The sequence below is a fragment of the Symphalangus syndactylus genome, chromosome 15, assembly GCF_028878055.3.
Source record: "Symphalangus syndactylus isolate Jambi chromosome 15, NHGRI_mSymSyn1-v2.1_pri, whole genome shotgun sequence".
NCBI lineage: Eukaryota > Metazoa > Chordata > Mammalia > Primates > Hylobatidae > Symphalangus > Symphalangus syndactylus.
Genome location: NC_072437.2, coordinates 63104998 through 63177086, shown reverse-complemented (window position 1 = coordinate 63177086; position 72089 = coordinate 63104998). Strand labels below are relative to the sequence as shown.

General features: G+C 35.7%; 1 long non-coding RNA gene across 1 annotated transcript; it reads left to right on the top strand.

Moving 5' to 3' along the window:
• The first annotated feature begins 35292 nt into the window (after positions 1-35292).
• On the top strand, positions 35293-71754 carry LOC129463919 (uncharacterized). The gene is made up of 3 exons (XR_008651346.2): positions 35293-35382; positions 68552-68681; positions 69226-71754. It is a non-coding gene; the product is annotated as an uncharacterized lncRNA (long non-coding RNA).
• The last annotated feature ends 335 nt before the right edge of the window (positions 71755-72089 follow it).

Below are 72089 nucleotides of genomic sequence, written 5' to 3'. Positions count from 1 at the left end.
CTCCCACTATTACTGTGTGGGAGTCTAAGTCTCTTTGTAGGTAAATAAGAATATGTTTTATGAATCTGGGTACTTCTGTATTGGGTGCAAATATATTTAGTATAGTTAGCTCTTCTTGTTGAATTAATCCCTCTACCGTTATGTAATGACATTCTTTGTCTTTTTTAATCTTTTTTGGTTTAAAGTCTGTTCTGTCGGAAACTAGGATTATAACACCCTTTTTTCTGCTTTTTATTTGCTTGGTAAATTTTCACCCATCCCCTTATTTTGAGTCTTTGTGTTTTTGCACATGAGATGGGTCTCTTGAATACTGCACACTGATGGGTCTTGATTATTTATCCAGCTTGCCATTCCGTGTCTTTTAATTGGGGCATTTAGCCCATTTACATTTAAGTTTAATATTTTTATGCATGAATTTGATCCTGTCACCATGATGCTAGTTGGTTATTTTGCAGACTTGTTGATGTAGTTGCTTCATAGTGTCATTTGGTCTGTGTAATGCAGTGTTTATACAGTGGCTGATAACAGCTTTTCCTTTCCATATTTAGTGCTTCTTTCAAGAGCTCTTGCAAGGCAGACCTGGTGGTGACAAATTTTGTCAACATTTGCTTGTCTGAAATGGATTTTATTTCTCCTTTGCTCATGAAGCTTAGTTTGGTTGGATATGAAATTCTGGGTTGGAAATTATTTTTTTTCTTTTTTTTCTTTTTTTTAAATTTTATTATTATTATACTTTAAGTTTTAGGGTACATGTGCACAATGTGCAGGTTTGTTACATAGGTATACAGGTGCCAAGTTGGTGTGCTGCACCCATTAACTCGTCATTTAGCATTAGATATATCTCCTAATGCTATCCCTCCCCCATCCCCCCACCCCACAACAGGCCCCAGTGTGTGATGTTCCCCTTCCTGTGTCTATGCATTCTCATTGTTCAATTCCCACCTATGAGTGAGAACATGCAGTGTTTGGTTTTTTGTCCTTGCAATAGTTTGCTGAGAATGATGGTTTCCAGTTTCATCCATGTCCCTACAAAGGACATGAACTCATCATTTTTTATGGCTGCATAGTATTCCATGGTGTATATGTGCCACATTTTCTTAATCCAGTCTATCGTTGTTGGACATTTAGGTTGCTTCCACGTCTTTGCTATTGTGAATGGTGCCGCTATAAACCTACGTGAGCATGTGTCTTTATAGCAGCATGATTTATAATCCTTTGGGTATATACCCAGTAATGGGATGACTGGGTCAAATGGTATTTCTAGTTCTAGATCCCTGAGGAATTGCCACACTGTCTTCCACAATGGTTGAATTAGTTTACAGTCCCACCAACAGTGTAAACGTGTTTCTATTTCTCCACATCCTCTCCAGCACCTGTTGTTTCCTGACTTTTTAGTGATGGCCATTCTAACTGGTGTGAGATGGTATCTTACGGTGGTTTTGATCTGCATTTCTCTGATGACCAGTGATGATGAGCATTTTTTCATGTTTTTTTTTTTTAAAGAATATTGAATATTGGCACCCAATCTCTTCTGGCTTGTAGGGTATCTGCTGAGAGGCCTGCTGTTAATCTAATGGGCTTCCTTTTGTAGGTGACCTGGCCTCCTTTCTCTCTGGCTAGCCTTAACACTTTTTTTTTTTTTTTTTTTTACATTTTGATCTTGGAGAATCTGATGATTATGTGTCTTGGGGTTGATCTTCTCATAGAGTATCTTACCGGGGTTCTCTCCATTTCCTGAATTTGAATGTTGCCCTGTCTTCTTAGGTTGGAGAACTTCTTCTGGATGATATCCTAAGTCTGTTTTCCAGTTTGGTTCCATTCTCCCCGTCTCTTTCAGGTACCTCAGTCAGTCATAGTTGTGGTCTTTTTACATAATCCCATAGTTCTCAGAGGTTTTGTTTGTTCCTTTTCATTATTTTTTCTCTAATCTTGTCTGCCTGTCTTATTTCAGCAAGATAGTATTCAAGCTCTTAATTTCCTTCCTTTGCTTGGTCATTTCAGTTATCGATACATGTAATTGCATTGTGAAGTTATTATATTGTGTTTTTCAGCTTCATCAGGTCATTTATGTTCCTCTCTAAACTGCTTATTCTGGTTAACAGCAATCGTAATGTTTCATCATAATTCTTAGCTTCTTTGCATTGAGTTAGAACGTGCTCCTTTAGCTCGGCAAAATTTGTTATTACCTTTTGAATCCTACGTTTGTCAATTCATCCATCCCAGCCTCAGTCCAGTTCTGTGCCCCTGCTGGAGAAGTGTTGCAATCATTTGGAGGAGAAAGGCACTCTGGCTTTTTGAATTTTCAGTGTTGTTTTGTCAATTCTTTTTCATCTTTGTGAGTTTATAGACCTTTGATCTTTGAGTCTGCTGGCCTTTGGATGGAGTTTTTATGGGGACTCTTGCTGACATCCATATTAGTTCATTTTCACACTGCTGATAAAAACATATTTGAGACTGGGAAGAAAAAGAGGTTTAATTGAACTTACAGTTCCACATGGCTGGGGAGGCCTCAGAATCATGACAGGAGGCAAAAGCCACTTCTTACATGGTGGTGACAAGAGAAAAATGAGGAAGAAGCAAAAGCAGAAACCCCTGATAAACCCATCAGATCTCATGAGACTTATTCACTATCACAAGAATAGAGTGGGAAAGACTGGCCCCCATGATTCAATTACCTCCTCCTGGGTCCCTGCCACAACACCTGGGAATTCTGGGAGATATAATTCAAGTTGAGATTTGGGTGGGGACACAATCAAACCATATGATTACTGTTGTTGCTTTCTGTTTGCTTGTTTTGTTTTTAACAGTCAGGTCCCTATTTCATAGGGCTGTAGCAGTTTGCTGGGGGTCTACTCCGGACCTAGTTGCCTCAGTTTTTCCCATACCTCAAGGTGTCTCCTGTGGTGGTTGCAAAACAGCAAGGATGACTGTCTGCTCCATCTTCAGGGATCTCTGTCCCTGAGGGGCACCGACCTTATCCCAGCAGGAATACTCCTGTATAAGGTGGTCTGGCAACCCCTGTTGTGGGGTTTTACCGTGTCAGGATGCACGAGATCTGGTACTTGCTTAATGAAGCACTCTGGCTGCTCCTTGGCAGAGGAGGTGTGCTGGACTGGGGGGAATCCCACTCACCTGGGCTGCCCGGATTCCTCAGAGACATCAGGAGTAAAAAGTAAGTTTACTGCTCCTCAGAGACCATGGCTGCCCCTCCCATCAGGGACTCAGTCCCAAGGAGCTCAGAGTTCTCTCCCTAATCCCCTGGCTAGAGTTGCTGAAATTCCTGCAGGGAGGCCCTGCACAGTGAGGGCGGATAGGTCAGGGCCTGGCCTAAAGAGGCAGTCTGGCCATTATCTGCTACAGCCGCTGTGATGTGATTTGGGGAATTCCTCTTGGGTCCAAATCATCCAGTCATCCTGGCACCAGCAGGGGAAAAACAGCAGACTGCAGCTCCAGAAATGGCAGCTGTCCCTCCATCCTGGAGCTCAGTTGTCATAGACAGCAGTCAGGTGCAATGATTGCAGCCACCCCTCCCTCTGGGAACTCCATAGTCTTTGGCAGTCTCCATCTGAGTAGCTGCTGAGAATCAGCACTGCTCTGTGCTTGGGACCCAAGGTCCTACTGGTTTGGGCTCAAAAAGGGGATTTCCTGATCTGCAGGTTGCACAGATCTGTGGGAAAAGCATGGTTTCCCAGGCAGGGTAGCATGATCACTCACTGCCTCCCTTGGCTCGGGGTGGGTACCCAGTGTGGCTCCCAGGTGGGCTGTCACACCATCCTGCATTTCTTCACTCTCCATGGGTCATGCCAACCACCTAGTTAGTCCCAATGAGAGACCTGGACATCTCAGTTGCCGGTGCAGGATTCATTCGCCACTTTGGTTCTTGGTGACAGGCTCCTACTGCAGCTGTTTCTAGTCAGCCAACTTGGCCCCTGGTATAGCCATATACTTCCTTAAAGCACAAGGACCGTATTTGCCCTGTCATACATACCACAACTCACTGCACCATCACAAAGTAGTATTAAGTTTAGCAAACTCCAATCTGTAGAAAAAGAGAACACATTTATTGTTTTTGACATCAGTAATTAATAGAAATAAAGAAAAGAATGTTACATTTTGAAGCAGAAATAAAAATAAAGATGACCTAAGTCAAGCTATTGCTATTATTACTAGGGAGAGAAATTTGAACCTTTCAAATGAGAACAAAGGTTCAAGATAAGGAAATGAGGAGATGATGACTTAAAAAAATTTACTTCAATTTATTCTCTGCTTTCAGGTCAAGATTAGTGGAAATAAATAACTCTAACAACATTTCCAATATAGGATAATATTACTTAAGATGTTTTGGGAAAAGAGAGTGTATATCCTTAAAAAAAAAAACTAGTTGGGTCCTATCACTTACTAAGAAGTATCTATATCCAAGATCTTTGCTACTCTGCAGGATTTATCAATTCAAATGTACATATTTCATACTTACAACATAAAACATAGAGGTTTAAGTGACTAATATTTGACAGGTTTAAAATAAATAAAATTAAGAAAACCGAAGTAGTTATCATTTTTGCATTTCCTATGGAGTAACTTGTTACTACCATGTTGTGCTTAAAGACACATAGAAGAATGAGAATCCCACGCTCCCTAAATATTCAGATCTCAATTTTCAAGGGACAGCAGAAATTACAGTAGTATCTTACCATATCTGGAAACAATTTACGTGGCTTTAAAGTCTTACAATAGTCAGATGAAGTGCAAGCCTCTTTTACATAGATCACAAGACCACATATTAGTTTAATCATATTTAGTAATCTCAGGATTGAAATTCAACCATTTGGGGAAGAGGGAATGAAAGGAAGAAATGCATGCTTAACAAGAAAATATAGACATTCAGTTTGCCTTTATTTTCCAACGTATCTAGCTGAAAAGCTAATGGATATGTGTGTGTGTATATATTTATATATACATCCTAAAAATAAAATAAAAATACCAGGACTAAATTGTTCCAGAAACTCTAATTCTAAGCTGATACACAGATCTCTATATCATCAAACAAATTTCGTCAGTCTTTGACTTGTATTTATTAAAATAAGCTATAAAGGAGATATGACTAAGTAATCTTAGAATTCTGAGAAGCCAACCTGGATTTGAAGTGAAAAGGCTGTGAAAGTGTGACTTATTAGGACTATTTCATCCAAAATTACATTTAAAATGAGTTTTCCGTTTCTTTATTCCTTTCTTTCAATAAACATATGTAGTACCTTCCATGTGTAGAACACTGTGCTGGCCACTGATTATAAAATATCTTCCCTCATTGAGTTTATACTGTAATGATTGATTTCATAGAAGAGTTAAGACAAGGTTAAAACACAGGGTGATAGGTGTTAAAGACAGTACAGAATTCAGGTATTATGGCTGGACACCTAAGGTAACATCTAAGCTCCAATCTGAAAGATGAGCAGGTGTTAAATAGGTGATGAGAATGGTTGCTTTCACGTTTTTGTTAGAAGGAAGATAATCTATAATGGGCTATTAGAATGTGGCGAATTCCTGGCTGGGCGTGGTGCCTCACGCCTGTAATCCCAGCACTTTGGGAGGCTGAGATGGGCGGTTCACAAGGTCAGGAGATCAAGACCATCCTGGCCAACATGGTGAAACCCTGTCTCTATTAAAATACAAAAAATTAGCCTGGCATGGTGGCATGCACCTGTAGTCTCAGCTACTTGGGAGGCTGAGGCAGGGGATTCGCTTGAACCCAGGAGGCGGAGGTTGCAGTGAGCTGAGATTGCGCCAATCTCTGTCTCAAAAAAAACTCCGTCTCAAAAAAAAAACCAAAATGTGAAGAATTCCTAACTTAAAAAGTTCACAAAAGGAAGGAGCACGGAGAAGTGGTAAGCAGAGGGCTAACCATACCACGCCTTGTAACCGAGATAGGTGCTTTAGATATTTTCCTAAAAATAATGTGGGCCTGCTAAAGTTTTTTAAGCAGTGAAGTAATATAATGACATTTGTTTTTGTTGCTGTTGAAAGATAATTCTTTTTACTGTGGAAGAAATTTGGAAGAGTAAAAAACAAAACCATTTACATATTAGTAATATTAAAGTAATGTAGGAGAGAGATAATGTTTGCCTCAGGAAAATGACAGTGGGTGATAGGAAAAAAAGAATATAATTGATTCATATTTTGGAGGTATGTTTGGAATGAACCTATGATGAACTGGATGTAAGATATGAGAGTGGAGAGAGAAAAGGGTGATGCCAAGGTTTCTGGTCTCAGATTATTGATGTAAGATTTATATAAAACATTATTGATATTGATATAAAATGACCACTGTGAGTTAGTCATAATAACTATAAGCATATTTTGAAGATTTAATAACTGTATAGAATATTAGCATTTTATATCAGATTCAGAATATTCTTCTGATGTGTCCAATTATAGAAATAATAGTCATCTTTATTTAACTCAATACAAATTGGCTATCAACTACACATACATACACACACAAATTACTTCCCATAGAACAGCAGGAAATTATTTTCTTGAGTGCCATAAATAAAAGAAATTTCTTTTCTCTCCAAACAATTTTAAAAGTCAACCAAATTGTTCAGAAGAGATAAACCTATATTTATAAATATAGTTAGACTTTTATTTTGACTTTAAACTCGCTCTTGGAATTTTTTTCTGAGAGGATTTTCAAAGAATAAATAAATATAATTTGTTTATTATTCTTAAGAATAAATTCAATACCAACTACTCTTTTTTATTTTTACATGACATCTCATTGCACTTATCATATAATGTAGCAAATAAATGACCAGATTTTGTGTCTGTGTCCCCCATTACATTGTAAGCTCCAGTAGGGCAGAGCTGGCCTCATTCACCTTTGTATTTTCAATATCGAGCACAGCTCCGGGTACTAATAGATTTTCAGTGTACAAGTATTGAAAGAAACTTAAATGGATAAAATGTACTATATTCTTTCTGCTTTAAATTCACCTATCATATTAATAATTATCAGACCAATATTTCTACTTAGAAATCCCAAGTAATACAATAACGACTCAGATTCTAGTAATGGATTATTATATAAAATCATAATAGAATCTTAGAAGGAACAAAACTCAGAAGTCATCTAGTCCAAACACCACTCAGTACACAAATTGCTTTTCTAGTGATAGACAGAATAATAGGTAACTTCACACATTGCTGAGTAAGATCCACTACTTAATTTTGTTTTCTAATATTTAGCCAAAAATCTTCACCCATATAAATTTTACTCAGAAGTATGATCAAGTTTTCTATTTTCTTTCATACAGAGCTCTTTTCCTCCCTCCAAATCTTCACATTTCATTGGCATATTGACATTTAATCAACTAAAACTCTTATTTTTTTCATATTTGGTACAGTCAATGCAAGTATAGTATATTCAAAACATAAACAAGTGTGTGCGTGTATCTGTCTGTGTGTGTTTTCAAAGAAATCACATATAGGTCTATTAAACATTTCTGTTTTCTGTCATGCAACATTAACTGTGCCTTTCTCTTTAATAGAATTTTAAAAGTTGCTACACGCTTCTAATTTTTTAGATTTTACAGTGTCTAGATTCTAATTACTGATAAAGGTGATATACAAAACAGAACAAAATCAGAGCTCCCCCAGGTTAATGATAATCTATCATGTTTGGGTACGAGTTATATACCCAACTATATTATCCTAGTTTTTGTCTTTTATCTTTGGAAATAGAGCAATAGATGTTGTCACCATGCCAAATTGAGAAACATTTACATTTGTGATTTTTCTTTACTTGCTCATTTGAAAAAGCAAATAATTCAGATATGTCAAATGAGAGGTGAATGTAAGATCACTGTAAAATCTCTTTCTTTGCAGGATATCATAAGTGGATAGTTGTAAAAGTTGTAATCTGTTATGTTTAGATTATAAGGATCTTCAGATTAATTTGCCTTGGAATATTTTTCTGTATTTGAATATTTTCGTGTTCATTTAGGTGGGAAATTACTCTCAGCTGGATGTCTCTCAGTATGTATTGGACTGTCTGCCATTCTCCACACAGTAAATGTGATGTGTATCTTCATCTTACACCCCTCATCCATATGCTTTGCAAATTTTTGACAATCCCCCATAGTATTTCCAAGATAGCAAACTAAATCTCTATAATTAATTGTGAAACTTTTCCAAAACTGTTGCATAAATTCTGGAGCCAACTTTTTCCCTCTGTCTCATGGTAGAAAGGGAAAATTGATACATTTCAATTACTGAGGGTAGCCAACACAAAATGTCATTGAATTTATCTATCTATGATTATAAATGGGAATATCCCTGGTTTTTATTTTGAATTGTGTAGACCCACAGAGCAATGTTTCCACTGTGCAAGTCAACACACACCCTTAAACAAATGCATACACACATCCACATTCACACACTTATGTACCCATACACATACATACCACCTCTGTATCATTTATACTATTCATAGTTACTCAGTGGGCATATACATGTGTCAGTGGAACAAGAAAGAGTCTTTCTTTCTAGAAAATTACTTAGGAAAAGTCTTTTAGGTACTGTTGAAATCAGCTATTTTGCTTTTCAGTTGTATGTACTGTTTCCTTAATAATCTGTTACTTCTCATTCCCTCACAATATAAAGCTTTAGGACAAACTTGCTGGGAAAACACAGATGGGTAGCCAATGTTCTAAAGGTATACAATACCTTTGGCATCACTGGATACATTCAATCAGCTTGCCCATCATCTAATGTTAAGTTAATATAAAATGTCTTTGATAGAAATGCCAGAAATTGCTGGAAATGTATTATCTCTTCTGTGTATGAGTAAGACTTAGAAAAAGAGACAATGAAAAGATTAAAGAAAAGATGAAGATGCATGATGTCTAGTTCTCAAAGACTGTGAAAGATAAGCACAAACAACTCCACGATACTTTAAAAATAAGTCTTGGTGGGGCTAAGAGATCAAAATTTCAAAGTTCTCACATTACAGAAGAGAAACTTATGATCATAGGGATTCAATATGACAGAAACTATCAGTGGCAATTTTTTGACTTTAAAAAAGATTTATTATTTGATGATGCTCATTTTATTTTTGTGAGTAGTCCACATGTTATGTGAAGTTAGAGCATGCTGAAAAGCACATGAACAAGTAAGCACTGATGTCTAACTAGTGGTTGATAAAACCTTAACACCTCCAGACTTATAGATAGATACTTTTCCTTTTATATAAACCCTAAGTGGTAATACTGCCCAGAAAAGGATTTATTCTAGTCCATCAGCATTAAAGAAGGCTCGATTTAGCATAAATAAATGTGGATAAATATCAAACATATTATTGCTACTACCAGCTATGCTTCACAGTGTAAGCAAAAGCTTTCTTCTACTTTTTAAGTGCCTATATTTAATGTATTTGCTGTTTAATTTTATATTTAGACATTTTCCAACTATAATTTATGGCTTAAAATGTTTTGTAGATTAAAATTCTACTTGTCATTATGAAGAGCAGCAAATGACCAACTGAAGTAATGTTAGAATAGAAGAAAACAAGAAAAAAATGCAAGTCTCCCCTGCTGAAAAAAAAAAAAAAGTTATCTTAATGTGAGTTCTGGTGCTAGACAGGTGCACAAATGTAAAAAAAAAAAAAAAAATGCATATATGGAAATTATGTGCCAAATTCTCATCTGATATGGTTTGGCTGTGTCCCAAACCAAATCTCATCTTGAATTGTCACTCCCACAATCCCCATATGTCATGGGAGGGACCTAGTGGGAGGTAATTGAATCATGGGAATGGGTTTTTCCTGTGCTTTTCTTATGATAGTGAATAAGTCTCATGAGATGTGATGGTTTTATAAAGGGCAGTTCCCCTGCACATGCTTTCTTGCCTGCCACCATGTAAGACACACCTTTGTGCCTCCTTCCTTTCTGCCATAATTGTGATTCCTCCCCAGCCATGTGGAACTGTGAGTCCATTAAACCTCTTTTTCTTTATAAAAAAAGAGCCAGCAGCAGGTATTTCCTCATAGCAGTATGAAAATGAAGTAATACAGTAAATTGCTACCAGTAGAGTGGGATACTGCTATTAAGATAACCAAACATGAGGAAGTGACTCTGGAACTGCGTAATAGGCAGAGATTGGAACAGTTTGGAGGGCTCAGAAGAAGATAGGAAGATATGGGAAAGTTTAGACTTTCCCAGAGAGTTATTGAATGGTTTTGACTAAAAAGTCCAGGCTGAGGTCATCTCACATGGAGATGAGAAACTTATTAGGAACTAGAGCAAAGGCGATTCTTGCTATGCTTTAGAAAAGAGAATGGCAGCATTGTGCCCCTGCCCTAGAGATCTGTGGGACTTTGAACTTGAGAGGGATGATTTAGGGCATCTGGTGGAAGAAATTTCTAAGCAGCAAAGCATTCAAGGTGTGACTTGAGTGCTCTTAAAAGCATTCAGTTTTATTCATTCACAAACATACACTTTGGAAATTGGAACTTATGTTTAAAAGGGAAGCAGAGCATAAAAGTTTGAAAAATTTGCAGCCTGACAATGTGATAGAAAAGAGGAACCAACTTCCTGAGGAGAAATTCAAGCCTGCTGCAGAAATTTGCATAAGTAACAAAGAGCCAAATGTTAATCACCAAGACGATGGGGGAAAATGTCTTCAGGGCATGTCAGGGTCTTCACAGCAGCCCCTTCCATCACAGGCCCAGAAGCATAGGAGGAAAAAACAGTTTCATGGCCTGGGCCAGGCCCAGGGTCTTGCTGGTTTGTGCAGTCTTGGGACTTGGTGCCCTGTGTCCCAGCCATGGCTAAAAGGAGCCAATGTACAGCTCAGGCCATTGCTTCAGATGGTGCAAGCCCCAAGCCTTGGTGGCTTAGATGTGGTGTTGGGCCTGTGGGTGCTCAGATGTCAAGAATTGAGGTTTAGGAACATCCCCCTAGATTTCAGAGGATGTATGGAAACTCTTGAATGTCCAGGAGAGATGTGCTGCAAGGGCAGAGCCCTCATGGGGAACCTCTGCTAGGACAGAGCAGAAGGGAAATGTGTGGTGGGAGCCCCTACAGAGTCCCCACAGGAATACTGCCTAGTGAAGCTGTGAGAAGAGGACCACTGTCCTCCAGACCCCAGCCCTAGAATGGTAGATTCATCAACAACTTGTACCACGCACTTGGAAAAGCTGCAACCACTTAACACCAGCCCATGAAAGCAGCCAAGAGGGAGGCTGTGCCCTGCAAAACCACAGGGGCAGAGCTGCCCAAGACCATGGGAACCCATCTCTTGCATTAGCATGACCTGGATGTGAGACATGAAGTCAAAGGAGATCATTTTGGAGCTTTAAGATTTGACTGCCCAGCTGGATTTTGGACTTGCATGCGGCCTGCAGTTCGTTGCTTTTGGCCAATTTCTCCCGTTTGGAATGGGTGTATTTACCCAATGCCTGTAACCCCATTGTATCTAGAAAGTAACAAACTTGCTTTTGATTTTACAGTCTCATAAGCAGAAGGGACTTGCCTTGTCTCAGAAGAGACTTCGGACTGTGGACTTTTGAGTTAATGCTGACGTGAATTCACTTTGGGGGATTTTTGGGGAGGCATGATTGGTTTTGAAATGTGAGGATATGAAATTTGGAAGGGGCCGGGGCTGAATGATATGGTTTGGCTGTGTCCCCAACCCAAATCTCATCTTGAATTATAGTTCCCATAATCTCCACATGTCATGGGAGGGACCTGGTAAGAGGTAATCGAGTCATGTGGTGGGTTTTTCCCATGCTGTTCTCATCATAGTGAATATGAGATCTGATGGTTTTATAAAGGGCAGTTCCCCTCCACATGGTCTCTTGCCTGCTGCCTTGTAAGACGTGCATTTGCTCCTCCTTTTCCTTCCACCATGATTGTGAGGCCTCACCAGACACATGGAACTGTGAGTCCATTAAACCTCTTTCTCCTTATAAATTACCCAGTCTCAGGTATTTCTTTATAGCAGTATGAAAACGCATTAATACATCATCCCATGGGTTTTTCCAGCTAGTGTATATGAGAAGAGTCTAGCTTAAATAGAACGTATGTTATTCAAGAAATAAGAGGCAAAGACAGATCATGAATGCTTATTATATTCCTTCATTAGCAATTATATATTCTGCATATTAGCTGAAGATAGTTAGATCATGGTGATTATCAAACATCTTGAGAATATCAAGGTGATACATAATATGCTGAGTAACAATATTCACAAAGGTTATAATAATAACAAAATAATGGCTGGTGACTTCAGCATTTTTAGTTTCCTATTGTAATCTAATTAAAAGCTTTTATTTGATAATTTGATGTGCTTCTGCAATGAAAAATTAAGGTATGTAAGTGACAGAGAGTCCATTAAGAGAAAATTCTCTGAGAGAAACACTGACAACTATCGAAGAACCAGAAATTACCGTCTGAAAAAAAAATGCTTGATAACATTTGAATTACTTAGCCTTGAATGAAAACAATAAGATGACTTAATAACTTCCTTTGGGGACAGAAAATATTTTTATAAAGATAACTCTCATGCTTGCTACAAATAAATACTAATCTTCTGCTTGAATGAATTTTTGATGGTCAGAGATGTGTGAAAATGGACAGTAGCAAAGACATTATCAGAACAGAATAAATGCAAAAAGTGCTTACTGAAGAGCAATTGAGAACAGAGTTGTTTGTGATCTCAGTTATTCCGAATACATGAACATGGGAATCATTTAACATCTTAGAGATTCCTTACCAATAATTTCAGGGTATTGATGGGATGCTGCTTAAGACAACTTTTGATTTTAAAAATATATTCCTCTGATCCAGTTGATATAGCTTGGCTGTGTCCCCACCCAAATCTTGTCTTGAATTCCCACGTGTTGTGGGAGGGACCTGGTGGGAGGTAATTGAATCATGGGGGCAGGTCTTTCCTGTGCTGTTCTCATGATAGTGAATAAGTCTCATGAGATCTGATGGTCTTAAAAAGGGGAATTTCCCTGCACAAGCTCTCTTTTCTTGTCTGTCACCATGTGAGACATGCCTTTGACCTTCCGCCATGATTGTGAGGCATCCCCACCCACGTGGAACTGTAAATCCACTAAACCTCTTTCTTTTATAAATTCCCCAGTCTCCAGTATGTCTTTATCAGAGTGTGAAAACAGACTAATACAGTAAATTGGTACCAGCAGAGTAGGGCACTGATGAAAAGATACCTGAAAATGTGGAAGTGACTTTGGAACTGGGTAACAGGCAGAGGTTGAAACAGTTTGGAGGGCTCAGAGGAAGATGGGAAAATGTGGGAAATTCTGAAACTTCCTAGAGACTTGTTGAATGGCTTTGACCAAAATGCTGCTAATGATATGGACAACAAAATCCAGGCCGAGGTGGTCTCAGATGGAGATGAGAAACTTGTTGGGACCTGGAGCAAAGGTGACTCTTGTTATGTTTTAGCAAGGAGATTGGCAGCATTTTGCCCCTCCCCTAGTGATTTGTGGAACTTTGAACTTGAGAGAGATAGTTTAGGGTATCTTGCGGAAGAAATTTCTAAGCAGCAGAGCATTCAAGGGGTGACTTGGGTGCTGCTAAAGGCATGAAAAGAAAATCCCATTTTCTGAGGAGAAATTCAAGCTGGCTGCATAAATTTATTTAAGTAACGAGGAGCCGAATGTTAATCACCAAGACAATGGGGAAAATGACTCCAGAGCATGAGGCCAATGTGGAGCTTGGGCAGTGGCTTCAGAGTGTGCAAGCCCCAAGCCCTGGCAGCTTCCAAGTGATGTTGAGCCTGAGAGTCCACAGACATCAAGAATTGAGATTTGGGGCTGGGCACAGTGGCTCATGCCTGTTATCCCAGCACTTTGGGAGGCTGAGGCCGGCGAATCACCTGAGGTTGAGAGTTTGAGACCAGCCTGATCAACATGGAGAATCCCCATCTCTATTAAAAATACAAAAATTAGATGTGGTGGTACATGCCTGTAATCCCAGCTACTCGGGAGGCTGAGGCAGGAGAATCACTTGAACCCGGGAGGCTGAGGTTGCGGTGAGCTGAGGACATGCCATTGCACTCTGGCCTAAGCAACAAGAGTGAAACTCAGTCTCAAAAACAAACAAACAAACAAACAAACAAACAAAACTGACACTTGGGAATCTCCTCCTGGATTTCAGAGGATGTATGGAAACACCTGATGCCCAGGCAGATGTTTGCTGCAGGTGAGACTCTCATGGAGCACCTCTGCTAGGGCAGTACAGAAGGGAAATGTGGGGTTGGAGCCCCCAAACAGAGTCTTTACTCTGCCACCACCAAGCAGAGCTGCAAGAAGAGGGCCACTGTCCTCCAGAACCTGGAATGGTAGATCCACCGACGGCTTGCACTGTGCACCTGGAAAAGCTGCAGACACTCAACACCAGCCCATGAAAGCAGTCAGGAGGGGAGGCAGTACCCTGCAAAACCACAGGCGCGGATCTGCTCAAGACAGTGAATAGGAACCCATCTCTTGCATCAGCATGACCTGGATGTCAGACATGGAGTCAAAGGAGACATTTTGGAGCTTTAAGATTTGATTGCCTTGCTGGATTTTGGACTTGCATGGAGCATGTAGCTCCTTGGTTTTGGCCAATTTCTCTCATTTGGAATGGTTCTATTTACCCCATGCCTGTATCCCCATTGTATGTAGGAAGTAACTAACTTACTTTTGATTTTACAAGCTTATAGGTGGAAGGGACTTGCCTTGTCTCAGGTAAGACTTTGGATTGTGGACTTCTGAGTTAGTGCTGAAATGAGTTAAGACTTTGATGGACTGTTGGGAAGGCTTGATTGGTTTTGAAATGTGAGGACATGAGATTTGGAAGGGGCCGGGGCTGAATAATATGGTTTGGCTGTGTTTCCACCAAAATCTCATCTTGAATTCCTACCAGTTGTGGAGGGACCCGGTGGGAGATAATTGAATCATGGGGGCAGCTGTTTCCTGTGCTGTTCTTGTGATAGTGAATAAGTCTCTCTAGATTTGATGGTTTTAAAAAGGGGAATTTCCCTGCACAAACTCTCTTCTCTTGTCTGCTGCCATGTGAGACATGCTTTTGACCTTCCGCCATGATCGTGAGGACTCCCCAGGCACGTGGAACTGTAAATCCATTAAATCTCTTTCTTTTCTTAAATTCCCCAGTCACGGGTATGTCCTTATTAGCAGTGTGAAAACAGACAAATACACCAATGGACCCTAGTATGCATGCAATCAAGATGCTGTAAGTTCTATAGTCACTGTGAAAAGAGCTAAATATGAGATGACCTAAACTTTGTATAATCATTGTTCTGCAAATATTTACTAAATATTAAGCATATAATAGTCCAAATGCAAAACAAAAGTTGAATAAATTGATCAAACAGAACTCTTACACTCCATAATCTAGGAATAACTAATGACCTCGGATTCCTTACACATCTATATATGTTCCAGATCAGGCATGTATAGTTTGCTATGTAGAATTATACATAGGTCCATTGACAAGTTACATCAGTTTTAACAAAACACTTTTAAAATATTTGGTAAGTTAATTTTTATGTGTAGACAAATAAAATATATTGTTATGCACACACACATACCCAGGAACATTTTAAAAATTGTGATTTCTCTGAAATTATTATTGAGAATGATAGGACAAAACTGAGGGATGTGCCATATTCTGGAAGCTACTACATAAGAAGTGAAGTCTGCATTTGAATCAATTTTATTTTGTTCCTGTTATACAGCGTTAGGAATGTTTATATACTTCTGCCACTCTATATTTCTTTAGCTATTTAAAAATAATAACTTTGTCTTCAAATTTGTCTTTACCTTCCCTTAATTTATATGAAGGATTTATGTTGTGATAAACATCTACTGCCAAGATGTCATATAAAATTTGAATCTATCCGGATTCTTTCACTATTCTGGGTACAAATCACAAGTCCATAAAATTATGATCTCTCAGGTCTAATGGAGCTAACCACCACTCTTTCCAACCCTCAGGAAAAGTATCTGTTTTGCCATATAATTGAGTTATGATATAAGAAGGAATTTGCTACTATATTTTCAATTAACTAAAAACATCTTATTCGATGTGTATAGTTTTTAGCAAAGATTCAGAAGATACCATAATATCAAAGTAATCTCATTATATTCTGTCCGCCAGATCAGTCTCTGTTACATTACACCAGGAACACAATATTGTAGGTCTCAGCTTTTAAGGAATATTCTGGCATTGACTTAAATGCCTGCAATATTAAGCATAATACTAACAGCAGTGACAACAGCAATGAAGAGGAAAAGTGTGATCCCCAAGCAACTGGTGGCATACGTGGCATAGAAATAACCATTATGAATGCAGCAGAAAGTTTTAAGAACTCAGCATCAATTCAACATGCTATGATGGGCTGGGTAATTCAGTCTAAGAAAATAGATTATCTATTTAGTGGATGATACTTATAATAACATCAGTGTTTTCAACCTACTTTTTATTGTTTGAGTAAAGTGGCAAGAGGCAGAAAACACAAGCAAGTAGAAAGCAGAAAACAAAACAAAAAAGTTGAAATTTAAAAGCTGAAAATCCTCAGAGACAAAACTAAACAGAAGAGCGAATGCTAGAAGTCTTGAGAAGACAGTGCTGGAAGGACCTGTGGGAAAAGATTCGAGTGGTATCTTTAAAACTGCACTGATATCTGTGATAAACAGACATTATAAATACAAGCAAACGTTGTGAGCTAGAGCAGATAAGAAAATAGCCAGTAATGACACAAAAGAGAGAAAAAGTTTACATTCTGTAGGGAGAACAAAAGTTCACATTCACTCCTCAATATGTGATAGGACTTGGGTGTTACTCAGAACACATGACCAGAGAGAGATCAACTGAATGTGGAGGTGTATCCTGCTGTTCACATGAGGGTTATTCATGGACTGCAGTCATTTCTAATCTGGCCCAAATTTAGAATCTCCTGAAAAATATTTAAAAAATGTGAATGCTTGTTTCTCAACTCCAAAGATTCAAATACAGTTGGACAACTGTGTTCTCCATGTAATTCCAACACATAGCCAGATTGGGAACCAGTAGGGTAAACCATCTCATCCTATGTACTAAAGATTTGGATGCATCTCTATAGCCACAAACACGGCATGCCATGATAAATTAAGAAGATATAAAATGTAGGAGTGTGTGGTACATTTTTAAAAAGGCATCCATTTAAAACATTTAAATGTATGCAGGGTGTTTCCCTCTTCCAATTTTCTTTCAACAACAGATTTTGGATGACTAGCTTAATTGTAATTTAAATACTATTTGCATGCATTATTTATATTCATCTAGCTATTTTGCCTTTGGAATTATCATTTTACTTGTGGATTGAAAAAGTTTGAAAAATTGAGTCCATATTTAAAAGTAAATATTAAGAGCAAAGCAAAGTTTAAACTTGGTTGTACAGTTTATCTTCCATTTGTTAAACTTTGTTAGATATTTGTATCTTATATGAATTAATGGTAATTAATTATCTTAATATTATTCTCTTTTCAATAACCTTGTTCATTTTAGAATAGTTTCATATTTGTAAAAAGTCCTGGAAATGAGTTATTACATACCCCAAGCCCAGTTTCCCTTATTATTAATAAGACATATTTGTCACAATTAAAATACAAATATTGATACATTATTACTATTAATTGAAGTCCATAAGTTACTCTGTTTTCCTTAATTTTTACTTGTCATCACTACTCTGTTTCAGGATCCTATCCAGGATGCCCTATTACATTTAGTTTTAATATCTCTGTTGGCCTCTCTGCAGTGATTATTCACAGACTTCCTGCTTTTGATGATCTGAACAGTTTTGAGGATTATTGATCAATTATTTTGAGGAATGTCTTCACTAGGGTTTGACTGCTATCATGATTAGATTTGTGTTACGGATTTTGGGGAGGAAGAGCAGATAGGTAAAGCACCATTCTCATCAAATCATATCAAGGGTAACTAGTATAAACATGACTTATCACTGTTGAAATTAACCTAGCTTGAGGTAGTGTTCATTACTTTTCACCACTGTAAGTTACTCTTCTCCCGTCTTCTCTTTCTGTACTGTACTATTTCAAAGAAATTTGCTATAGGCAAGCAAACCCAAATAAACAAAGAAAAAGTAGGAAAACATAATGGAAGGAGAGTGCCAAAGGGACATCAAAGGCCATTGCAAGGGCCGGGCGCGGTAATCCGCTCACGCTTGTAATCCCAGCACTTTGGGCGGCCAAGGCGGGCGGATCACGAGGTCAGGAGATCGAGACCACGGTGAAACCCCGTCTCTACTAAAAATACAAAAAATTAGCCGGGTGTGGTGGCGGGTGCCTGTAGTCCCAGCTACTCGGAGAGACTGAGGCAGGAGAATGACGTGAACCTGGGAGGCGGAGGTTGCAGTGAGCCGAGATTGCGCCACTGCACTCCAGCCTGGGCGACAGAGCGAGACTCCGTCTCAAAAAATAAAATAAAATAAAATAAAATAAAATAAAATAAAATAAAATAAAATAAAATAAAAATAAGTAAATAGGGATGACAGAAAAATCTGTTGAACAGAAGAATTCCAAAGAATTTATGCAGCTGCAGTATTCTCAGCACTTGGGGCATAAGTTCCTCTCCATTTAATTGTGAGCTGCACATCATTGTGTTATTTTTAAAAACTTCTTATTAAGGCACAATTTTCTAGTTTAGCAGTCTATAAATACAATTCTATCGCTAAAATCTAACTTTAAATGCATTAGTAGTTCAAATGCTCATAGATATTTGCTTTTAAAAAGCACATGAATATGTCTGGAGGCACTGGTTAAATACTCATAAAACACATCTTAGTTTCTATAACATTTTCACCCATCTAAAAACAGACTTAGGAATCTTAGGGAGTTTAAAATATGTAGCAAATATAACAAGAAAATGTCGATTTATCAATATATTTCTACCTTGTATGTAAAATATTGAACAGACATCAAAAGTAATAAAACTTTTTTTATTTGGAAAGGTTTTTTTTTATTACAGAAGTCTATTTATAATAGAAACATTTAAATAAAACGTCATTTAATTAAATAAATTGAATTTCTCATCTAAATTATTTGACTAGCTAACATCAATTCCTATAACTAAACTCTTTCGATACTAGGTAAGCAGCCATAGTCCATGGAAAATTGCATAATTTTAGAACTAGGATTTAGAGCCAATTCTGTCTTCTCTTGATCTAACACCAATGTATTTTGTATTTTCCTTTTTATTAGGCTTTATTTTAACATTCAGCTTACAGAATAAAATGTTTTTTATCTAGAAGTCATAGGAAACGATATTTTTATTGTATGTTTAAAAGTTTTTGGCCGGGCACAGTGGCTCACGCCTGTAATCCCAGCACTTTGGGAGGCCAAGGAGGGTGGATCATGAAGTCAGGAGTTCGAGACCAGCTTGACCAACATGGTGAAACCCTATCTCTGCCAAAAATACAAAAATTAACCGTGCGTGGTGGTGTGTGCCTGTAATCCCAGCTACTCGGGAGGCTGAGGCAGGAGAATTGCTTAAACCCGGGAAGCGGCGGTTGCAGTGAGCTGAGATTGTGCCACTGCATTCCAGCCCAGGCAACAGAGTGAGATTCTGTCTCGGGGAAAAAAAAAAAAAAGTTTTAAATTACACGTAACACTTTATTGAATGTATTGCACTGAAGGATGGAAGCAAAAAGCAATTTTATTATTTCTCACTAACACTTCATTAAACATATTCCTTAGGCTAAATTTTGCTACTGTGAAATAAAATCTTGAAACATTTCAGAGTTGTTTTGGTCATTTTCAGATAATAAAAGACTATTTTTTGCACATATAAAAATTCAAGCCAGTATAATATCAAAGTTCCAAAATTTCATATTTAATATAGTAGTTTATTTTTCTCCTCCTTCAAATTAGGCTGAGAAACTTACACTGGAGAAGTAGCATGTGGTCAGTTTCTACTTCCATTTTCATTCATTGACTCCTTAACTTTCTAGATCCTGTTTCAGGCAACCATAATTTTGAAAGAGAAAACATTCAGAAAGGAAAATAAAAGTAAGAGTTTACCTTAGTAATATGGATTTAATCTGGTCATATTATGCATTATGAGGAGTTTACTGCACACACAGATTCTGTCTTTCATGGATGTTTACGTGGGTTCTTAGGAGATCTTTATTCCTTGAACTTCAAGAACAAGTGAAAACCCCTGGGATTTAAAGATGTCCCTCTTAGCCTTAATTTCTGATCCCAATATCTGTGTTAAGATCTTCTAAACTTTCAGGGGAGTCTTTTAGATATTGTCCCTCTCAAAGCAATAAACATACGTGTTCATGTTTATTATGACTGCATTACTTTGAGAGAGACAATATCTAAAAGGCTCCCCTGAAAGTATACATATGTAACAAACCTGCACATTCTGCACATGTACCCTAGAACTTAAAGTATAATACAAAAAAAAGAAAAAAAGAAGTGGAATAAAAAAGTATTGCAGTCCAACTTCCTTCCATGAGGCCCAGAACTAGACTAGAGAGCTTTTACACATCCTTTGGCCATGAAACTCTGCCCGTTCTGGCCATTCCAAAAGTAGTCACTTCCCATTCTGCTGTTGGAACTGACCAGCCATAATCTCTTTCTTTTAGACTCTTCCAGCATGAATCAGGCTACTCTGCATATCCCTCCAGAGTAGACGTTTGAAGCCAAGCTCCTGGAGTATTTGTTTTCAATCTCTACTCATGTGATCAGATGAGCCGTTAATAATCCCTCCCTTCTGGTTTTGGGGTGAGAAACGCAGAATCACAGCACGTCGACTCTCTCTTAAGGAGATAAATGATGGGCTAGTACTGGCAGAACACATTTTGGCTTGCTTTTGTGTAAATGCTGCAGAAGTGATCTGGGACTTTGCTTTGATAAACAAAAGTATTGCCTAATGTTCTCAGCCACAGTAACATCTTGTTTTTATACAAATAGTAAAATATATAATATATTATTATATGACATTACGGAGCAGTTCTATAAGGTTTGCGTATATATCTTATACAATGGTAATATACATATACAATAGTATATTAAATAAGAAAATGTTCCAGCAGCAAGTAATGGTGTATTTTTTTCAACAAATTCAACTTTACAAATAAATAGGTCTGGAGATAAAAGCAATAGAATTCACTAAAGATATGTCTCTAATGTAGGTCAGTAAAACAGTATTGGTAGTGATGTATTTATTTTGGCCAATGTTAAGGTTTATATGAATCACTACACTGCGCTTGATCAGTTTTATTTGCTAATTTACAATATATTTAGGGTATACATATATGTTTCTGTGTGTGGGAGCTTGTGGAAAGAAATGTGTTAATATAGGAATGTGCACAAAAGCTCTTCCTCAGTCTGTTATTGAAAGCCTGGTTTTTACTAAATTCCTGGGTCTTTGTAGTATCTAATCAGGGTAACTGGAGTAAGCAGAAGGATTGAGAGGTTCTGGACCACCTTGATCTTCAGTGGGGCATACAGTCATTGGTGGAAGCAATCTTACAAGTCAGAGAGAAAGAGTGAAATACAAGAAAGTGCCAGCCCTGAGTTGGCACCTGCAGAAAATTTCAGAATGCTTAAGTTGGCCTTAAAAACTCTGGAACATCTATTGTGGATGTGAGGTGTTATGAGAAAGAAATGAGGTAAGAGCCAGGGCAGGCTGTGGGCGGGGGATGGGAATTATAAGCTCTGCTTATGTTGTCAAGGGAATTACACGGTGCATTTTTAGGAGTCTTAAATAAAGACAAATTAATTTTACATTACAGAAATATACGATTTTTTAAATGTCAGATTTTTTATGTGATCCTTGTGCCAGACTAGCCACATAAAAGCTAAGTTTAAGATGGATTGTATTTTATACCTTCTTCTTCCTTTTTTTCTCTATTTCTATAACTTTTCTATAATGAAGAACATTATAAACTTAGACCTATATAAAATAAGCAAATGGGTAAATAAATCGCTCTCTTTTTTCCTATAAAACATTAGATATTAATTTCTTTCAAAGCATAATTTTACAAATATTTAACCAGTTTTTCAAAATGAAAAACAGATCTTCTTTCCTTTGTCAGTGGGTGACAATTTTAAAAGAAAGCTTGGTGAAATCAACTGTCACTTAAAGTTAGTTTTCTGAGCCTATGAAGAGCTTCCACATAACAGGTTTTAGATGGCTTTAACTATTGCCCAGTGTAATCAATTGAAGAGGGAACTGATTCAACCTCCTTTTTCAAGAAAAAGAAAAAAATAGAGCTAAGGCTCCTACTCCCTAGATTTTGAAAGGTAAATGGTGAAATAGAGTTATAAAAGTTTCCAATTTTCTTTCTTTGCCTAAATGTGTTGAATCAGACCCCTCTTCAATTGATTGTACATCAGCTCTGAAAAGGTGTGCCAATTGTAAGGGATTTTTTTTTTTTTCTTTTAAAGATGCTCTGCAAGGCAGTCTGCTCCTTATCTTCAAACCACAATCAAGAGTTAAGGAAACTATTATCTCAGCCCAATTCTTCTCACATTATCTTTTCATTCCTCATTTTCAATAGTTCCTTTTTGGTTTATTTTTTTGACCTCGAACACCACAACTATTACCCAGTTTATAATGTATAAGAAACATAATAAATATAATTCCTAACATAATTCTTTGTACATATCTAAATATAAATAAATGCATTTTCAGACATTCAACCCAGGTATTAAATGTTTTAATATTTTATATTTAAATTTATATATTTAAAGTGCATATTATTGAGTTGCATCTATCAATTATTAAGTTTCATATATCACTGCTATTTTCTCATGTTTCTTAATGTACAATGCTTTTAATCACTTGAATTTCTATACAATTTATATTTCATTAGAAAAATATTAATAATATTTTTGTAATCAAAATATAGGAACTTTATTATCTTTCTATTAAGAAAATCAATGATAAGGAGTACATTTTCTCAACCTTCTTCATGTGAAATGTTATAAAATGATCTCTTTAATTTTCTTGCATGCATTATCATCATTCAACACTTACACAGCATGTATTTTCTAACCAACCACTGCTCTAATAACTAACTTTTTGGGAAATCTCCCAGATACACAGGGACTTATGAAATTACTAATAGAAGTTGTACAGTTTTGACTTTGCTTATTTAGATCTGTTCTATATCATCATTTATATCTTTTCATCTTTGCTGTACTTTACCCATTAGTTTGAGCAATAAAGGTCCATGTGTCCTTTTCATTGTACCTGACCGTTGAAGATTAGATACTTTCAAGCACACAGTTTTTTCAGTTATCCCATTTAAAAGATACAACTAAGCATTCACACATATTTTTTAAAAATTATTTATTACTAAGAATGATGTAAATGAGAATAAGAAAGTTAACCATTTATGATCATTGTAGGACTTGGTATATAGTTTACACATAAGTTGATGTAACTCTTATGTGATAGTGAAATGGCAGACATATTCCTATGTAATTACTAAAAGCAATAGTTTTAGAAAGGGGTCAGAAATCTAGCACTTTTTAATACTAAATGAAGCTCTCTCTATAAAAAATTTTACAAACATTTTTATTAATCCAAAGACATAATGATGGTACCAAACAAATTTGCATTCTTAGTTTTTATTTTGTTAAAGTGTTTTTGAGTAATAAAGTCCGGTTTCCAAGAATCCAATACACAGATTAATAATGTGTATAACTTCAACAAAAACATGCTCTATTTATACCTCTATTTTAGTAAAATGCTGAATATTATTAGTCAATATTATCTCTCCATATATGCTTGTGTTTCTTTAATTCTAACCTATGTGATTTCTGTCTGATCACAATGGCTAAGAAATGAACTTTCTAACAATATATTATATTCACAACAATTTCTAAGATAGTAGATTTTGTGTCTTCACCACAAAGAAAAATATATGAGGTAATGCATTTGTTAATTAGTTCTATTTAGCATTCCACAATGTATACATATTTCACAAATGTTGTACCTAATAAATATATACAATTTTTATTTGCAAAGTGAAAAAAATAGAAAATAAATAATAAAGTTAAACCTGTTATGATAGAATGATTCAGCAAGTAAGCTCAATTTAATTAAGCACATGGCAAAAATGAAGAAATTCCTGAAAAGCCTTATACGTACAATTTCAGAATGAAAATTAGACCTTCTAAGAAGAAATGAAAGAAATTGGAGTTGGAATGGGTTAGTATGGAGAAGATAAGCATAAAGAGAGAAAATTAAAACAGCAATACTGCTTTAAATTAAAAGTAAGGGTGATTAAGGTGTATATTTTATTACAAAGTACATGTTTATTATAGAAAACAAAAGGTATATATAAACAAAAATAAGACAAAAATACAAGCAATCCAACTTTCAAATAACAAGCAACTTTGTATCAATTGATTATCTCACTGTAAATATAGGTTTAACAACTCCAACAACACTAGATATTTTCATTTTAAAATATTTACCAATTTTATAGCTGAAATGGTATCTCACTGCTATTTCGATTAAAATTATTTGAATAATAAATTACTTTTTTCTCATTAAAAAACAAATGCATTTTCTATAGTAGTATCTAGAATGTACATCCAAATCTCCAAATATTGGAGTAGAGCTGATCTTGGCAGATCATAGCAATTTTTCAGGCCTTATGGGCTTCCAACATTGTTTGCCGGTATAAATAATAATAACACTAACAAAATAATAGAATTTAAGTAGAACTAGATACATATTAAAATGTGTCTTATTTGGATTTCTGAATTTGATTATGTCCTCAAAACCCCCTGCTTTCTTTCTATGTCCTGACCAAGAAACACAGAATGCTTTGACCTCTCTGTGACTTAGCTGCTTGTTTTACCCAGAGGGCTGAACCCAAGCTGGAGCCTTAAACATATCTAGGCCCTGATAAAGGTGTCTAAGCTGTTGCTCTAAACACTGAAGGAGATTGGCCCCACTGGTTCTGAGTCAAACTCCTTAAACCCTCATATAAATTCTTGTCCCCAACCACTTCACTATGGACATACCTAGGTAGAACATCCTTTCTCTGTCCATCATGAAGACGCTATATCTCGCTGTATAAGTTAGTTATCTTAATACATGCTTTGGACTTATGACACTGGTATTTAGTCTTTCTTTCTTTGTAATCCCAACTGGCCCCATCTCAGGAGAGTTTGGGGCACTCTTATGTGGGAACTCCTTTGCTACAGCCTTTGGAGCAACTCCAGCAGTGGGTTCAGGGACAGAATGCAGGGTAGCATAAGGTGGTGCTGTAAATAGTTTGGATAGGAAGGATCCATTAGCTAAGATTTAAAAAAACATTCTCTATGTAAGAATTTCTTGTTAGTGTTTGAATACAGCCATAAATGAAAGGTCATATAGGAGAAGACAAAAACAAAATAAGGTATATTATTTGCATATTAAATTCAAGTGATATCAGAATAGCCGATTTAGTAGAATACATTTGAATTAAAACAAAGTTGCAGGTCAAATTTGTGATCCCCTTGAAAGATTAACTCGGTAAGTGGTATTTGGTTAGTTGCAATCAATGCTGCTAATAATGTTTTGTAGGCTGCTTTCTTATGACTTTCCACCAGATAAAGGTGAGAGTGAATGAATTTTCATTCCATATATTTAAGATTCACTTGCAAGAGAGAAAGTTTGCTACATTTTGCATATAGCAATAAAAATAGCAATAATTCCTGGTGCTGACAGTGTTTTACTGATTTAATATTTATGCTCTTCCTACTTAATTTAATTTTATACTCTAAGCATCATTGTAAATTAATTCATATTCTCACCTCGTGAACTCTGGCATATTAGAATGAGCCCTTAGTAGTTTTATTTGCATACAGAGAAATGATTAACATGACTTTCGTCTTATAGTTGGATACCAGGATGCCAGACTACAGAATCTAAAACAAAATAATGACTTAAAAAGTAACTTCATATCCATTTATGGACTACTTTATATGGAGTATGCTATTAGTTTACGAATTTGTTGGAGAGAATTGTGTTGTCTGTGACACATTCAGAATTAAGAGTTGGGGATATTTTAATACTGTAATTTGAAGTACTATAGTCATATTTTTCTGTCTTGCCCTTGAGAGAACTTGTCTCAAGTTCTTCATAAGAAAAGTCTTTATGGAAACTGAATTGATAAAGAACATTCGTTGCATGTACAGTAGACATTTCAGAGTTGGCGGGGAAGGGTCAGCCATTTTCTCACTTTGCTTGCTAAAGGGATGAGATGTGAGCATTAGAGAGAAATGATGCTGCTGAATAAAGCTATGTTTGGTTAGAATTCAAAGAGCAACACCAGCGACAGAGCAGAAAATCAAAACTGGCTACCAAGCAGATGTCTCCCATATGAGATTCTGGCTGATGAAGGAGGGGCTGAGAGGTCTTAGAAAACAGACTCGGCCGGGCGTGGTGGCTCACGCTTGTAATCCCAGCACTTTGGGAGGCCGAGGCGGGTGGATCACGAGGTCGGGAGATCGAGACCACGGTGAAACTCCGTCTCTACTAAAAATACAAAAAATTAGCCGGGCGTGGTGGCGGGCGCCTGTAGTCCCAGCTACTCAGAGAGGCTGAGGCAGGAGAATGGCGTGAACCCGGAAGGCGGAGCTTGCAGTGAGCCGAGATTGCGCCACTGCACTCCAGCCTGGGCGACAGAGCGAGACTCCGTCTCAAAAAAAAAAAAAAAAAAAAAAGAAAACAGACTCTTCAGGGTGGAGACTCAATTAAAAAACTATGTTTCTCAGCTTAACAGTCACTCTTCCTCTTTGGTTCCCTTCCTTAAACTACAAGAGTTATATATAAACACATTTATTAAGCACTGACTATGTGACACTGGAGATGTATAAAAATAAATATGTACAATAAATATATTTGTAAAAATAAAATATAATTACCAAATCTGGGGATAATCAGAGATAAATGCTACAAACACAATACAAATATACAATGTGCTTGCATGATAGTAGAATTATTAGAGGTATCAGAGGAATATAGAAAAACTTATTCTAATGAAGTAATCATAACAGATTATTAATAATAATATAATCATAACAGATCATATTATTATTCATGGCTATCGCCTAATGACTCAAATATCACCACCCATAGTGGGGATGATATTTGAGTCATTAGAAAATAGTAGTGAATAATAATAATTGCTTATGTATATATTAGTGCCATATGCTAGTTTTTGTTCCAAATGCTTCACATGTATAACTAATAAAATCTTAGTAACTACTGTATGAAACGGATTCAACCATTAAACCCATCTATAAGTGAAGACACTGAGGCCCATACAAGGCTTTAAAATATTCAGAGATGTTTAAGAAAGAGAGCTCTGGATTTTCAGTGAAATTTAGCCTCTTATTAACAGTATGGCTTACTTAATATGTTTGCTGTAAATATTAAATGAAATTTTAGATATAAAGGCCTTAAAACAAGTCCTGATATATTGTAAAATGTCAAAAAATATTAGATATTTTTATTATTCTTATTACTAATTTTATGTTCTTGTTTTTTTGTTTGTTTGGACCTGAACAATGGATAGCCATTTGTCAGACAGTGAGGGCAGTAATTGCTACACAAAATTGCATGGCGTGAGAAAAGGACAGTTGTATGATGGAGCACAGAAAGAATGGGAAGAGAGGCAAGTTGGTAAAAATGTGCAAAGCATCTGAAAACCTGTGGAAACATTTGTATTTATTCCAGTAGGAAAGGGAGAGGAAATTAAGAGACTTAAATAGAATTGGCATAATTATTTCTCTGTTTTAAAGCCTAATTACAATAACATATTAAAGAGTGAATGAAGTGGTGATAGAGATTAAAGAAAGATAAGTTATTTAAGAGATCGTTGAAATGATTTATGTGCAGATGGAGTGCCTGGACTACAAAAATTTCATGAATATGGATTAGTAACAGCCCAGAAAAGCCTCAAAGGTGAAGTCCAAAGTTTTTTGTTTAAATGATTGGCTTAAATGGTGATGATACCTTTAAATTTGAGAAAAAAAAAATAATGGAAGCCACTTTTCAAGGGAGGAAATTTGTATTTTAGATACATTGAGATATCACCATAAGATTAGCAAGTGAAGATTCTAAGCAGGGTTAGAACTGGTGGTCATAGATTTGGAAGGCATACACAAGTATAACAGAGTTGAAGACACTATAGTAAATAGCAATGAAATAAAAGCAGAAAAAAATATTGTGAACAAAAAAGAAGCTTAAAAATAGGAGAAGGGAAATTAAAGAAAGATGAACCATTTATGGTTATAGCAAAGACATTTACATACACGTAAGAAAAATTTAATTAAAACAGAGAGTTCCTAATGATTTAGAAAATGTTTCCCAAACATGGGATTGGGTAGTTATTGCAAATGGCCATTAAATTTTCTCTCAGTTTCTTGACAGCTAAAACATAAAAGAATAAGATTGGTCATATTGATTTCATGGCTTGAAATCATGGCAGTAAATTCGAAGACTGGTATTATCATATGAGTGCTTATGCAAACATAATTTAATACTATGCCAGACAATGTATATAATAGATTTTTTTTCCAAAAACAGTGACCATGTCTTATATAAACATGTGATAAAAGCCAAATTATTATTTGTACAACAGAAACGAACATGTTCCTAGTCCAATAATGTCTTCAAATAGAGACGCTGATTATGAAAGAATAAAAAGAATAAGAAAAAATATCTCAGAGCAAATATAAAATACGTAAATATGCAAACACCTTTTAGGCATTGAAATTTTGGGGAGAATTAGAAAAATGGTATTTTGAAATAATAAATGTTCTACATGAATAAAATCAAAATTAAATAATTTATAGGCATCTTTTTATACCCTGACATTATTTTTTATAATTTAGATCATTTAGATTTTTGGATAATTATTATTATATTTGAAAATCCTGCAAAACAAAACCAAGAGCGTATGCAACTTTTAGAGAACTTAATTCTAATAGCTTTAAACAATCAATGGCTGGCAGGGTGGCTCACACTGTAATCCCAGCACTTTGGGAAGGCGAGGCGGGCAGATCATGAGGTCGGGAGATTGAGACCATCCTGACCGACATGGTGAAACCCCCTCTCTACTAAAAATACAGAAATTAGCTGGGCATGGGGGTGAGTGCCTGTAATCCCAGCTACTTGGGAGGCTGAGGTAGGAGAATCACTTGAACCAGGGAGTCGGAGGTTGCAGTGAGCCGAGATGGTGCAACTGCACTCCAGCCTGGCGACAGAGCGAGACTCTGTCTCAAAATAAATAAATAAATAAATAAATACATAAATAAATAAGTAGTGCCACACGTAATCACTAAATTGGTTTAAGTTTTAAATATCCTTCTTGCAAATTATTAACTTTATTTAAAATATAAAAGTTAGACTATTAAGTATACTACCAAGCATTTTTTACTTTCTCAAAAGCCTAAAAAGATGAGGCAGATAAATTGCTTTTTTTTTCCCATAAGAGTCTTCCTGTCGTTGTGGGTTTTGGGGAAATAAATAGTATTAAAAAATGAAGAAATTTTGACTATTTGGGAATTTCCAAATAGTATGTTGATAAATAAAAGGGTACATTTTCATTTGTCAGAGTATTTTTTTTTTTTTTTGAGATAGAGTCTCACTCTGTCTCCCAGGCTAGAGTGCAGTAGCGTAATCTTGGCTCACTGCAACCTCTGCCTCCTGGGTTCAAGCAATTATTGTGCCTCAGCCTCCCAAATAGCTGGGACTACAGGTGCACACCACCATGCCTGGCTAATTTTTGTATTATTAGTAGAGACGGGGTTTCACCATATTGGCCAGGCTGGTCTCTAACTTCTGACCTCATGATTTGCCTGCCTCGGCCTCCCAAAGTGCTGGGATTACAGGCGTGAGCCACCTCACCTGGCCCCAGAGTATTTTTTTTTTTAGTAAAAATACTTAGTTTAAAATCTAAAAATGTAAACAAAGATGGACACAGAGAGGGGGTTTGAGACAGTATTTTCAGAAACTGGTATAGAACTGCAAAGCTTCTCTGATTTGAACTTGCACTATACAAGTAGTTAATAGTTTTATAAAAGCTTCATTTTTCCTTTTGTGTTTTATTTTACATTTAATATCTATAAAATGACAAATGATCATTATAACTAGTGAGGCTGTCAATATGTTATCATCCTCATCTTTAGGAAATTCTCAAAAGAGTCTGAAATTCTTGATATTCCATGATGTAATGATGTTTCCTTCTTACGTGTGACTAATACATTTTGACATTTTATCAAAGGATGGTGGGCCAGTATTTCTTCAATATTCTGTGTAAGATGGGTTCCAAGTACTGTGAGAAATGAGACAAATTATCTAACACATTGCTTGGTGAAAATTATTTTATGAATAGATACACTTTTTTCTATTACTGGTAATTTTTTCATATATAGATTATAAAGTTTATTATCCTTTTATCTCAAAGCCACAATTGTAGTTTAAATTTTCAAGGCCTACCATTTTTATACAAGGAAGGTAAGAAACAGAAAATTCCAGGTAAAAGGGGGCAATAAATTCACCAATCTTTCTTTCTTTCTCTCCCTTTCTTTCTCTCCCTTTCTTTCTTTCTTTTTCTTTCTTTTCTTTCTTTCTTTCTTTCTTTCCTTCTTTCTTTCTTTCCCTTCCTTCCTTCCTTCCTTTCTTCTTTCTTCCTTCCTTTCCTTCCCTCCTTTCCTTTTTCTCTTTCTCTCTCTCTCCTTCTCTTTGTCTGTTTTTTCTTTTTTCCTTCCTTATTTCTTTCATTTTTTTTATTTCTTTCTCTCTCCCTATTACCTCTCTCCCTCCTTTGCTTCCTACATTCCTCCCTCCCTTCCTTCCTTCTCTCTTACTCTCTCTCTCTCTCTCCTTTTTTCCTGAAATGGAAAGCTGGTAGAGTCTGTAGAAGCTCGGCTCTAAATCCTAATCAGAATGAAAATATTTATCAAGTCCAAAGCCAAGGACAATTTGGATGACTGAAAACAACCGCTTTGAGGGAGAAGTTGAATATTGTTTGGCAACCACATTGGACAGGAAATGGAGAGCATATTAATCCCTACGTCAGGGTATCTTTCCTGGTATTAGAATCATTGAAGGCCTCACTCAGAGAGGAAAGATGTCCAAGTGGTTCTGTAAGTGCCAATTGCATGTGCGAAATAAAAGTTATCAATGTTCTTTCAGCACCTCTCCATTCTGTTCCCTGAGGTAGTAACTGGGATAGTAAATGTTAATAGCCTAGTCTTTTTCTTTCTACACATTTTCCAAAATAATAAAATATGTGAGTGTATGTATGTATGTGCTAAATATTATGTATTTATAATACTCTTTTTTATATTTATAATACTTTTTGTTTACTTTAACAAAAAGAATACTATAAAGATTATGCTGCAATTTGCAATTTTTAAGAAACCTTTTATAAGAACAATTTTAGAGCTATTGCAAAGAAAGTACAGAGAGTTCCCAAACATCTCACACCTAGTTTCCCCTATTAACATCTTACAGTAGTATGGTACATTTGTCACACTAATGAATCATAATTGATATATTAATATTAACTAAAGTCCACATTTTATTCAAATGTCTTCAGTTTTTCTCCAACGTCTCTTTTCTGTTGCATGACCCCGTCAAGCATAAATACAAGACATTTAGTACTCACACTTCCTCCATCTCTTATTGCCTGTGAAAGTTTCAGATTTTCTTTCTTTCAATGACATTGCCAGTTTTGAGCATTACTTGTCAAGCATTTTGTAGAATGTCCCTTGAATGAGGTTGTATTATTCGTTTCTCATGATTACAGATTGCTGGCATGCTAGGGAAGTGTTACAGAGCAGGGTGTGTAAGATCAAACAACCTGAGCTTGAATTCCGGGTCTGCTAATACATAATTATTCAAGCATTAATAAGTTACTTAACCTCTCTTGCCTCAATTTCTATAATGGGGATGACAATATTTCATATATGGTAAGTTTAGTTTGGGGATTAAATGACTTAGTGTTATATAAGAGTTTGCTAAATAAATAAATGATACTTAAATATAAAAATGAAGAACTTGACATTACTTGAGAGTTGTTCAAGATATGAGTTTTTGCCTGTAGATATTACAATAAAATAAAATATTAAAAACAAGAATATATGAAAATATCAGGAAATGCAATAAAATATTAAGTAAAAAAGACTTCAAAACTGAATACATGTATTACGTGTGTGTGTTTTGTATGTTATACAATTATTTCAAGAAAGGGAGTTCTGTAAATCATAAGCTTATAGTTGAATAAACATACATATTATATAAATATAAATATGACAGAAAATAAAAATAATTGTAGGTACATTCTGTCAAAGATGAAAATAAAATAGATGTAGATCTCTCATACAGTATTGGTGGGAACATGCAGTAGTTTACTTGTTCTGGAAAATAGTTTGCCAGTTTCTTAAGAAACCAAACCTACACTTACATACATCCAGGACCACACTAAGAAGCATTTATCCCAGGAACATGAAAACTTATATTCACACAAAAATCTGTACATGAATGCTCATAGCAGCTTTATTTGTAATACTCCAAACGGAAAATAACCAAAATGTCCTTCACTGGGTGAATGATGAAATCAACTATAGTATATTCATAACATGAAATACAGCTCAGCAATAAGAAAGGGTAAACTATGCATACATATAATGATTTAAATGTATGCCAAAGGCCTTCTACTTGTCGGGTGCAGTGTCTCACGCATGTAATCCCAGCACATTTGGAGGCCAAGATGCAAAGATCTCTTAAGCTCAGGAGTTCGAAACCAGCCTCAGCAACACAGTGAGACCCCACATGTACAAAAAACAATTTTTTTTAAATACCTGGGTGTGGAGACAGGGCCTATAGTCCCAGCTATTCAAGAGGCTGAAGTGGGAGAATCCCTTGAGCCCAAGAGTTCTAAGTGGCAGTGCACTAAAGTCATGCCACTACACTCCAGCCTGAGCAACAAAGAGATCCCATCTCTAAAAAATAATTTTTTAAAGAGGCATTGTATTGAATAGCGAAAGGTGAGACCAATCTTAAAGGGTTACGTACTATATGCTTCCATTTTTATAGCCTTCTAAAAATGACATTATAAAGATGGAGAAAGATTAGTGGTTGCCAAGCTTTAGGCATGAGTGGGGAGAGGGAGGGGCATGAGATTGTAAAGGAGCAGCATGCAGATCTGTGTGATGATTGAACTGTTCTACATCTTCGCAGTGGCAGTAGTTACACATATTTACACATGTGAGAAGGTGGCATAGATCATTACACACACAAGTTAGTGTATGAAAAACGAGTAAAATCTGAATGAAGTTTATGGATTTTTACCAGTGTTCATTTCCTTATTTGATATGGTACTGTAGCTGTTTAAAGTGTTACTTTTAGGTACATTAGACTTCTTTTTATTATTTTTGCAACTTCCTTTGAATGTAAAATTACTTTTTACTTCAAAACAAAAAGCTTTAGAAGATGTAAAAAATAGACAAGGTAATATACACGTAGTTATATAAGCATTTCAATCAGATTATGAATGTTTTTGTATTTTTACAATTGACATATAACTATTTTATAAGAAAAAATATACATCTCTGTATATATATATGTGTGTATGCAATATATATATATAGATACTATAGATACACAAATAACATATACGTACTGATACATACATGTATGTATGTGTGTATGTCATTGTCCCTTTACTTATTATAAACTCTTTCCAGAGTTCAAGTAACCTTTTAAATCATTTTTGAGTCCCTGCCCATTTATTAGCATGGTTCCTGATCCATAGAAAATTCTGTTGCCATTGAAAAATATCTATATTTGATGAATTCTTGAGACTGAAAGAATAAATTTAGAACCAAATGATAAAAGCTTCTGATAAACAGGTAAATATTATAAGATGTTTCCAAAAATACAAATACAATCTTTAGTGAAGAATGGACAACCTAAAGAGTTTGTATAAAGTCCCGAATGCAATTGTCCCGGGAATTTATGGCAGGCAAACTGAATGGGAGTTTGCACCCAAAGAGTAAGATGTCTTCCAACCCAGTGATTCTTAGGAAACAAAGAGCTTTGAACTCAGACCAAATGCACTATTTTCAAAGCCCTATTTCTCATGAATCATGAACTAGTCAGAACTATTTTAAGCTAGTTTCCATTGAATTTAGCTAATATGCATTCAGTGCCTATGATGTGCTCATCAATACCCTAAACACCATAGAGGAATACAAGAAACAAAGACAAAAGACTGTCCTCAAGTTGATTGGAGAAATAAAGACATAGTAAATGTGTAATAATATGTAATATTGTAAGAATAGAATCTCAATGAGCAGTAAAAAATAAAAATCTCAATGAGTATAAAAAATAAAACTGCCCACTCCCAGAGTGATACTTCAAAACCATTATTGTTCCTAAGCTGAGTCATTGCAGGGTCAGCATTTCCAATACTCATCCAATGAGTACTCACTCCACAGAAATTTTAAGATGTTCAACATGTTGACAAGTGGAAATTTTCAGAGAATTTAACAAACTGGGTGTTGTGTATTTTATATTCTATTCATATATTACTTTTTTCTTATGTAATCCAAAACTAAAATAAGATAAATGTGTTTTAGTCTTATTTTATATTTTCCAAACAAGCACATATTAATTTTTCTTTTTTCTAACATATATTTGCAAAACCCTCTCTTATTTTCTCATACAGACTGAAATATGATTTAAAATAGATAAATGTAAATAATGTCGCATGAAATTCTAATTCGTATCTGTGAATATGACAAAATAATAATTGTTGAGCAATGTTTCTGGTTTTTTATATAGTAAAACTGGCATTTATTAAAAAGTTGCCCAAGGTATGTTTAATTTGACAGGTTTTTATATTTCATATTTATTTTTCTGAATTCTGATCAAAAATGAGAAGTGGTATACCATCAATTATCAAGTAAAAATTTAAAGTTTATATATGTATATTTGAGCATTTGTTTTGAACTTGTAATTAAGTAGATACATTTGACTACACAAAATTTTGGAATGCATTTTCATACAAATAAATTGACGTACTTCAATTGCATTTCCATACCATGATTCATTATGTTGTTTTCTGTGAAATTTACTCTAATCTCCCAACTACAGTATTTATAAGCGGTGTGTCAGCCTCTCACCAGCAGTGAGTGTCGCTAAGGCAGCGCTTTTGTTGTCATGGCAGTGATGGATCATCAATGTTCTGTAGCTTCGGTAGCAGACCTGTAATTTGCAAATTGAATGACAGGCAGCATTGAAAATGCATTACAGTGGCCTTTTCTAGGTAAGTTGGAAGCTTGTGGTATGAGAGTTCTCTCTCTTTAAGTCATGTTTTATTTTAGTCTTCACACCAGTTTGACATTTAGATTCAGAGAGTATAAATGAGATATTTAGGTTTTGAACTTAAAATAAATTCTTTGTGTAATAGAGCAGTAAATATTTTACTCTTTCAAAGGATGCTAAAACTCATTTAATCAGGTTAGAGTTTTGCGCTCATCTTTCCCCAGTGCAAGACTTGGTCTCTTCCAGTTGAAATCTGTATCATTATCTTTCTCCGTTTGTTATATATAAAGGATTGAAGAAAAGAAGCAAAAGAAAAAAAAAACAGCATCTCTTAAGAAGTAGCATCTATTTTTGTCATTACCGTTCTTTTTCATAGGCAAAGTCAATTTTTCTCTAGCCTGGAATTCAGCTTTCCTCTATTCTGTGACTATTCAGTTGTCAAGATACAGCATTCAAGGTACAATGTCCTCATGAGTCTTCTACTGACCAAATAGCCTAACTAAATCTCTCTTCTCTAAATTTCTACAATATTTCTAATATTAAACTATAGGTTAATAAAATGCGGGATCCATAACTGTTTTGCCCAGTGGGGAAATTCCATAGTAAATATATAATTACCATTCATTAAATGTATGTTGTATCATTAATTAAATAAAATCCAAATTACCATTATTATTACATTATCAAACTACTGGTTGAACTTAATCATGCATATTTAGCTATTTAATTTTCTCATGTATGTGCCTTCCTCAAATAGGTGGTGAGTCACCACGAGTGAGGAGAACTTTTCTATACATACATGCATTATGTATAGCAAATTAAATATCCTATATTTAATATATTTCCTAGAGTCTCCACAGTGCTACACATACATAGCAGAATAGATACTACATAGCTGATGCATGGTAAATATTTAATAATAAAAATAGTTGCATACACTGTTATAAAACATTAACAAACAAAAAAAATCATGTAATAAAAGAAAACATTAATTCTAAACTGCTACATTAATTTGCATTGGCAAAACATGATATACCCCCAAGCAGCTTCTCTGATTTGACAGATTTGTCCCTGATTTGAGTGGAACATTTCTGTAAAGTAGGACATGTGAGTCCTATTTTAAATTGCTTTGTCATAGACCCTGGAGCAGTCATAATTTTTAGTTACTCTAGTTTCTCCAGCTCTAAATGCAAGTAGCAATTCCTGTCATCTGTACAACTTATAGCCATACAATGATCTTAATATACTGAATCTTGTTAGCTAAGACCTTAGGTGTTGCCAGAAGTCATTCAGCATTTACAGGACAACAGCTTTGTGTCATTTTCTGTTAGGGTCCTTGACTGAAAAGTTAGCATAAACTAACCTACCACTCATTTACTCATTCAACTAATAAATATTGAGTACCATTGCTTGACCTGCTGTGGAAACAAATGACTCTAATATAGTTCTAGTAGGTAATATATTGTAGGTACATAAAACATGCAATAAATGCACAGAGGAAGGAGCTACACAATTCTTTTGGGGGAAATTACTGGGGATACTGTAACCATGGTGTATTCCCGTTTCAGAAAAGCATTATAACTGTATTCGTGATGGGTTGGTTGCAATCTTGTGGAATGTAAATCAGATAATAACAGAGAAAGGGAAATTGAGACCTGGTTTAACACCTCATGTAAAGAAGTAGCCAGTGGCAATCTCTAGCAGGTTACTACAGGGATCTATGCTTGTCTCTGGTTTATTATTTTTTATTTTTTAATTAGTGAGAAAAAAGTGTGCTTATTAAATTTGTAGGTGACACAAACCTAGGGAATATTACAAATATTGTTGGGACAGAATCAACACTAAACATCCCCCTAAAAGCCTAAAACAATAGGCTAAAATAAACAAAATGAAATTTAACAGAGATAAGTATGATGCCCTGCAGTGCCAAAAAAGGAAAAAAAGAAAAGAAAAAGCAAAACCTCAACTCAAATAAATATAGGATTGAAAATATCTGACTGAAATATTTGCAGCTAAATCACTATGGGTGAGTTAGATGAAGAAAAGCTTAATTTGGCTCTAAGCTTTGATATGTCCCTGAAAATATTACAGACACGTTATTATCTGTATAGATGGCTATATAATGCCCTGGACAAGGGATAGAGTATTTATTCTCTATCCTATATTTGCATATTGTGTATCTATCAAATTTACATTTGGTAAGCTACGTTCTAAAAACATCTCTGACAAATTATAGGAAGGCACTAAAGAAAGATGAAAAGGATGAAGAAGTAATTTAGAAATCACGGTGCCTCAGGTGAAGTTGATGGTCGGGGATATGTTTCAAAACTGTGTCAAATAGAATACAATGAAAGGACCTGGGTATTTCTAACAGGAAGAAGAGAGGATTAAAGTAGAACATGACAACTTCAAATATTTGAAAAGCTATTATTTTGCAGAGGTGATTTGTTAAGTACCATTACAAAAGACAGGATGGACAGAAGATGGAAAGAGAATTGGTTAAGATGTTGACTCAGTATAAAATGTCTGAAAGGTAGATTTTTATCTGTTTTATTCACTGCAGTCCCTTGGCTTTTACAACAAATCTTAGCAGGTTTAAGGAACACAACAAATATTTTTGAATACATTAATGAATGAATGGGTATTAAAGTATAAAGTCTAATCTGTTGAAATACAGAATAAAGTTTCTCAACAGGTAGCAGATGAGATGCCTGCTAAGCATAACTAGTGTCAGAAAAAGGCAATTGAAATGATTCTACTCTACAAAAAGAAATAAAATTCCATAGAAAGGTTTGAAAATTGTTTGTATAAAAAAAAAAAAAAAAAAGAAAGAAAATTGTTTGTATAAACTTGTCTTAAAACCAGTATTTTCAGAGTGGAAATTCTATATGATAGTCAACAAATTTTAAATTGTAGAAAATATGAGTTAACTTAGAGTGCATCAAGTTTTGACAGATTTTGGGTGTGTATGCAATTTTTTAACAAAGTTTTATAATAGCATAACATGATATTTTTCAATTCCTGTTTGACAATATTATTATAAAGAAAATCGTTCTTGAGACAGTAGTACACTCCATCAATTACTACAGGTTCTTCTTTTATTTCTTTGATATTCAAGTTGTTCTCTTTGGAAATGTTCAGCATGTCATAAATATTTTATGATTTTGCTTCAAAATTGATTGGCTTAAATAGCCAGATGCTCATTGTAAAGATTTTGCATGCAATTCAAACATTTTTCATCACATTTTTTTTGTATAAAATCCTACCTCTTTTGAAATATTTGAATTTAATTTTGCATCAATTTCCACTGTATTCCACACTATGATCTATGCATATACCATTTGACAACAAGAAACTTAGTTTGATACAGAGGTTACATTATGCTGAAAACGTTTGTTTGGTTGCATAAAATTTTATACGTGTAAATGATGTAAAAAGTGATTAGTTATATATAATATGCAAATATTATATGCAATATATATTATTTGCATACATATGCAATTATATATTGTTTGCAATATATATGCAAATAATGTATTTTATGGTGCTATGATCAATTTTACATCCCTGCGCAACTTTAGATTGAAGGAACACAAAAAATATTTGCAAAGGGAGAATGTGATTCCCTCTCTTAAGATTAAAGCTAGTTAATAATTCATCAGGAGGAAATATTTGTATTCAGTGAGATTTTTAACTTAATTATATATAATATCTTTCAAATTTTAAGTTTGACCTTAAAATATACACATACATGCCATCCTTAAGGCAGTCTTACCGCTTGATCCTAGTATAGTTTGTTGTATGACACGAACATCTATTAATTTACAGTTATCCAGTTACTTCCATTATGTTAGAGTTAATCTACCATGTTTAAATAGTTTTATGTTCTGAATCTGATACAGAACTTACTAGCTACACCTATCAAATTTATGCCATTAAAATTCTGGGCAAGTAAGACTAAAGACAAAATTTATTAAACCCATTTGGAAATGTTCCTGCTAACTTATATCAATCTACATTTAAAACCAGTAAGTTTTACAATGACTTCTTGATACATCTCTGCATTCTTCTTGAAAACCATGAAGAGAGATTTTGGTATACAACTTAATCCACTTGTGATGCACTGTTTAACTTAGGATTTTTTAAAGGGTGAATTGGCTTCTCTTCTGTGCAAATATATGCCACTTGCTAATGGTCAATGTTTTTGTTTCTAAGATGTACTAATCATCTATTGAACCGTCTATGCTAGAAACGAGTTTCTTACATGGAGAAACATTTGCTAGTCTCTCATTTTTCACTGATTGTCTTGTTCTTCCTGGTTTCACAAATGTTGTCAACATTGGTTTTGTAGCACTTTTGCAAATTCTCCCAACTCCTTCTACATACTTCAACTGGGCTCAGTAATTTGAATTTATACAGAGAAGCTAAATTACCCTTGCTATATCTTCATTTATATTATGTTTCTATTCTCTTTGAACAATCTTCTCTATGCTCTCCACATCATTTTTTGATGGATAAAAGTGAAATATAAATTAGAAGCTTTGATTTAGCTCATGAATTCCAGTTGAGTTATCTATCACAAGTGAAGAATCATGTGTTTACATACAATATATGATATGTTAGCATATGTGTTAGGATATGTGCTAATATATCCGGAAAAAAATACTTTAAAAAATTTTCTTTACTGTTTTACAGAAGCTAAACAGCTCTGGACCAGTAACTGCTTTTTTCTCTCGTTTTAAATACTAAGTTTTTGGCTTCTTAAAGTCAAAATCCAAATCTATATACATTATATCATCTGGCATGTAGACTACACTTGGTTATGTCAGTTGACGAAAAAATGAAAAATGAATTAATTAATGTTACAGGGTAATTTGTTAAAAATAAAAGCTAATAAGTATAATCAGGTAGTAATCTTTATCCCAGTTTAAAATTAGGACTGGTAAAGCAGTTGCCATTCTCCTTTGTTATAAACACTTTGGCTGCTTAATGGGATGAATTGGAAATTAGAAGTAGCTAGGAGAACTGGAAATTAGAAGTAGCTAGGAGAAAAATATTGAACTATTTCCAGAGTTTTTATTCATCTCCCATTTGGATAGTTTTTTTTGTGGTTGTTTGTTTTCTTATTTTAATCTTTGTATTTGGGAGATGATTACTGTAGAGTGAAGGCCTGAGGACCAGAGGAGAGAAGGTGACCTGACTCTTTCTACTGGAAAGAAATTTCTAATGAGGTCCTGCAGTCTTTGTTTCCTTTCCATAGGATACGATTAGAATGCTGATGCCTTTTGCCATTATTTACATACAGGGATAATAATAATAATAGAATTAGCTATTATTTGTGGAACACCTATGTTTCAGACATCATGACTATCTTTAACAGCTACTATATATATACAAAAAAGGTTAATATTTTCTTCATTTTATAAATTAAAAAAAGAAACATTAGAGAAATTAAGTAACATGAAACCATCTTCCAATTATGAAATGCTGGAATCAGTATTTTTATCAGGTCAGGTTTCAAAACCTGTTTTTTCTGCTATAGCACATTGTCCTTCTAAGCCTCCAGTGCTAAGATTTAAATAAAAATTGAACTACCCCTGCGTAAATTTGGAAGCAAAGGGCAGTTCTCCCCTTACACCATGACTTTCCACATATTTTCTTGGACTGACTATTTAAGAACTGAATTGAATTGATCGCCTCTATCAGGAAACTTGCTGCTACTGTATATGAATTCGCTGTAATGTTAGGACTAATATGTTTATTTTTGTGGAGTATCAAGACATGCCCATTTGAAAAAGACATACCTTTAAACATTTTATTTATTACTGTTGGCAGTCAGACCTGTAGCCAACTGCCTGTGCTGTCTTTTTGTTTCATTTATAATACGACAGAAAGGACAATGGGGCGCCTGGGCAGGCTCCCACATTTCAGCCTTCTGTTCTGTGCACAGCTTTTCTATTGCCATTTTGGAAAAAGAAAGGGACCTATGAGAATAGTTGTGACAGCAGATGTGATTTTCCTATGGTGCCAGCATTTTTTTTTCCTTCATAGAGTTAAGTAATATCCGAAGTTGGTACTAAAAATACAAAGAGTATTGTGCCAATATAGAATGCACCATTCCTAAAATTCCTTCACTTCTATTGCAAAAGGAGCTTTTTAGAATTAAAATTAAAAAACAAAACACATTTGATTAGAAAACAATATTTGCATCTATAGCAAAGTGAGTGAAAATTTCATTCCAAAAGAGAGAATGCTGTAAACAGAGCACAGCAGTTCCCCCATTATATGTGGTTTTACTTTTCCTGATTTCATTTATCCATGATCAACCAGAGTCTGAAAATATTACAAACAATAAGATATTTTGAGAGGGACCACATCCATATTTTTATTACAGTTATTGTTATAAATGTTCTATTTTATTATAAGTTATTGTTGTTAATCTGTTAATGTGCCTAATTTATAAATTAAACTTAACCATAGGTAGCTATGTAGAGAAAAATCATAGTATTTACAGGTTTTGGTACTATTTGTGGTTTGGTATTAGCTTGGGGGTCTTGGGACATATCCTTTGTAGATATGGAAACTATTGTAATCATCTATGACTTCATTCTCAGTGTATCTTTTTCTCGTTGGCCACAAGGAAAATTTCTACCAGGTTGCTTTTGGTTTCTTTCAACTCAGCAATCATTTATTGGACATATTATATAAAGGTCACTGTGCTGAAAGTGGTGAGGATTGAGACTCAGATGGTAATACACCCTCCTCTCAAAGAAGGACACAGTTTATGTTGTAAAATAGAACTTGAATATCCATATTATACGGCAGTATGTACAATGCATTATAATACAAGTTCATCTCTCAAGGAGCACCTTGGATAGAGAATTGAAAGAACTCTATTTGTAAAATGTATTCTTTGAAGTATGGGTGAAATTTAACCAGCATAAGAATATAGAGCTGGGAAAAGTTACAAATACATTTATATATAGGGGTTAGGGGTGAGAAAACTAGTTGAATACTTTGGCAGCTAAGAAAAAATGTGAGAGAGGAGTGAACAGAAGATGAAGTTGGAAGAATGAGTTGGTACTACTGCAGACAAGTTTGAATGTCAGGCTGAATTGTTTCTTATTTAATAATAATAGATATTAAATATTTCGGAACAGGTTACATAATTATGCTGTATTTGATGAAATACCAATAATAACTAACCCAGCAGTCAAGCAATCCAATTAAGAAGGTGAGCCTTTAGGCCATTTTACCTCTGTTCATATGTTCACTCTCCTACCTGGTAGCTGTGTAATCTGGGGAAATTGCTATTTCTTTTCATTTCCTTTTATGTGTTTTATAAAATTAAGAGGTTAATAATTATATACCTATCTCACGGTACTGTTGTGAGAACCAAATGTGATAATATATGAAAAGAATTAACACAGGATTAGACACAGACAAAGTACTCCAAAAAAGTTGGCTGCAATTGCTACCTTCTATGTAATGCTTTACTAGGGTTTCTAAGTATATTTAAGTAATGTGAATGGGAGCTATTTAGGAAGGAGTTGAGGCATGGGAGGAGTTAACTGAAAAGGTCTAAGGTAACTCAAAAAGAAGACATACACAATGAAATCATATCAGAGGGTTTATGGCCAAGGTAGCTGAGGCTGCCCTGAAAGACCACCCAGTTCAGTAGATGTGATGCAGTCAAGGCTGAATCCAATGAATTGATGCCTCTTAGAGTGCACGGAAGATCAGTTAGTGGGATGTGTGTTGAGTGCAAGATAGTGAGTTCATTTTCACTATCAGTGACAAATTTACAATGTCCACGTTACACTGTAGTTTCTGGTTTCAAAATTTTCATACAACAAAATGTTTTATATAAGCTGTCTTAGAAAAATAATTTCCAATTTGAATTTTATCTATCTCTCTTCATGTAGTACTGTCACTATTTTATTTGGAAGTAATAATAAACGACTAAGATGTGTTAGATTGTATGGCAGAGAATAAAATGGAAAGAAAGAATAGATACCCTTTAAACTGGAAAATGTGAATTAAAAGCAATAATTAATAGAAAAACAAAAGGAAAGGACAGAAATAGTAATTTTAAATTGGCAATAGTATTTGGTACTATTGATTTTGAACATTTGTGCATTGCTTTGAAAATTTTGATATCAAATTATGTAATTTATTGAATATGATCCTTACCAAAATACTGTGAGATAGGCCATATACATTTCAGGGACAGAAGGTATCCAATAAACTACAGTCTTGATCCCTGCCAATATTTGGAAAAAAGTGAGAGATGGACACAGAAATCAGACAGATTTTATTCATTCATTCAACAAATATTTATTTAGCTCCTACTCATACTTGACATTCTTGAAGACACAGGTCATAAGCCAGTGAATAAAACAAAAATCTCTACATAATGAAACTTATAGCCAAAAGATGGGAGAATAATGTCACATGTGACAGACATGGATATGTACCATTCAAAACCTACTTTAAGACAAAACAAGCAGAGTGCAGCGGCTCACGCCTATGATCTCAACACTTTGGGAGGCCGAGGCTGGCAGATAACTTGAGGCTAGGAGTTTGAGACCAGCCTGGCCAACGTGGCAAAACTCCGTCTCTACTAAAAATACAGAAATTAGCCAGGCGTGGTGGCACATACCTGTAATCCCAGCTACTGGGGAGGCTGAGGTAGGAGAATCACTTGAACCCAGGAGGAGGTTGCCGTGAGCTGAGATCATGCCACTGCACTCCAGCCTGGGTGAATGAGTGAGACTCTGTCTCAAAAAAACAAACAAACAAAAAAAGGAACATTCTGCATACACATTGCCCAGCTATTAGAACTATGGTTGTATGGCAATACCTGGCTTTAACTTATTCAGGCGTGGGTATGCTTCAGCTCTGAAACCAAGTTCACACTCTGCAGAGCGGACCTCGGTCATTGCCTAAGAAAAGACCTAGCCATTTCTGCCCAATGTATGACTTCTCTAATGGACTCACTTTGGGTTTTCAGAGACTGTCTCTTCAATATACTGATTTCCTTTCTTTGAGAATATACCTAGGAATAGGATTTCTGGATCATGTAGTAGTTCTATTTTTAGTTTTTTGAGGAGCCTCCAAACTCTTCTTCAGAGTGGTTGTACTAATTTGCATTCTCACCAACAGTGTTCAAGGATTCCCTTTTCTCCACAGCCTCTCCAGCATTTGTCATTGCATGTCTCTTGGATAAAAGCAATTTTAACTAGGGTGAGATGATATCTCATAGTTTTGATTTGCACTTTGATGGTTAATATTGTTGAGTACCTTTTCATATACCTGTTTTCCATTTGTATGTCTTTTGATAAATATCTATTAAGATATTTTGCCCATTTTTAAATCGGATTATTAAATTTTTTTTCTTGTAGAGTTGTTTGAGCTCCTTATATATTCTGGTTATTATTCCCTTGTCAGATAGGTAGTTTGCAAATATTTTCTCCCATTTTGTGGGTTGTCTTTTCTCTCTGTTGATTGTTTCCATTGCTGTGCAGAAGCTTCTTAATTTGATGTGATCCCATTTGCCCACTTTTGCTTTGATTGCCTGTGTTTGTTGGGTATTATTCAAGAACTCTTTTCCACTCCAATGTCCTGGAGAGCTTCTCCAATGCTTTCTTTTAGTAGTTGCATAGTTTGGGATCTTAGATTTAAGTTGTGAATCCATTTTTATTTGATTTTTGTATGTGGTGAGAGATAGAAGTCTAGCTTCATTCTTCTACATATGGATATCTTGTTTTCTCAACACCGTTATTGAAGAGACTGTCCTTTCTCCAATGTATGTTCTTGGCACTTTTGTTGAAAATGAGTTCACTGTGCATGTGTAGATTTATTCTACTCCATTGGTCTATGTTTCTGTTTTTATGCCAGTAACATGCTGTTTTGGTTACTGTAGCTCTGTACTATTATTTGAAGTCAAGTAATGTGATTCCTCCGGTTTTGTTCTTTTTGCTCAGGATAGCTTTGGCTCCTCTGAGTCTTTTATGGTTCTATATAAATTTTAAGATTATTTTCCTATTTTTGTGAAGAATGTCATTGGTATTTCAATAGCAATTGCACTGAATCTGTAGATTGCTTTAGGTAATATGGACACTTCAACAATATTGATCCAATTCATGAATATGGAAAATCTTTCCATTTTCTGTGTGTCCTCATCAACTTCTTTTATCAAGTATTTTACTTTTTTCATTGTAGAGATCTTTCACTTCTTTGGTTAAGTTTATTCCTAGGTATTTTATTTTATTTGTAGTGATTATAGATGGGATTATTTTCTTGATTTCTTTTTCAGATTGTTCACTGTCGGCATATAAAATTGCTACTGTTTTTTGTAATTTGAGTTTGTATCCTGCAAGTTTACTGAATTTGTTTAACAGTTCTAACAGCTTTTTGGTGGTGTCTTTAGTTTTTTCAAATATAAGATCATATCATCTGCAAACAAGGATAGTGTGACTTTTCTTTTCCAGTTTGGATGTCCTTTATTCTTTTCACTTGCCTGATTGCTCCAGCCAGCACTTCTAGTACTATGTTGAATAGCAGTGGAAAGTGGGCATCCTTGTGTTCCAGATCATAGAGGAAATGCTTTCCATCTTTGTCATTCAATGTAATATTAGCTGTGGGTCTGTTGTATTTGGCTTTTATTTGCTGAGGTATGTTCCTTCTATACCAGATTTTCTGAGGTTTTCATCATGAGGGGATGCTGAATTATATCAAATGTTGTCTTAGAATCAATTAAAATGATAATACAGTTATTGTCTTTCATTCTGTTGATAGGATGCATCACGCTGATGGATTTGCATATGTTGACTCATCTTTGAATGCCTGGGATAAATCCCGCTTGGTCATAATGAATGATCTTTTTAATGTGTTCTTGAATTCGGTTTGCTAGTATTTTGATGAGAATTTTTGCATCAGTGTTCATCAGGGATTCTGCACAGTAGAATCCTTTCTTTCTTTCTTTCTTTCTTTCTTTCTTTCTTTCTTTCTTTCTTTCTTTCTCTCTCTCTTTCTTTCTTTCTTTCTCTCTCTGTCTCTCTCTCTTTCTTTCTTTCTTTCTTTCATGACTTTGTCTGGTTTTTGTGTCAGGGTAATACTGGCCTCATAGAATGGATTTGGAAATATTCCCTCATCCTCTATTTTTCAGACTAGTTTGAGTAAGATCGGTATTACTTCTTGAAAAGTTTGGTAAATTTTGCAAAATAAGCCATCAGGTACTGGGATTTTCTTTGCTGGGAGACTTTATTTTCTGGCTTCAATCTCAGTTCTTGCTATTGATCTGTTCAGGTTTTAGATGTCTTCATTGTTCAATTTTAAGAGGTTGCATCGTCTAGGAATGTATCCCTTTTTTCTATAGTTTCCACTTTATTGGCATATAGTTGCTCATATTAGCCTCTAATAATTCTTTGAATTTCTGCAGTATTGGTTGTAATGTCTCCTTTTTCATCTCTGATTTTGTTTATTTGGGTCTTCTCTGTTTCTATGTTTCTAAAGGTTTGATGATTTTATTTATCTTTTCAAAAAAGCAACTTTTCCTTTTGTTGATTGTTTATATTTTTATTTCAGTTTCCTTTATTCATGCTCTGAGATTTTTTGTTTCTTTTCTTCTACTAATTCTGAGTTTTGCTCCTGCTTTTCTAGTTTATTAATATTCATTGTTATGTTGTTTACTTGAAGTTTTTTTCTACTTTTTTGATGTAAGTGCTTACTGCCCTTAACTTTCTCCTTAGAACAGCTTTTGCTATATTCCATATGTTTTGGTATGTTGCCTTTCCATTATCGTTTATTTCAAGAAATTTTTTAATTTCCTTCTTATTTTCTTCATTAACCCATTACCTATTCAGTGTGTATTGTTTAATTTTCATGTGTTCGTATTTTCCAAAATTCCTCTTATTGATTTCTAGTTTTATTCCGTTGTGGTAAGAGAAATTACTTGAAATACTTTTAATTTTTTGAATACAGTAAGGCCTGTTTTGTGGCCTTACATATGGGCTATCCTTGAGAATGATCCATGTTGTGAGGGGGAGAATGTGTTTTCTGCAGCTGTTGGATGACATGTTCTGTAAATATCTACTAGGTCTATTTGGTCTATTGTACAGATTAAACCCAATGTTTCTTTGTTGATTTTCTGTCTGTAAGATCTGTCCAATGCTGAAAGTAGGATGTTGAAGTCTCCAGCTATTATTGTATTAGAGTCTATCTCTCTCTTTAGCTCTAATAATATTTGATATATATCTGGGTGCTCCAGTGTTGGGTGCACATATATTTGCAAATTGTTACATCCTCTTGCTGAATTGACCCCTTTATCAGTATATCATGACCTTGTCTCTTTTTATAATTTTTGTCTTGAAATATATTTTGTCTGATTTAAGTATAGCTTTCTTGTTCTTTTCTAGTTTCCATTTGCATGAAATATATTTTTCCATCCCTTTATTTTCAGGCTATGTGTGTCTTTATAGGTGAGGTATGTTTCTTATAGGCAACAGATTATTGGATTATTTAAAAAAATATTCAACCACTCTATGTCTTCTGTTTGGGGGATTTAGTTCATTTACATTCCATATTACTATTAAGGACTTGCTTCTGCCATTTTGTTATTTGTTTTCTGGTTGTTTTGTGGTCTTCCTTCTTTCCTTCCTTCCAGTTCCTGTTACTGAGGGTGATTTTCTCGGGTTCTGTGTTTTAATTTATTGCTTTTAATTTTTTGTATATCTGTTGTGTTTTTGGATTCGAATTTACCGTGAGGCTTGCAAATAATGTCTTATAATCTATTGTTTTAAACAGAAGACAACACTGATTGCATAAACAAAGAGAATACTAATAAAAACTCTCTACACTTTATTCCCCTGCTTTTTAACTTTTTGTTGTTTCTATTTATCTTATTATATATACTATGTCTTGAAAAGTTGTAGTTATTATTTTTGATATGTTCATTCTTTAGTCTTTCTACCCAAGGTAGGAGTAGTTTATACGCTATCATTACAGTGTTCTAATATTCTGTTTTTCCATGTACTTACTATCACCAGTAAATTGTATAACTTCAGATAATTTCTTATTGCTCATTAATGTCCTTTTTCTTCAGATTGAAGAACTCCCTTTAGCATTTCTTGTAGGACAGGTCTGGTGTTAACAATAACCCTCAGCTTTGGTTTGTCTTGGAAAGTCTTTATTTCTCTTCCATGTTTGAAGGAATTTTTGGCTGGTTATACTATCCCAGGATAAAAGCTTTTTTTGTTTGTTTGTTTCCCTTCAGCACTTTAAATGTCTCATGCCACTCTCTCCTGGCCTGTAAGGTTTGCACTGAGAAGTCGGCTGCCAAACATATTGAAGCCTCTTTGTATGTTATTTCTTTCATTCGTCTTTCTGCTTTTAGTATCCTTTCTTTATTCTTTACATTTAGGAGTTTGATTATTATATGGCTTGAGATAGTCTTATTTGGGTTAAATTTACTAGGTGTTCTATACCCTTCTTGTACTTGAATATTGATATCTTTCTCTAGGTTTGGAAATTTCTGTTATTTTCTTTTTGAATAAACCTTCCACCCCTATCTCTGTACTTTCTCTTTAAGGCCAATTACTCAGATTTGTCCTTTTGAGGGTACTTTCTAGATCTTGACGGCATGTTTCATTCTTCTTTGTTCTCTTTTCTTCTGTGTCCTCTGACTGTACGTTTTCAAATAGCCTGTCTTTAAGCTCTCTAATTATTCTTTTGCTTGTCAATTCTGCTGTTAAGAGACTCTGATGCATTCTTCAGTATGTCAGTTGCATTTTCAGCTCCAGAATTTCTGCTTTATTCTTTTCAATTATTTTGATCTCTGTTAAATCTATCTTACAGGATTCTGAATACCTTCTCCATGTTATCTTTAATTTTATTGAGCTTCCTTAATACAGCTATTTTAAATTCTTTCCGTGAAAGGTCACATATCTCTGTCTCTGTAGGACTGGTCACTAGTGCCTTATTTATTTCATTTGTTAAGGTCATATTTTCCTGGATGGTTTTGGCTTTGTGGGTATTTGTTAATGTCTTAAGATTGAAAAGTTTGGTGTTTATTGTAGTGTTTGGAATCTGGGCTTATTTGTAGCCAACCGTCTTGGGAAGGCTTTCCAAATATTCAAAGGGACATAGATGTCATAATCTAAGTCTTTGGTCATTGCAGCCATATATGCATTAGGGGACACCCCAACCTCCGTAATGCTGTGACTCTTGCAGACTAAAAGAGATGTTCTTGGTTTTCCTGGGTTAGATCTGGGAGAATTTCCTTGACTACCAGGAAGAGATTCTTTTTCTTCTCCCTTAATTTTCCCCAAACAAACAGAGTCTCTCTATCTGTATTGAGCTGCTTGGAGCTGGGGATGTGTCACATAAGCATTCCTGTGGTCACCACCACTGGGATTGTGCTGGGTCAGACCTAAGCCAACACAGCCCTGGATCTCACACAGAGCCTATAGTGACCACTGCCTGGCTACTGCCTATGTTCACTCAAGGCCTACAGGCTCTACAATCAGCAGGTGGTGAATCTAGCCAGGCTTCTCTCCTTCCCTTCAGGGTGGCAACTTTACGAAAATTTCAGGAAGGTCCATGGATGCCATCAAGGAGCCATGATCTGGAGTTTGGTATTTAGGAATCTACCTGTGCTCCATTCTACTGCAGATGAGTTGGCACCCAAGCCATAAGACAAAGATCTTCCCACTTTTCCCTCCCCTTCCCACAAGCAGAGGAGTATCTCCCCGTTGGCCACCACTGTCCCAGACACTCAGTGAGTACTGCTGCTGGCAGCTGCCAATATTCATTCAAGGCCCAAGGGCTCTTCAGCCTGTGGTGAATGATGTTAGTCCGAGTCTCTCCATACAGGGCAGTGGGCTGATTGAGAGCAGGTCCATAAATGCCATCCAAGAGCCAAGGCCTGGAATGGTGGACCTCAGGAGCCCAGTTGGTGCTGTACTACACTGGGGCTGAGACGACACCCAAGACTCAATACAAAATCCCCTCTACTCTTCCCTCTCCTTTCCTCTAGCAGGTTCTCTCCTCATAGTCACCACAGCTGGGGATGTGCTGGCTCACACCTGAAGCCAGCACGGCTCTGAGTCTCACCTAACTCCTGTGCTAAGTACTGCCTGGCCCCTACTGTTGATTATTCAGAGCCCAAGGGCTCTTTAGTCAGCAGGTAATGAATCCTACTAGGACTAGATTTTCATTTCAAGTCTGCCAGTTACCTTCTGGCCCAGGGTGTGTCTAGAAATGTCATTCATGACTAGGGCTTGGAATAGGGGCCTCAGGTCTCTGTCTGGTGCCCTGTTTTATTGTGGCTCAGCTCATATCTAAAGTCCTCTTTACTGTCTCTCTTCTCTCTTCAAACAGAGGGAAGGAATCTCTCCTGGAGCTGCAAGTTGTGCTGCCTGGGGTTTGGGGAGGGGTGATGCAAACATACCCTTGGCTTCCCTAGCTGGCGTAAGTCACGTGCACTCCAATCTGGCTCCAAGCTCAGGGCAGTACCAGGGCTTGCCCAGGAATTGCAATCCTTGTGGACTTTCAAGTCCTTTCAAGTTTATTTAGAACCCCAGAGCACTTTAATCCATGGTGGTGTAGCTTGCAAGAACTCAGGTTCCAACCACTGGGATAAGCTATCGACTTCTGGCTAAGGCTGGTCTAAATGCTTCCTCATTGGGTGCTGGCTCAGTTCTGCCCTGTGCTGCTTTTCGCTGTGACAGGACAGCACTGAGTTCCAATGTGAAGTCACACAATGACCATGCTTTCCCTCCCCCAAGCACACTAATTGTCTCTCTGTGCCATGGAGCCACTGCTAGGGGATGGTGCAGGGGTGTTGTAGGTGAGTTAAGACTATCTTCCCTTCCCTCTTCATTGCCTCTTTCCTTAACATGATGTTAAAATCAGGTACTGTGATCACTCATCTGATTTTTGGTGCTTTTTCATGTGGATAGTTGTTCAATTTGGTGTTCCTGCATGGAGAATGACCAGTGGAAGGTTCGATTTGGTCATCTTGCCCTACCTCCTTACTCTTTGTTATACTCTTAATTCTGTGATAACATCCTTTCCCTGGACTGTTATTACAAATGTTGATAAACAGATAAAGATAAAGATCTTACTATTATAAGAGGAAGAGTCTATTGGTGAACGTAGCTTCAGATCTGAGGCCAAAGAGGCCTGTTCACTCTTAATCTGTGAAATATAAAGTCTTTTTGCTGTTGTTGTTGTTGTTGTTTATTATTATTATTATACTTTAAGTTTTAGGGTACATGTGCACAATGTTCAGGTTTGTTACATATGTATACAGGTGCCATGTTGGTGTGCTGCACCCATTAACTCATCATTTAGCATTAGGTATACCTCCTAATGCTATCCCTCACCCCTCCCCCCACCCCACAACAGTCCCCAGTGTGTGATGTTCCCCTTCCAGTGTCCATGTGTTCTCATTGTTCAATTCCCACCTATGAGTGAGAACATGCAGTGTTTGGTTTTTTGTCCTTGCGATAGTTTGCTGAGAATGACGGTTTCCAGCATCATCTATGTCCCTACAAAGGACATGAACTCATCCTTTTTATGGCTGCATAGTATTCCATGGTGTATATGTGCCACATTTTCTTAATCCCGTCTATTTTTGTTGGACGTTTGGGTTGGTTCCAAGTCTTTGCTATTGTGAATAGTGCCTCAATAAACATACGTGTGCATGTGTCTTTATAGCAGCATGATTTATAGTCCTTTGGGTATATACCCAGTAATGGGATGGCTGGTCAAATGGTATTTCTAGTTCTAGATCCCTGAGGAATTGCCACACCGACTTCCACAATGGTCGAACTAGTTTACAGTCCCACCAACAGTGTAAAAGTGTTCCTATTTCTCCACATTCTCTCCAGGACCTGTTGTTTCCTGACTTTTTAATGATGGCCATTCTAACTGGTGTGAGATGGTATCTCATTGTGGTTTTGATTTGCATTTCTCTGATGGCCAGTGATGATGAGCATTTTTTCATGTGTCTTTTGGCTGCATAAATGTCTTCTTTTGAGAAGTGTCTGTTCATGTCCTTTGCCCACTTTTTGTTGGGGTTGTTTTTTTTTTCTTGTAAATTTGTTTGAGTTCACTGTAGATTCTGGATATTAGCCCTTTGTCAGATGAGTAGGTTGCAAAAATTTTCTCCCATTCTGTAGGCTGCCTGTTCACTCTGATGGTGTTTTTTTTTTTTTTTGCTGTGAAGAAGCTCTTGAGTTTAATTAGATCCCATTTGTCAATTTTGGCTTTTGTTGCCATTGCTTTTGGTATTTTACACATGAAGTCCTTGCCCATGCCTATGTCCTGAATGGTATTGCCTAGGTTTTCTTCTAGGGTTTTTATGGTTTTAGGTCTAACATGTAAGTCTTTAATCCATCTTGAATAAATTTTTGTATAAGGTGTAAGGAAGGAATCCAGTTTCAGCTTTCTACATATGGCTAGCCAGTTTTCCCAGCACCATTTATTAAATAGGGAATCCTTTCCCCATTGCTTGTTTTTGTCAGATTTGTCAAAGATCAGATAGTTGTAGATATGCAGCATTATTTCTGAGGGCTCTGTTCTGTTCCATTGGTCTATATCTCTGTTTTGGTACCAGTACCATGCTGTTTTGGTTACTGTAGCCTTGTAGTATAGTTTGAAGTCAGGTAGCATGATGCCTCCAGCTTTGTTCTTTTGGCTTAGGATTGACTTGGCAATGCGGGCTCTTTTTTGGTTCCATATGAACTTTAAAGTAGTTTTTTTCCAATTCTGTGAAGAAAGTCTTTGGTAGCTTGATGGGGATGGCATTGAATCTATAAATTACCTTGGGCAGTATGGCCATTTTCATGATATTGATTCTTCCTACCCATGAGCATGGAATGTTCTTCCATTTGTTTGTATCCTCTTTTATTTCATTGAGCAGTGATTTGTAGTTCTCCTTGAAGAGGTCCTTCACATCCCTTGTAAGTTGGATTGCTAGGTATTTTATTCTCTTTGAAGCAATTGTGAATGGGATTTCACTCATGATTTGGCTCTCTGTTTGTTATTACTGTATGAGAATGCTTGTGATTTTTGCACATTGATTTTGTATCCTGAGACTTTGCTGAAGTTGCTAATCAGCTTAAGGAGATTTTGGGCTGAGACGATGGGGTTTTCCAGATATACAATCATGTCATCTGCAAACAGGGACAATTTAACTTCCTCTTTTCCTAATTGAATACCCTTTATTTCCTTCTCCTGCGTGATTGCTCTGGCCAGAACTTCCAGCACTATGTTGAATAGGAGTGGTGAGACAGGGCATCCCTGTCTTATGCCAGTTTTCAAAGGGAATGCTTCCAGTTTTTGTCCATTCAGTATGATACTGGCTGTGGGTTTGTCATAGATAACTCTTATTATTTTGAGATACGTCCCATCAATACCTAATTTATTGAGAGTTTTTAGCATGAAGGGTTGTTGAATTTTGTCAAAGGACTTTTTTGCATCTATTGAGATAATCATGTGGTTTTTGTCTTTGGTTCTGTTTATATGCTGGATTATGTTTATTGGTTTTCATATGTTGAACCAGCTTTGCATCCCAGGGATGAAGCCCACTTGATCATGGTGGATAAGCTTTTTGATGTGTTGCTGGATTCAGTTTGCCAGTATTTTATTGAGGATTTTTGCATCAATGTTCATCAAGGATCTTGGTCTAAAATTCTCTTTTAGTGTGTATGTCTCTGCCAGGCTTTGGTATCAGGATGTTACTGGCCTCATAAAATGAGATAGGGGGGATTCCCTCTTTTTCTATTGATTGGAATAGTTTCAGAAGGAATGGTACCAGCTCCTCCTTGTACCTCTAGTAGAATTCAGCTGTGAATCCATCTGATCCTGGACTTTTTTTGATTGGTAAGCTATTAATTATTGCCTCAATTTCAGAGCCTGTTATTGGTCTATTCAGAGATTCAACTTCTTCCTGGTTTTGTCTTGGGAGAGTGTATGTGTTGAGGAATTTATCCATTTCTTCTAGATTTTCTAGTTTATTTGCGTAGAGGTGTTTATAGTATTCTCTGATGGTAGTTTGTATTTCTGTGGGATCGGTGGTGATATCCCCTTTGTCATTTTTTATTGCGTCTATTTGACTCTTCTCTCTTTTCTTCTTTGTTAGTCTTGCTAGCGGTCTATCAATTTTGTTGATCTTTTCAAAAAACCAGCTCCTGGATTCATTGATTTTTTGAAGGGTTTTTTACGTCTCTATTTCCTTCAGTTCTGCTCTGATCTTAGTTATTTATTGCCTTCTGCTAGCTTTTGAATGTGTTTGCTTTTTCTTCTCTAGTTCTTTTAATTGTGATGTTACAGTGTCAATTTTAGATCTTTCCTGCTTTCTCTTATGGGCATTTAGTGCTATAAATTTCCCTCTAGACACTGCTTTGAATGTGTCCCAGAGATTCTGGTGTGTTGTGTCTTTGTTCTCGTTGGTTTCAAAGAACATCTTTATTTCTGCCTTCATTTCGTTATGTACTCATTAGTCATTCAGGAGCAGGTTGTTCAGTTTCCATGTAGTTGAGCGGTTTTGAGTGAGTTTCTTAATCCTGAGTTCTAGTTTGATTGCACTGTGGTCTGAGAGACAGTTTGTTGTAATTTCTGTTCTTTTACATTTGCTGAGGAGTGCTTTACTTCCAACTATGTGGTCAATTTTGGAACAGGTATGGTGTGGTGCTGAAAAGAATGTATATTCTGTTGATTTGGGGTGGAGAGTTCTGTAGATGTCTATTAGGTCCACTTGGTGCAGAGCTGAGTTCAATTCCTGGATATTCTTGTTAACTTTCTGTCTCGTTGATCTGTCTAATGTTGACAGTGGGGTGTTAAACATCTCATCTACATAGTCACAGGCAATATGGAGAATTGCAGGGAGGTCTCTTAGTGTAGTATAGCGAATACACACTCTGTGGTGTATAGACTAATAAAATAAATATAAGCGCAAGCTTACCACCCAGAAAAGTCACTCCTCTTTCACAGGTATCAGCGAGTAAGGCATAGGGAGAGAAGAAGTATTCTACTCCAGCTGAAATCTTTCCACTTGGAAACATTATGTCATAGAAAAGGGAACTGTCCATTTATAGATATAACAAGTATTACAGCTCCCATTTCAAAGATAACAAAACTAAAGTTCAGGAATCTTAAGTAACTTAACAAAGATTATACAAGAAGGGCATTGTGGAGCCTGGGCTCAGACTTTTTAAATCTGAGTAAACACCTTAGAATATCTTCTATGTACTTGAATATCTTCCATGAGTATAGAATAATAGAGTATAGATAGGTATGGGGTATAAGATATAGTGAAGTCAGTCAGCACCTTTGCCTTTGAGATATTTTAATCAAATTGGGGAGTAAAAAATTTAGGATAATTTCAGCACAGTTCTTTCTATATGATATTTGAATAAGAATTCAGGAGCAGACTGAGACAATGCTCTTTTGTGTCATAAGTGGGTTGGTTATGGTCATAGGCAGCTTCCCAGATGAGGTGATAGCTAAGTTGAATCTTGAAGGATAGTAAAAACTAGCCAGCTTAGGGGGATAGAGGATGAATGACGGAAGGCAATTCTGAGTAGAAGGGGTTGTGGTGCAAAGATAGGAGACAACATGAAAAAGTTGAAGGATGGCAAATGGTTCCAAATGACTGGGTTAAGTAGCACAAATGAGGGAGTGTTAAGGTACAAGACTGTGAATATATTGGCTTTTACTTAGTCAAGAATCTACTACCTGCCAGACACAGTATTGTGTGCAGAGAGAAAAACAGCAATGAATAAGACAGATGGTGTTTAGGTGCTCAAATGACACCATCTAATAAACACTCTGATTGGAGAAGGGCGTGCTCCTCTAGAAGTACAGGAAGCAGCACCTACTTTGACCTGAGATGGACATGGTTATGTAAATAGCTTCCTAGCAAAGGAACATCCAACTTCAGGAATGACATATAAGCAGGGTTTTACTCAAACAACGGTAGAGGAAGAAAATTCTAAGAAGGGGAAATGGGATGCGCAAAATAAAAAGGCAGCACAAGGAGAGGACAATTTGTAAATTGAAAAACACTGGAGAATGGAATCTGAAGCAAAGACATTGATTCAGCCAAAAAATTGATGATATTCTAACAAAAAAACATGTATAGTGTATCATCACTTTAGTAACTGTTACTTTTATAGCATCACTTCTAACACCTGTGATTCCTTGGGAATTATTTTTTAACACTGCAGGCCAAAAGGACATCAGAAGGGTCAATCACATGACTATACATACAGCTGTATGTTGAGAGGCTGCTAACTCGCCCCAAAATTCAACACCGATCATATAAACTCTATACATTTCGTGACTGTATTTTCATCCCATTGACTGTAGGCTTTTCTCTTGTCAAAATAAAAATGTCCATACGACTCTAACATTTGCTTTTGCTGGTATGAATACCATAGCAGGTATAAACTATTCATATTTGATGGAATTAGAATAGAAACTTAAAACTTGACATGGAGCACCTGTTCTACAGTGTCAGAGCTGACTCAAATTGTACTTCTATTCACAAAATGGGACCAATAATAGGGCTTGTACATGGAGGTTTTGCAAATCAAATTATAAGCAAGAGAGGACCTCAAAAGTAACCTCTGAGATAAAGGTTTTTTTTTCTGTGTTTTCAATATGCTTCCTTATAGATTTAGATGGAAAACTTGTTTCAATGTTTCACCTAAGTAATATATGTTTTTCTGATACCTCAGAATCATTATAAGTTTCATACACATTTAGTATGTATTTATTTTGTTATTTTAACACTTGTATAACTTCTAATCGATATTTGAAGGAGAAAGAATTGCTTTCCTGTTTTATAACAGTTTATATGTTGCTATGTTACAATGTGACATGCTTAAATGGGATCTCAAATTTCATAAATAAAATAATCTGTGAGGTAAAACAAAAATTTAACAATAGAAAAAGGAAATAAAATATGATTTATGAAAATAAAGTTACAGCTTTAAAATATTTTGAAAAAAACTCTACATTTTAGAGAAAAACATTACAAAGAATGGAATTGTCAGCACTAAATATTTGCTCGAAATCAGCCATCTTTAATTTTTAATGATGCTAACAATAGCAGCAATCCAGCCTCTTGTTTTGTTTTGTTTACGTGATGTGGTTATGTCGCCATTATTTTGACAAGTGGAGTTCAGAGGGAGTTCACTCAGAGATACCACATCTTTTGGAAGATGCAAGGCTGGCACTGGAAGCCACTGGGGACTCTGCTTTACAGTCTAGATATGAACATGCTTAAAACAATTTGGAATTTTCTATTTGGTGTCCTGCCCCTAGCTATCTTATTTGTTGGAATCTGTGATCAGATTACAGAAAGATTACACTTTAACCTATATTTAATCTAAACTAAATAGATATCAGAAGCCATGTTAAGAAATTCAATTTTGTTGCTTTTAAGAGCCAGGTGGAGGGTGGTGTTTTATTTTGGTATATTAACTGTTGCTGAGCAACATAAGTTGTTTTCAATATAGTTTATATCAGTGAAGGGCAAATGTAAGTTGTTCCTTCATTTCAAGGGGATGCTTTCTATAAAATTTCCTCTACAGATACCAGTATCTCTATGGACAAGAGGTCAGAAGGAATTCTCACAAAATGCATGTTGGAGAAAATCTTAGGGGAAAAATATGACTCCTAAATGGTATTTTGAAGTTTCAGACATTGCAGCCTTGTCCTTTTGTATACAGTGGTTACATTTATTTTTGTAATAGTAAAGTGCAGCTTGTCATTCTATTCTTTTCAATTATTGTTCTTTTTATTGCTATTTGAAGCCAGTAACTTTACAATCCATTCTAAGCTCATCTTTAATAAGCATTTACAGTTGAACAGACTCGGGTTATTCTCTTTATTACTTCCAAGCTTCATAAGGTCTAAGCAGTTTCATAAGACTTTTCTATGCACCATAAAGATGAAGCAACACATAAGAGACTTCATGATGCCTTTTAAAAATTATGTGCATGCCTCACTTTTGTTGTATAGATGACAAGACCACCTTTAATTTGACTTGCATATTATTTTACAATTACTTAGAGCAACTTGACTTTTTTTAAAAACCAAAGAATATTTTTGTGGAGTTCTAGGAATACAACTTTTTCACTAATCGTGAGATGTCTCAGGTCTTACAAGAAAACAGAAAGGCCACAGTTGTTTTTTTTTTTCCACATTGCTTAAAGGAAAATCAAATAACCCATGTAACAAATGAAAACAAAGATAGGAAAAAAACAGAAAATTGCACAAAAGACTGCTACACCTCTAAGATGAAATCTTTTCCATTTTAAACTACTGGCAAATTTTTATTTAATTTATTTGAGGAAGTAATTGAAGTAAAATGTTAATAAAATTTAATTAACTGCACAATCGACTCTCTTTACTGTCTGCATGATACGGTTTTTTTCTTGTTTCAAACAAGGAAGAGCAATTAATCTTTCCTTTTGAAACAAAGAGGTATACAAGAACTCTGAAAAATTGTATGCTATGGGGTTTGAGAAATTGTTGCCTTTGTTTTTGTTTTTTGGTTAAGGGGACCGAATATATTCTAAATTGTCACTTGCAAGATGCTTCTGTTTGGACTATTGGAAGCCAATTCAGGTCTGCTGTTCTTGAGAGTGTATAAAACTAACATTGTTATGTAGTTTCACTGACAGAGGCGCACTCATGCAAAGCAAGATGGATGGAATGTCGGTTTTCTCTATCATGGGATCCCCATTTAGTGACCCAGATGAGGACTGAGCGAACTTGTCACACAAGCATGACAGGGCCAGATACGACTTTTTAAATGAAGCTCCAAATCTCATATAGATTTGAAGTTGCTGCTAGAGCACAAAATTTGTCATAAAAGACTTGTCAGTACAGAGTTCATTAAGGTAAAGGATGATAGTACTTTATCTGGACACAATTGAGCTCGCCTCTGGCGGCCTAATCTTCAGTTAAAACAAAGTTGTGTTTTGTTGTGTTTCTTCTCTTTAAAGACCTTTAAAAATGATTTCATTAAGCTTTTCCTTGTTCTTTACTCGAAACTCAAAAGTTTCTTGTAAAATTTTCCCCCAATTTTACTTTTTTTTTTCTTTGTTTAATTTGGACATGTGTTTATGATGTCCGCTCACAGTCACTTGGGACTTGCCTGAGTCTTTAGGTGAGGTGTTAAGCTTCTCAGGGCAGAATTGTAATGCTTAGGTGAAAGACCAGGCTCTTAATCATTGGCTCTGCGACTGCCCCACTAGAAATTCTATGGCTTCCATTGAATCTTCTTTTATTTAGGGTCCAGAGATCAATAAAAGTGTTCACTATCACAAGACCATCCAGGACTTAAGATAGATCCAAACGTGACAATGTCATGAAAGGCTTAATTCCCAATTACAAGTAGCTTTGTCAGAAGCAGTTTCAATGTTTTCGAATATATCATTTTGATAGCAATTTACTATGAACTTCAGCATAATTTTAATATATACATCTTCCTGAAAGAACTTTAAAGATGTTTTCATCTATTTGTACCACCCCTACCCACTCACCATTCTAATTCAAGGAATATTCCCATGAAGTTATTAGGGGCACAACTCCTATTATCCTCATTTTACATGTGGGAAAAACAAAAGAAAGGCAGAGTAAAGTTAGTATATTCTTGTTTAGGAAAGTAAGAAAATGATCACTGATTTACCTTCTACTCCTGATTTCCAGCTTAATGTACTTAGCCTGAACTGAGATAAAATATCAAATCAGTATCAGGAACATGCTGATGCTCCATCCAGTCCTCTTTTAGAACTAAAGAACTTCTCCCTCAGCTGCTAGGAGTGTTGCCAGATGTTAGGCCTCCGCTGATAGCCTTTTCCAGGAATTGTTTGCAACTTAAGAGAGTTGTTAATCCTCTTTTCTGTGTAACCAGCACCCAGTGAATGTTCTCTGTAAGGATACAAAGGCTTAGACAGTTGGCCCAAATTCAATATATCTTTGAAGGATCACCTCAGCTTCAGAACTTACCAGAAGACCAACTGAGTTTCCAGGTGAGAATGCATTACAGAACAATTTCTCGCCTTGCCCAATCAATTCTACTTTCTTCCCTTTTTCCTAGAGGCTTTGATTCTGAGAGCAGTCTAGAATACACTTCCTGCATCCACATTTTTGTCTTTGAGTCTGCCCTCAAGAAATGTGACCAGTGACACGATATTTAAAGTATATTAGGAACCAAACCCACCAATCTTAAACACTTCAACTTTTTCCTCTTAATAGATCTGATGTATGTTGAAATATTTTTCTTCTGTTACATGGTAGTCAAATAGCTTTTGACACAAAAAATATAAGGGTCTTCTTATTAAAAATGCTTAATAAAATCAATTTGTAAGTTGGCAAATAATAAGGTTTTCACCTTATGTCATTTTGAGTGTGAATTAATTTTTACGTCAGTAAAGTAATTATATTAAGGGCACATTTGAAAAGATCAAGTAGCCTCACTAGGTGCACAGAATAACCATCCAAGTTTTGCTCTAAAACCATGGACAGGTTCTCGCCTTGTGCACATGATCCCCAAGTGGAATGTTTCCTTCTATCTGAGACTGATTATGAAATGTTTATTGAATCGTAGTATCATCCATGCTTTTTAATTTTAATGCAACACATCTGTTTTCTATCACTATGTAACGAACTATCACAAACACACAGACTTAAGATATAATTTTACTTTATTTTAGTTTATTATTTTCTCTTTATTACATTTTTATCTCACAGTTTCCATGAGTCAAGAGCTAGGCTTCGCTGGGTCTTCTGCTCAGGCTCTCAGGAAAGTTGAATTCAAGGTGTCAGACATGTTGTGTTCTCATCTGGAGGCTCAGTTAGGGAAGGATCAGTTTCCAAGCTCCCACATGTTGTCAGCAGAACTCATTTCCTTGAAGCTATAAAATTCACTTAAAGTTGCCACTTCAAAGCCAGAAAAAGGGAGAGAGAAAGAGAGAAACAGACACTGGTATTTTCCTTCCAATTCCGACCTTTAGACCACTGTTAAAAGAGCTCACCTGATTAGGGCAGGCCCACCCACATTGGTCTTTTTATTAACTTAAAGTCAACTAATTGATTAGTTATGTCATCAAAATCTCTTCACCTTTGTCATGTTCTATTGGTTAGAAGCAGGTTCCATGTCCCACCACACTCAAGGGGAGAGAATTGCACATAAATGGGGCCATGAGAGTTATCTCAAGAATTGTGCCAACTGCATGCAGTAAAAATATATCTATTACAAAATCAGGTAGCATGATTTTTGAAGTTAAAAACATATTCACATATGTAAGTATAATTTTACATAGAAGGTATAGAAAATATGTACATTTCAGCTTAGGAAGAATCCCAAGATTGGGGTCTTACCACCCTAACATTGGAGTCCAAATAATTATTAGTCCATGGTTTCTTTGCCTGACTCTTTGGCTTTGTGTTTTAATTCTTATGAGTGTCTATTCCCAGTCAGGCAAAGCCCCAAATTTGCCTCCTTGAGTAACACATTTCATTTTACTTCTGGGACTCAAATTTATCCAATGTCTCTAATCTCTCTTATTCAGATGACTAATTGCTTTGCATAATTGTTGGCTTAGAGTTAATTGTTCTTTCCTCAGGAAGACTGGCAATGTTTATTTTTTCTTCAAAATGACAGTATATGTGCACTTATGGTTCCCTGAACAAAATGCATGCCTCTTGTGTTGCACTGGAGAGTCTGAGCACATTATATACAATCCATTATAGTTAGGATTGACCATATGACTTACTTTGACCAATGGAAAGTTACTGGATGTAAAAGAAGCAGAAGCCTTTGCACTGGCCTCTGGACCTTCTGTCAATTCACCATAAGGAGAATTTGTCTTGAGTAGCCATTGGTCTAATGTGGATAAGAGAAAATTGAAGTAGGCCTGAACCTAACCCACACTATGAAGTCAGTGCTGGTTGACTTGCATCTTGAAGTATATCCACCCAGTAGAGCCTAGCCAAGACTGGAATAACTATACAGTTCTAGTCAGGCCAGGTGTGTCATTCAAGTCACTGAATTTTGCAGTGGTCTGTTAGTGCCACCATGCCCAGCTAATTCTTTTTCTGGTAGAGATCATGGCCTCACTACATTGCCCAGGCTGGTCTCGAAATCGTAGCTTCAACCAATCTTCCATCTTGGCCTTCCAAAATGCTTGGGTTGCAGGCACGAGCCACTGTAACCAGCACCATCTAAAAACAGATTCATCAACAATAGTTGTGCATCTTAGAAATTTGTGCATTTTCTAAGACTAGCGAAGTATGTTGACATTGAGGATTTCATTCTTTCCCTTAAAATGTTAACTATAATGTCATTGGTCAAAAGGTAACCGTCAACAAATAACTTTATTGGTTTAAGCATCCTACTGGTCAGTTTTTATAAAATTAGTGCTTTGCTATTGTGTATTTGTAATCATAACTGAGATGGGTTAAGAAAACTTCCAGAAAGTATAAAGTTTTATTCCAAGAAGGACACTGTGCACTGGAAGACTATAGCTTTTAAAAAGTGTAAATACAAGTAATCCCTTGTAACTCCTAATTACCTTAATTTGAATTTAACATTTTCCTTAGTGTCCTCATTCCTGCTAAAGTTTCTTCGAAGCTGAAATGTATCATAATTAACAGTCTTGTTCATGCATTTCATGTGTTTTCATTGTGGGAATAAAGACCTAAAATTCCTAATTAGATGAACACAGTCTTTGAAAGTGGTGAATTTGGAATGACTCTTCTATTTGAGGTGGCACTATTATTTCTAATAATAACATTAGCTGTAATCACCATATTACTCAATACTAACATGTGACTCTTTTTTGACATCAAATAGCTTAACTTTTCCAGTTTTCTTTCTATATGAAAACATTTGTATTTTCCTGCCAACCATATTAGACCATGTATTTATAATATCACTCTTCTAGGACTGATGCCTGTGTGCTATTATCATCTTGTGTCCTTGTCCCTAATAAGTGTTTCCCTGTGGGAGCCACATAGCACTCAAAGCTGCCTGCAGTCTTTCCAGGAGGCAAATAATTAGCCATGGAAATAATTCCATTCCAAAGGGAATTCAAATTAACTACAATTCTCATGCATTTCTCCTTGATGTGAATGAATATCATGTAAGTTAAGCCAAACTGCTTCTATTTGGATTTAGTTCTGAGACTTCTCTTATTGTGGATAGAAAAACTCTAGTGACTGAGAATGGTCTTAATCTGGGATGAGATGTCTTCATCTAGATTCCGTGATTTTTGTCTTAAAAACCATACTACATTAAACTACATACATTAAACTTTCAAAGACAGAGCACATCTGACTACCTAACTCATGGACTCATTGTGGATTTAATTTTATTTGCTAAGTAGTCAAATTAAACACGTAAATAAAAATTACAAATGTATGTATATTCTCAAATGTGAGTTGATGGTTGCCTGTCTTACCTCTGGCCTAATTTGATATCAAAATCTGTTAATTTTGCCCTGCTCAAGATACACACACATACACACACACACACACATATATGTATAAATTCTACTGGCTAAATTAATCCTTTCTCTTACGAAGTCCCTACCTATGGTAGCATGTATTGTAGCTGTTCTGTACTTTCCCCTGAAGGTGACAGATTGGGTATTTATTACTGTTATTACTAGATTTGCAGTGCTTGGCCAAATCTTCAAGAACCCCTGGTTTCATTTTTTTTTTCTTTCTTCCCTTTAAATTGTTATTCTTTTTTCTAAATCCCTAATTAAAATTTTCTATCCTCTGCTACCTGTGCAACACGTACTTCACTTCCTTGACTTCTGCCATTGAGTTCTGACATTCCCCTGTTTTGGCTCCTATATCGTGTATGTGACTAACTTTTCCCTTGCATCACTAGCTTTTCTGTTGGGAATAAACTCAGTTTATGGTGCATTCTGATGCCCCGTGTCTTTCTGAAGCTTCTTCTCTCCCTTCGTGTTGTAGAGGAAATTATTTATCTAACCTACAAGGAAATCTAGTTTTTGGATAGGAAACAGCTAAGTTCTGTGTAGTTCCACAAAGAAGAGAGTTCTTATCAAGAAAGTAAGAAAAAACTTTATTTATATGCTCTCTGTTTCTTTAAATCAAAGTAGCCATATATCAAAAGCTGTTGGCTGACATAGAATCAGAGAAACACTGCCTCAGCACTTTTATCTTTAACTCGTTACTGCTCACTAAATAAGAGTTGTGTAATTATAAGTCATAACAATATAGATAATCATACATATAGAGGAATAAAATAAATTAAGTTGAACTTTATAAAAATGAGGCAATGGATCTAAAACTCAGTATGTTCTGCTAGGCTTTGAGTAGCTTTCTTTTGGTTTGATTTAAATAAGTTTGTGTCTCTTAGATGAACCCACAGGCCAAACAGTGCTAGGTGTCTCAATAACCACCATAGGAAGTTTATGAAACAAATTTCAAGGCAAGAGCTGTAATTACCACACAAAAAAAATAAATGGCTATCAGTAAAGACTATCTCTTCATTGGAAATGTCTTACTTCCTGTCTTTCTTTTTCTCTCTCTTCCCCACCTGACACGTAAGTGTGGGAATCATTAATGCTGTTCACAACACCTCCATCGCTCTTTAGTCTAAGCACATGCAGCACAGAGTGGCTCACCTCCATGCCCTTTGAAGTTACAGGGGTTGTGAGTCTTGCTTTGGCCACGCCTGACTTCTGGACATCACCACAAGAAGCAAATGGAATGATTTGCCATGTAACTTTTTCTCTGTTAGTGCAACTAGAAACAGAACCACTCAAAACGATAGCTTTTCCATGAGTCCAGGCCATGGAGTGATGACAATGACTTGGAGCAGAGGCCCCAACTGAACTTCAGTGGTTAAAGATAAACGTTAAAAAAAGACAAATCATGATGCAAATGAGAAATTTTCAATAATATGGAGCATTAAAATCTTTGTATTTTGTCAATCTGTTTCTAAATATATATATTTATTATATATGTGTGTGTGTATATATATATATATATAATAAATATCACATATACCACAATCACATATACCTACATATATACACACAGATGTCACAGGAATATTATATATATTATCTATACTAAGTATAGTAATGTTGTAGCTTTTTTGCTCCCATAGTTCAGTGAGCAGGAGGGAGTGGCACCCAGTGGCTTCTCCTCTCCAGTTGTTTGGCAAGCCGGAGGGACTATTACAGCTCTTTTACTTCCTCCACCTGTAGCTTGGAGAGCAGGAGCTCTTTCACTCCCACAGTTCAGTGAGTTCTGGGTTCTTGTCTCATGACCCAGAGGAATAAGGTACATGGACACAGGAGAGTGAGTAAGGCAGGGTAAAATGTTATTGAGTGACAGAAAGAAAGCTCTCTGCAACAAGAGGATGTCCGAAAGTGGGTAGCCATCTGTGAGGCTAAGTTTGGGGTTTTTATGGGCTTAGAGTAGGGGATAAGAAGTTCTCACTCTTAAGTTTCCTAAAATTCTAGTTTCTGATTTGCTTAGCAGTTTGTTCTTCCTCTAGAAAAGTTATGTGCTCTCATATTGCCAATTCTTACTTTATACCCAAACTCTTAAGATGGGGATAGAAGTTCTCACTCTAGTTGTGGAATCAATCTGGATCTGGCAGCTCGATTTTCAGGCTTTAAATTGTCCTTGGCTTGAAGGTCGGGCTTCACTGGGAACCCATCCCTGTCTGCCTAGGAATTTGCCTGTCTCTTGTCAGTATCAATAACATAATAAAAAGCTCTTTCAGATAATAGAAATATTTTTCCAAGGAAATAAATATTATTCTCCAATGTAAATAAAAGAAGGTATTGCATCATATGAATGTATTCTCTTATAATTTAATGATTACTTATTTATGTCTTTGTTTTAACCTATTTGACTTTTTTCAAATATTTGTGACAATAAACAATATCTGATAAGCATCCCAGCTTCAGAATATTTTCATAAAACATCATTATTTTCTACAGAGCATAAGTTTCTGTGTGTAGAATTTCTGAGGCCTGCATATAAAAAATTGTGTCTCATATGTAAAAATAAACTTATTTTTTAGTGTAACAATTTACCCTTTACTAACTGAATGAGTTTTTACATTTTTCTGCATTCTTACTGAAAATGAGAATTAGTTTTGTTAACTGTTTGCCAATTTTACTAATAACTTTAGATTATTGAATTCATTTGCTTTTATTTAATAACTGTGCCTGTATATGTATTTTTATATTTTTAGTTATTATTTATTTATATATTTTGTCTACTAGATGTAGTACCAATATAGACATGTGTTCTAGTTTGGCCAATATAGTTATGTGTATCACCATTCTTCTGGGGTGAGTCAGTGAGAGGAAAACTTTCTTGCTTCAGAAAATAAAATATTGAGCTTCCCTGGATGTGAATACATCAAATCATATAAATCTGTATGCTGATATAATATACACAGTCAACCTCTCCCTTTAGGCTATAAAACTGAGATATAATGTAAATTGTGTTATCAATAAGATATCTTTTAACTGTCTCCAGGAGATTTTCTGAAGACAAAAGTAGTTTATATTTATGATAACTGTTAAGATAATGTCATATTTTTATTTGATCAAAACTAATATTAAATTTGTCAAAGAAAACTGAATTTGAACTCTTCACAATACATTATATTTGTGTTAATTTTTTGTATTTAAATTTTAGTAATGCCAACTATTTTCTCCAAAGAGAATACAACAGCAACTATAAAACTCCAGTAGTGTCATCTAATAAACTGCAAATCAAGTCATTTTCACTATACCAGTAGAGGTAGGAATAAATCAGTTATTAGAATAACTGATTTCTGACAATGGTTTTTAGATTTCTAGGTTGTGATTATCTAATTCATATTTTATCTATGAATATAATTTGAACTAGAGCATTTGAGTTTGAGAAAAATAAAATAAAAATTGAGATACATTTCAGTTATTACAGATGTGTTTGCAAAACTGTTTGGAAAATATAAATGAAACAAAGGTTGAGGTAATTAAAAACTTGATTTGAAACATGAATAGAATTAAAAGGGTAGGAGTTGCTTATATAATATAAATATAACCGGACCTCAGATCTGAATCTTCATCAAAGATTACAGTCCAGAAATCAAAGTTAAAGTCAAAACTATTTTCTTGAATTAATTAAATGTGATTAGTGGGAGATAGAGACATAAATAAATTAGATAGATAGATAATCAATAAATTATAGAGATAAACATAAAAATATCATAGATAGATGGTTGATAGATGACAGAAATAATTTTTCTTTTTCAGCCACTTCCTTTACTCAACACAATTACTCTTTTACTTCTGTTATACCTCACCCCCCTGAAAACCACCGCTCCAGCTGTCAGCCAGCATTATCTCTTTGCCTTTTTTAATCCCCCTTGCTTCTGTCCTATGACACTTGAAATAATTTGACTCTTAGGACAACATCTGCATCAGAGTTAAGGTATGAGAAGAAGGTAATTGGGCCAGTAAAAATCCTCTTTTGCAGGTGGATCACAGAGGCCATTAATAATGGCTGTTCTATTTCAGAAAATAATCCCTTAAGTGGGAGTGAAAGTGAGATTGTTACTTTATACCCAAAGAAATTTCTCAGTATTGCCAATATAGAAAGGTGGAATAAATATTTTATATTCTACCTTTAGAGTCCAATGTGCTCTTTTATTGAGGACGATGAATCAGAATTGGCAATATGAGAGCACATAACTTTTCTAGAGGAAGAACAAACTGCTAAGCAAATCAGAAACTAGAATTTTAGGAAACTTAATTAAATCATTGTTTTATCAGTACTTAGGTTTTAAAACATCTATGACAGAATGATACACAAGAAATAAAATAGAAATATAGAAAAATAATTAATGATTGGGGAAGATACCATCATGGGTGTACTAGTCTTAATAGAATAAGCTATGCTGAAGTAGCAAGCAACTTGTAACTCTCAACAAACTAACAAAAGTGTCTTTCTCACTCACACGGGATCTACCACAGAGTGAGCTAATCCTGGGCATCTGATCTCAAGGTGCTGACTCAGAGATCCAGAATGCTTCTTTCACAGCTGCATAGCCTTCCTAAAGAAAGTCTGAAGGGCGTTTCTTTTTTTCATTATAGATATAAAGTGCATTTATTCTGCTCACATGTCTGTGGCCTGAGCTAATTACGTGGTCTTATCTAAATGGAAAAAGATGATAAAATATAGTTTTCTATGTGTAAAGGATGGAGGAATATAAAACAATTTGGAGTAAGTATACAGCACAGTAGCTACCCACCAAGATAGGATTCTGTTGTTTAATTATAATATGGGTTCATACAAGTATAAAAATCTCAATTTTCTGTAAAATATATATGTAAACAATATCACATTTATATGCTAAAATATCTATAGCAACTTCTGAATGAAGGAATTCTTCGTGGCTTCTTTTATCTCTCTTGAGCTGTTTGTGCATGATATTTTAAATTTTTGAATCTTAAATAAGCATAACGTGTACGTAATTAAAGTGTGCTTAAGTTTTATGTGTATATAAGCATATGTGTGTATATGTATAGAGACACGGGGAGAGAAATAAAAAGAGAAAATACCCTTATTTTCTTCTCTCTATTTAATTTATTAAATATGAATCCAAACAAATGTTTTGCGTACCTTTATTTGTTATATTCTGGAAAATTGCCTTTTAAAATTCATAGTGGTCTACAAAAAACTGTTTTTTTTTTTTTACAATCAATAGCCTAGTCAATTCATTGATTTATCTAGCTAATATTTATACATGCCTTTTTTTTTCTTTGAGATGTAGTCTCACTGTGCTGCCCCGGCTGGAGTGCAGTGGCGCGTTCTTGGCTCACTGCAACTTCCGGCTCCTGGATTCATGCCATTCTCCTGCCTCAGCCTCCCAAGTAGCTGGGACTACAGGCACCTGCCACCACGCCCAGCTAATTTTCTGTATTTTTAGTGGAGATGGGGTTTCACCATGTTAGCTAGGATGGTCTTGATCTCCTGACCTAGTGATCCACCTGCCTTGGCCTCCCAAAGTGCTGGGATTACAGGCGTGAGCCACCGTGCCGGGCCACATGTCTTCTTTGTGCTAGGCACTGTTCCAACACTGAGGGTTTCACAGTGGAGACAAAATTTAAGAGCACTATGGAATTTACATTTATAGCAAGAGAAAGACAAAAAAAAATGAGAAAAAAATCAATAAAATAGAATGCTGAAAGTGTGAATGAAAGAAGTAAAACTGGTAACAGAAGTGCAAGGGTGGTAGAGGGAGGAAATTTAATGTTAAAGAGAAGGTCTTTCCGTAAATTGATTTCTGAGTAAAGAATTTATAAGGAAGTCTGAAATGTAGATGTCTCTAGGGGGACCATTCCAGACAGAGAAACCAACAAGAAAAAGATATATCCTGAAGCTGAACACAGGCGAATGTTCCGGGAATAGGAATGAAGCCAGTGAGGCCAGAGGGGAGAAGGCCTAGAATTAGAGATTAGAGAGGTCAAGCATGTGGCAATGTATTCTCTGAGATCTTTCAAGCCAGAGCAGTGAGTTTGGCTTTTCATGAAGAAAGTCATGGGAGTGTTTAAACCAGAAAAAGACATAATATATAGTCTACTGAGTCACTCTGGCTGCCATATGGAAATATATGTTAAAGAGGGCCAAGAACAGAAGTAAGTAGATCATTTTGAGGCAAGAATCAATATGAGATGATGCTCACTCCAACTAGAATAGTAGCAACAGAGATGGTGAGAAATTGTCAGGTTATTGATCCATTTTGAAGGGAAAGTCAAAAGAATTTGCTGATAGAACAAATTTGGAATGTGAAAGTAAGAATGGAATTCCCCTTTACCTAGAAGAGAAAGAATTTGAGGAAAGGTTTGAGACATAAAATCAAGAGGCATACTGTATATATTGTTTAGAGGCCTCATAAAATAACTAGGTGAAGGTGTTAAAAAAAACAACTGTGTGTTTAGGAGTCTGCAGTTTCAGTAAGAGAGAGTTTCCCTGAGACTAAAATAATATCCATTCATGCTGCTTTTGTATTTATTATATCCTAGGAACTGTTTTGTCTACTATATGTATGAGTTTTTAATTTACACAAAATTCCCATAGGTACTATTATTATCAACATTTTACAATGAGAAGGCTAAGACGTAAAGAAATTAAGTGTTTGTTCCAAAAACAAAGAGTTACTAACTGATAGAGCAAATGTCTGTGTGTCTATTAACCCTGCTTATTGTCTCTCTTGGTAATTATCATATAGCTAACATTTAAAGCCATGAAATTAGGTGAAATCCCCAGGGGAGAGTAAGGGAGAATGGAAGAGTTCCAAAGAGGGGTGGAAAAGTAACATCTTATAAGAAAGAAAACAAGCCAGGTTGTGCTGTCTTGGAAGCAAAGACAGTATTTCAAGAAGGATTTGATCATGTGTATAAAATTATGCTGATAGGCTAAATTAGAAAGGCTTCACGTTGGCTTTGGGGCTTAACTGCATGGAGGATTTGGGGAACCTTGATGAAATCAGCCCAGTGAAGGGACAAGTGTGAACTTCAGAGAGACAAAAAATGATGACAAGAAATAGAGATACTTTTTGAAGAGCTATTTTGGAAGCAGAACAATGGCAAAGAAGGGTGGTTAGATCAAAAAGGGATTTTTTGTTTGCATACATTTTAAGTTAGAAGAATATGGCACTGTCTCTGCACTTTGCTGATGTAGAGTATATAAGCACAAGTGTAAAGAGGTGTTGGGAGTAGAGAAAATTATCATGCTATTTTGTTTATTAATTCGATGAATGAGAAAAACTCATCAGCTTAGGGTAAGTCAAAGTTCTGGAGCTACAAGAAGATAAATGAATAGGAGAGATAGTATATATCTACTGTCAACGAAAAGAGTCAAACTCTATAAAATATTTTAAGAGATTTATTCTGAGCCAAATATGAGTGATCATGGTCCGTGGAGGTCCTGAGAACATGTTCCCAAGGTGGTAGAGGTACAGCTTGTTTTATATATTTTAGGGAGGCATGAGACATCAAACAAACACATTTAAGAAATACATTGGTTTGGTTCAGAAAGGCGGGACAACTCAAAGTGGGGGCTTCCAGCTATAGGTAAATTTAAACATTTTCTGGTTGACAGTTGAGTTTATCTGAAGACCTGGGATCAATAGAAAGGAAATGTTCAGGTTAAGATAAAGGTTATGGGACACGAAGTTTTATTGTGCAGAGGAATATCTCACATAGCAGACTTCAGAGAGAGAGCAGGTGGTAAAATGTTTCTTATTGGACCTAAAAGGGTGCCTGGCTCTTAGTTGGTTATCTCATGGATCTGGAAAGGCAGAAAGGAAAACAATGGGGAGAGGGGATTATCTACAGAAGTGACTTTTTCCCACAAGAGACTTTACAGGACAATTTCAAGATATGGCAGAGAAATATGTTTTGGAGTAAAATATGTTGATTTTCCTCCTTGTGTTGCCAGAGTCAGATTGGAAAGTAAGTCATGATATACAGAGTTAAATAAAACCCATATGATGAGAATTTATGGTTTGTAGGGCTTAACTCCCCAGACCCATTAGATGGGAATTTGGGCAAGATTAAAAAAAAAAAAAAAAAAAAAAAAAAAAAAACAGAACTTAGTCCTCACTACTGTGAAAGTTAGGCCACATTA